The following is a 71,964-nucleotide window of genomic DNA, read 5'->3' as shown; positions in this document are numbered from 1 at the left end:
AGGAGTCATGGGAGAAAGTCATGTGGTCAGATGAGACCAAAATAGAACTTTTTGGTCATAATTCCACTAACCGTGTTTGGAGGAAGAAGAATGATGAGTACCATCCCAAGAACACCATCCCTACTGTGAAGCATGGGGGTGGTAGCATCATGCTTTGGGGGTGTTTTTCTGCACATGGGACAGGGCGACTGCACTGTATTAAGGAGAGGATGACCGGGGCCATGTATTGCGAGATTTTGGGCAACAACCTCCTTCCCTCAGTTAGAGCTTTGAAGATGGGTCGAGGCTGGGTCTTCCAACATGACAATGACCCGAAGCACACAGCCAGGATAACCAAGGAGTGGCTCTGTAAGAAGCATATCAAGGTTCTGGCGTGGCCTAGCCGGTCTCCAGACCTAAACCCAATAGAGAATCTTTGGAGGGAGCTCAAACTCCGTGTTTCTCAGCGACAGCCCAGAAACCTGACTGATCTAGAGAAGATCTGTGTGGAGGAGTGGGCCAAAATCCCTCCTCCAGTGTGTGCAAACCTGGTGAAAAACTACAAGAAACGTTTGACCTCTGTAATTGCAAACAAAGGCTACTGTACCAAATATTAACATTGATTTTCTCAGGTGTTCAAATACTTATTTGCAGCTGTATCATACAAATAAATAGTTAAAAAAAATCATACATTGTGATTTCTGGATTTTTTTTTTTGATTATGTCTCTCACAGTGGACATGCACCTACGATAACAATTTCAGACCCCTCCATGATTTCCAAGTGGGAGAACTTGCAAAATAGCAGGGTGTTCAAATACTTATTTTCCTCACTGTATATATATATATATATACATACATATACATATACATATACATATATATACATACATACACATATACATGGACATACACATACATATATATACATATATATCCACATACACACATACATACACATACACAACAGAAACACATGCTTTGATAATTGTGAATAAATGTTTGATTAAATAAATGGCTATTCTATTTACCCGATCAAAGTACATGAAAAAAGTAAGTACTGTGTATTATTATCTCTGTATTATCTCTCACAAACTGTAGCAGTTTAGGACTAGAGGAACAAAGACCTCTGAATAGCTGGAGGTGATTCTTCCTCATGGGGGGGGGGGGTCACAATTACAGTTAATACCAAGTTGTCCAGTGTTAAATGACAGATCTGTAATGAATGCTCCTTCCCGGCGATCCACAATTTTTCCCGTCGTTACGTCGTCGCGAGTGTTAGATTTCCGTCGCAAAGATAGGGCACTTTTAACATTGTGTAAAAGTACTCCACCATGTTAAAGTATGCCCGTCTTTCCCGCGTCGCTTTTGAATTTTTGTAAAAAAAAAATCTTTTTCCCGGCGCAAGTCTTTTTTTCACGTCGCGATTCACAAAACGTCGGCGCGTCGCAATTTCGCGCAAAGCACGTCGGGAAATTTGCGACGGGAGCATGCGCAGTACGTCCGGCGCGGGAGCGCGCCTAATTTAAATGGTACTCGCCCCATTTGAATTGGGCCGCCTTGCGCCGGACCTGTTTACGATACACCGCCGCAGATTTCCAGGTAAGTGCTTTGTGGATCGGGCACTTAATCGGAAAATTTGCGGCGGTGTAACGTAAATGGGTTACGTTGCGCTGCGCCGACGGACTGGGAAACTGGCCCTTAGTTCCTATACTTTACACCAAATTTTCAGCTACGTTTTAGGCTGAACTCCTCTATGGAGAAAAACTTCCTTATAAAAACTGCCATTTTTGGAGAAACATATATATGATAAGTGACCAAGTCCTATACTGAGGAGTAGTGCAGAAGTGACTGTCTGTAATGTAGCTGAAATGTGTTATATCCACTAATCAATCCTTGTCTTTTCTTTCCACAGACAGTCCGCTCCTTGAGCTGTGGGTGCGGAAAAGGAGAAGAATAATCAGACCAGAGTGAGGCTCCAACTCCTGTTGGGGGAGGGTAAATATTGGTGAGGAATTTGTGCTAAGAGGATGGATTTGTGCTTTTGGGGGAAGCACAAATTCATCCTCCCAGCACAAATTCTCTGGCGGGAGATTTGTGCTTTGGGAGCAGCAATAGACAAGATTTGTCCTGGGGGGGGGTTACTTATAGGTAAAATTAGTTTGGGGGGGGGGGATTTGTGCTTTGTGGGAAGCACAAATTTAGGGGGAGCAGCAATAGGTAAAATTAGTTTGGGGGGGGGGGGGATTTGTGCTTTGGGTGAAGCAAATTTGTAAGATTAGTTCTGGGGGGGGTTTGTGCTTTGTGGGAAGCACCAATTTAGGGAGAGCAGCAATAGGTAAAATTAGTTTGGGGGGGGGGAATTTATGCTTTGGGTGAAGCATATTTAGAAGATTAGTTTTGGGGGGGGGGGTTGTGCTTTGTGGGAAGCACACATTCTGGGGAGCAGCAATAGGTAAAATTTGTTTTGGGGGGGGGGATTTGTGCTTTGTGGGAAGCACAACTTTAGGGGGAGCAACAATAGCTAAAATTTGTTTGGGGGGGGGGATTTGTGCTTTGGGTGAAGCAAATTTGTAAGATTAGTTCTGGGGGGGGGTTGTGCTTTGTGGGAAGCACAAATTCAGGGGGAGCAGCAATAGGTAAAATTAGTTCCGGGGGGGGGGGGGTTTTGTGCTTTGGGTGAAGCAAATTTGTAAGATTAGTTCTGGGGGGGGGGGGTTTGTGCTTTGTGGAAATCACAAATTTAGGGGAGCAGCAATAGGTAAAATTAGTTTGGGGGGGGGATTCATGCTTTGGGTGAAGCAAATTTAGAAGATTAGTTTTGGGGGGGGGGGTTGTGCTTTGTGGGAAGCACAAATTCTGGGGAGCAGCAATAGGTAAAATTTGTTTTGGGGGGGGGGGGGATTTGTGCTTTGGGTGAAGCAAATTTATAAGATTAGTTCTGGGGGGGGGGGGGGGATTTGTGCTTTGTGGAAATCACAAATTTAGGGGAGCAGCAATAGGTAAAATTAGTTTGGGGGGGATTTATGCTTTGGGTGAAGCAAATTTAGAAGATTAGTTTTGGGGGGGGGGTTTGTGCTTTGTGGGAAGCACAAATTCTGGGGAGCAGCAATAGGTAAAATTTGTTTTGGGGGGGGGGGGATTTGTGCTTTGGGTGAAGCAAATTTATAAGATTAGTTCTGGGGGGGGGGGGATTTGTGCTTTGTGGAAATCACAAATTTAGGGGAGCAGCAATAGGTAAAATTAGTTTGGGGGGGGGTTTATGCTTTGGGTGAAGCAAATTTAGAAGATTAGTTTTGGGGGGGGGGGGTTTGTGCTTTGTGGGAAGCACAAATTCTGGGGAGCAGCAATAGGTAAAATTTGTTTTGGGGGGGGGGATTTGTGCTTTGGGTGAAGCAAATTTATAAGATTAGTTCTGGGGGGGGGGGGATTTGTGCTTTGTGGGAAGCACACATTTAGTGGGAGCAGCAATAGGTAAAATTAGTTTGGGGGGGGGTTTGTGCTTTGGGTGAAGCAAATTTGTAAGATTAGTTCTGGGGGGGGGGGATTTGTGCTTTGTGGGAAGCACAAATTTAGGGGGAGCAGCAATAGGTAAAATTAGTTCCGGGGGGGGGGGGATTTGTGCTTTGTGGGAAGCACAAATTAAGGGGGAGCATCAATAGGTAAAATTAGTTTGGGGGGGGGATTTGTGCTTTGGGTGAAGCAAATTTATAAGATTAGTTCTGGGAGGGGGGGGTTGTGCTTTGTGGGAAGCACAACTTTAGGGGGAGCAGCAATAGGTAAAATTAGTTCTGGGGGGGGGATTTGTGCTTTGGGTGAAGCAAATTTATAAGATTAGTTCTGGGGGGGGGGTTGTGCTTTGTGGGAAGCACAAATTCAGGGGGAACAGCAATAGGGAAAATTAGTTTGGGGGGGGGGGGATTTGTGCTTTGGGTGAAGCAAATTTATAAGATTAGTTCTGGGGGGGGGGGTTGTGCTTTGCACAAATTTAGGGGGAGCAGCAATAGGTATAATTAGTTTGGGGGGGGATTTATACTTTGGGTGAAGCAAATTTAGAAGATTAGTTTTTGGGGGGGGGTTTGTGCTTTGTGGGAAGCACAAATTCTGGGGAGCAGCAATAGGTAAAATTTGTTTTGGGGGGGCGGGATTTGTGCTTTGTGGGAAGCACAACTTTAGGGGGAGCAACAATAGGTAAAATTAGTTTGGGGGGGGGGATTTGTGCTTTGGGTGAAGCAAATTTGTAAGATTAGTTCTGGGGGGGGGGGGGTTGTGCTTTGTGGGAAGCACAACTTTAGGGGGAGCAGCAATAGGGAAAATTAGTTTGGGGGGGGGATTTGTGCTTTGTGGGAAGCACAAATTTAGGGGGAGCAGCAATAGGGAAAATTAGTTTGGGGGGGGGGGGATTTGGATTTGTGCTTTGTGCACCCGTTTCTCACATGAACCTGTCGGTCTTACTGGCAACGTTCGCATACGATCTCACTGATGCCAAGTAGCGATGTCATCAATGTGGCTGGCCTTCTGGTTCCAAGGCTGGCCACATCCACTGTGGTGCATCCAACTCTGTTGCTAATGGGTCAGATAGCTAGCCCTCTATTGCGGCATAAGTATTCATCTAGCGTGCGTCACCACGGCCATGTGGAGCACAAGGGGGAGGGAGGGGGCGGGGCCCCACATCAACATGTTTCGTCATCGGGTGGAAACATGTTGATGTGAGGCCCCTCCCTCCTCCTTGTGCTTCACATGGCTGTGGTTGGATACTTATGCAGCAATGGAGGACTAGCTGTCTGACTGTCAGGTCACCTGTGGCCAGGTGACAAGTGCACCCATCGCCGAAGCATGGGACGATTTACCCCTAACATTAGGGGCGGATTGCCCCCATGCTTCGGCATATATTTTTTTACTTTTGTTTTTTTTTGGCACCCAATGTTAAAAGAAAAACGGTGCATGTATGGCCATCATTAGAAGTGGGTGGATGAAGGGCGGTATTCTAATGGTGGGCATACCCACCGATCAATCTCTTTTTTCGTTCAGCCCACAGGCTGCATGAAAAAAAAAGAACATTACAATAAGGACCATATATGCCATTCAGTTGCAGCACTGATTTATTTATTTTGATGTGATTTCACCACCACAGTTAAAAAAGAAAAAAAGCGTATATACCGAAGCATGGGGGCAGGGGTGGAGGGGCGGATTGCCCCCATGCTTTGGCATATATTTTTTATTTATTTATTTATTTATTTTTGGCACAGATTGTTGTTTTATTGAGTTGATTTCACCACCACATTTAAAAAAAAAACTTGCATGTATGCCCATCATTAGAAGTGGGTGGATGAAGGGCGGTATTCTAATGGTGGGCATACCCACCGATCAATCTCTTTTTTTCGTTCAGTACACAGGCTGCATGAAAAAAAAGAACATTACAACAAGGACCAGGTACGCCATTCAGCTGCCGCACTGATTTATTTATCTTAACAGCAACAGCGTTTGCTCTCACGATACGTAAATCAGTGACTCCAGCACTGTAGGAGGTGATTTCACCACCACATTTAAAAAAAAAACGTGCATGTATGCCCATCATTAGAAGTGGGTGGATGAAGGGCGGTATTCTAATGGTGGGCATACCCACCGATCAATCAATTTTTTTCGTTCAGTACACAGGCTGCATGAAAAAAAAGAACATTACAACAAGGACCAGGTACACCATTCAGCTGCCGCACTGATTTATTTATCTTAACAGCAACAGAGTTTGCTCTCACGATACGTAAATCAGTGACTCCAGCACTGTAGGAGGTGATTTCACCACCACATTTAAAAAAAAACGTGCATGTATGCCCATCATTAGAAGTGGGTGGATGAAGGGCGGTATTCTAATGGTGGTCATACCCACCGATCAATCTCTTTTTTTCGTTCAGTCCACAGGCTGCATGAAAAAAAAGAACATTACAACAAGGACCAGGTACGCCATTGAACTGCCGCACTGATTTATTTATCTTGACGGCAACAGCGTTTGCTCTCACGATACGTAAATCAGTGACTCCAGCACTGTAGGAGGTGATTTCACCACCACATTTAAAAAAAAACGTGCATGTATGGCCATCATTAGAAGTGGGTGGATGAAGGGCGGTATTCTAATGGTGGTCATACCCACCGATCAATCTCTTTTTTGCGTTCAGTCCACAGGCTGCATGAAAAAAAAGAACATTACAACAAGGACCAGGTACGCCATTCAACTGCCGCACTGATTTATTTCTCCTGACGGCAGCAGTGTTTGCTCTCACGATACGTAAATCAGTGACTCCAGCACTGTAGGAGGTGATTTCACCACCACATTTAAAAAAAAAAACGTGCATGTATGCCCATCATTAGAAGTGGGTGGATGAAGGGCGGTATTCTAATGGTGGTCATACCCACCGATCAATCTCTTTTTTCGTTCAGCCCACATGCTGCATGAAAAAAAGGACATCACAACAAGGACCAGCGATGTACTGGTATTGAGTAGTTATGAGTGGTTGTACCGTAATGATATTTTTCTCTCACATGCTGCGGATATATGTGGAATTATACCCCAAAATACATTTTGTTGCTTCTCCTGAGTACGGGGCTACCACATGTGTGGGCCTTTTTTTGGAGCCTAGCCGTGTACAGGACCCCAAAAACCAAGCACCACCATCAGGATCTAAGGGGGTAAAATGGTGATTTCACTTCTCACTACCTATCACAGTTTTGGAAGCCATGTAATGCCCAGATAGCACAAAACCACCCATATGACCCCATTTTGGAAAGTAGACACCCCAAGGTATTTCATAAAAGGCATGGTGAGTATTTTGCAGATCTCATTTGTTTCGGAAAATGAAGAAAGGGATTTTTTTTCCTTTTTTCAATTTTCAAAACTTTGTGACAAAAAGAGAGAACTGCAAAATACTCACCATACCTACCTCTGGGGTGTCTACTTTCCAAAATGAGGTCATTTGGGAGGGGGGGTTTGTGCTATCTGGACATTTCATGAGTTTGGCTACGTGCCCAGATAAAAACAGGACTAACATTTATTTACTGACACACACTGGACAACATACACTGACCGGCATGCACTGACCGACATCAACAGAGGACGTCCAGATGTACATAAACTGACCGCTCCATGCTTTAGAGAGATGCACACAGACAGACAACCAAATTAGTAGAGAGTAGATCGCACGCACAGATTATAGGATGAGGCCGTACTACAAACATACACCCAACATTAGAAAAAAGATGACTAGCATCCAGTAGGGTAGATTAGTGTAGGTCCTGCCCTAGAAGAGTCTACCTTGCCGTGGTGGGCAGGCTTGGAATCTCTTGGTCAAAAGTGTGTCAGCGAATGGGAGAGAGGATCACTAGATCGTCACTTCTGGCCAATTGATTTTACCAAAGGACTCTTGGTTATCAGAGTATATATATATATATATAGTTGGAAAATAAAAAATTGTGTATAGGTCCATAATTCTACATATAAACACACAATAAAAATTTGGTATATTTACATTTGAATTGCTTCCTCTTTTATTTAATCCTTTCATGACCCGGGGGTCATTACCACTTGGATGCCCAGGCCACATTTGCCAGGCTGGAAGGGGCTCTATGGCTACTTCTTCCACTTCTGGTGTGTGTAGGGATGTGTAATAGGTGTTTATGTATTAACACGTGTCCTAACCATGTATATACAGTATGTATGTACTGACACGCCCCTTATGTGACAGTAGAGACAACAAGGTCCTCTCAATGGAGACATCAGGGGTCTTCTAGCTTCACCCCAAAGAACAGGAGATACGATTAAATCCTGTAATGAAACATTCCCCTAAACTAGGAAAAAATATCAAGTTCTCAGGGAATTTTATATTCATTTCTTATTCCTACACATTCCCCTCACAAAACATATAGGGAATTGTTCCCCCTCGGCCTCTGTTCTATAATGGCGGCAGAGACACCACTACTAGGATACCTGGTCCATGTAAGGAGGGCTCCAATGGCTGGATACCTGATGTAAGGGGGGCTCCAATGGGGGGATACGTGATGTAAGTGGGGCTCCAATGGGGGGGATATACCCGATGTAAGGAGGGGCTCCATTCGGGACACCCGATGTAAGGAGGGGCTCCGCTGGGCACGCCTGATGTATGGAGGGGCTTTGCAGGGCACGCTTGATGTAAGGTGGGGCTCCGCTGGGGACACCCGATGTAAGGAGGGGCTCCGCTGGGAGCATCTGATGTAAGAAGGGGCTCCGCTGGGGACACCTGATGTAAGGGGGGCTTTGCTGGACACGCCTGATGTATGGAGGGGCTTTGCAGGGTACGCCTGATGTAAGGAGGGGCTCCATTCGGGACGCCCGATGTAAGGAGGGGCTCTGCTGGGCACGCCTAATGTAAGGAGGGGCTCTGCTGGGCACGCCTGATGTAAGGAGGGGCTTTGCTGGGGATGCCTGATGTAAGGAGGGGCACGCCTGATGTAAGGAGGGGCTCTGCTGGGCACGCCTGATGTAAGGAGGGGCTTTGCTGGGGACACCTGATGTAAGGAGGGACTCCGCTGGGGATGCCTGATGTAAGGAGGGGGCACCACTGGGCACGCCTGATGTGAGGAGGGGCACCACTGGGCACGCCTGATGTGAGGAGGGGCACCGCTGGGCACGCCTGATGTAAGGAGGGGCTCTGCTGGGCATGCCTGATGTAAGGAGGGGCTCTGCTAGGCACGCCTGATGTGAGGAGGGGCACCGCTGGGCACGCCTGATGCAAGGAGGGGCTGTGCTGGGCACGCCTGTTGTAAGGAGGGGCTCTGCTGGGCACGCCTGATGTAAGGAGGGACTCTGCTGGGCACGCCTGATGTAAGGAGGGGCTCTGCTAGGCACGCCTGATGTAAGAAAGGGCACCGCTGGGCACGCCTGATGTAAGGAGGGGCTCTGCTAGGCACGCCTGATGTGAGGAGGGGCACCGCTGGGCACGCCTGATGCAAGGAGGGGCTCTGCTGGGCACGCCTGTTGTAAGGAGGGGCTCTGCTGGGCACGCCTGATGTAAGGAGGGACTCTGCTGGGCACGCCTGATGTAAGGAGGGGCTCTGCTGGGCACGCCTGATGTAAGAAAGGGCACCGCTGGGCACGCCTGATGTAAGGAGGGGCTCTGCTGGGCATATCTGATGTAAGGAGGGGCTCTGCTGGGCATGCCTGATGTAAGGAGGGGCTTTGCTGTGGACATCTGAGTGTAAGGCGGGTCTCCGCTGGGGACATCTGATGTAAGGAGGGGCTCCGCTGGGGGCACCTGATGGCATATATATATATATAATATTTTTTGTGTGTGTATGTATGTATATATATATATACACACACACGCATCGGCCACTTTATTAGGTACAGCTGTTCAGTTGCTTGGTAACACAAACTGCTAATCAGCCAATCACATGGCAGCAACTCCATACATTTAGGCATCTAGACGAGGTGAAGACGACTGGCTGAAGTTCAAACCAAGCATCAGAATGCGGAAGAAAGGAGATTTAGGTGACTGAACATGGCATGGTTGTTGGTGACAGACGGGCTGATCTGAGTATTCCTGGGATTTTCACACAAAACCATCTCTCAGCTTTACGGATAATAGTGGGAAAAAGAGAAAATATCCAGTGAGCGGAGGTTGTATGGATGAAAATGCCTTGTTGATGTCAGTTAAGAACAGGAAACTGAGGCTACAATTATGACAGGATCATCAAAATTGGACAATAGAAGATTGGAAAAACTTTCCCTGGTCTGATGAGTCTGGATTTCAGCTGCGACATTCAGATGGTCGGGTCAGAATTTGGTGTAAACAACATGAAAGCATGGATCCATCCTGCCTTGTATAACCGGTTCAGGCTGGTGGTGGTGTAATGGTGGTGGGGGGGGGGGGATATTTTCTTGGCACACTTTGGGCCCCTTAGTACCAATTGAGTATTGTTTATAGGGGTTGTATACTCCGTAAAAAAAAAAAAACACAAAAAAACCCTGTAAGACAGAGGCATATGAATCACATACTAGCTCATTATGAAATACTTACCTCAGATCGACGCCTCCGCAGCGGTCCCCGTACACGGCTGTGAAGGGCGACATATCTCCCAGAGTTCATTCCACGTTCGCGGGCTCCAGTGTTGTGATTGGCTGAAACCAACAATGATATTGCGCATGCACGCGGGAGACGCCGGTCACGACACGGCTACTGAAGAAACGGCACGAGCGGCCCGTTTCTTTCAGTGCACACGTGCCGAAGACGTTGTCACATACTGATACAGTGGATATCTCCTACACTGTGCAAGTTTAGAAGATAATCATGATATCTACAGGTGAGTCAACAGAACGAGCCCATGCTTGTAGCCTGTAGTCCAAAAACAACACAGTAATCTGAAAAAAAAAAAAAAAATCCAGGCCGCCAACAGAGCAGACCACATAGCTCCAACAGGGAGCGGAAACAAGTAAGGCACATTTGCTCTACGATTCCCGTAGAAAGATCGCATTTTCCTTGCAACTTTACAAGATAGCTCAAAGTTTACACTCAAGTATGATGTCTCCCAGCAGAACATAGCAAAAATAAAGGGGGAAAAAAGGAGGTGGATAAAAGAAGAAAAATTGCAACCGGGGGCACCAGGCTGTGGGGGGGGGGGGGGGGCACCAGGCTGTCTTTGTGTTGGTGCAGACCTTTCTTATGGACAACTCTTCAAGGAGAACCCCCTGAGACGAGCATATGGAACAGTAAGGTAACGGCAGGCCCAAATCTAAACCAGCAGTTCCTTTGGGGGTAGTGCTACATAAAGGTTCGCATTTTTTTGCATTAAGGTGAAAAAACATCTTGGACTCTTGGGCCCCCTCAGCCCCCTGTTTTACTTACCTGAGCCACGAAACTCTGTGGGCGCGACCCCACGATGGTTTCCCCCAGCTTGTGGCGGCTCATCATTGGAGATTGATAGCAGCGCAGCCATTGGCTCCCGCTGCTGTCAATCAAATCAATGATGCGCCACGCTGGGGGCAGAGCCGAGTGATACAGTCAGCGGCTAAGCCCGCCGACTGCATCACGGGAGCGCACCATAAGCTAACCCCCTTGGGAGAGAGCTTCCCAGAAAGGGGTTAGCTGTTGCGGGGAGGAGCCGAGACAGCCGCCGAGGGACCCCAGAACAGAAGGATCGGGACCACTCTGTGCAAAACGAACTGCACAGTGGAAGTAAGTATGGTATGTTTGTTATTTAAAAAAAAAAAAAAAAATACCTTTACAACCCCTTGAAGGTATCACCTGACCTCACCTTACTGTAAGTATAAATTTGATTTCTATCTCATGCAGGTGCTGCTCTGCAGATGACGGGACCTTCTACATATGAAGCCAGAGTTGGATCCATTGCCCACATTCCCTGCACCTTCAAAGCGGATAAACTTCCTCCAGATCCCAAATATTTTGCAGTTGTTTGGCATTTAGAGGAAAAATATATCTTAAGCTATGATGACACTGTGACAACTGATCCCAGATATTCATTGGATAAAGATCAAGCACTGAATGGAATCGCTCATCTGACCATCTCTAATACATTCGTATCAGACGGTGGAACCTACACATGTTCAGTGACCGATAGCCCTGTGCGACGGGAGAAAGAGATCAAAGTGAAAATTTCGGGTAAATAAATTCAGATTTTAATTTTTTATTGCAAGAATAGTTATCGCTCCTTGCTTACAGAACTAAAATATTTTCACCAGCTTTATTCTCTCTATGCTAGCAACAAGCTAAAATGATCGATCCTGTATTTATATTTCACTTCAGAATTACAGATCTGCCACTGAGGTCTCATGGACACTGGACATTTTTTTACGTGGCTGTTAAGGCTTCATGTACACTACTGTAGCTCTTAAAAACGCTCCTAGCAGCAGCTTTTGAGCATTTTTTCTCTGCTTCTAGAAACAAATAGGGCCAGATTCACGTACAGCGGTGTATATTTAGTCGGGCGTAGTGCATCTCACATGCGCTACGCCGACGTAACTTAGTGAGGCAAGTACTGTATTCACAAAGCACTCCCTAAGTTACGGCGGCGTAGCGTAAATGGGCCGGCGTAAGCCCGCCTAATTCAAAGTAGCCTGGTAGGGGGCGTGTTGTATTGAAATTAATCGTGACCCCATGTAAATAAAGCCCTGAACGAACGGCACATGTGCGCGCATGCTCAGAATCACGTAGAATCTACGCCCTAAGAAACGTCGGCTCAATGGCAACGACGTGAACGTAACCTACGCCCAGCCCCATTCAGGTACCACTTACGTAAACGACGTAAAATCCGACGGCTGTTCCGTCGTCCATACCTTATCATTGGCTGCGCCTCATATAGCAGGGGTAACTTTACGCCGGACGTAAGCCTTACGTAAACGGCGTAGCGGGCGCAAGTACGTTCGTGAATCGGCGTATCTAGCTCATTTACATATTCTATGCGTAAATCTACGGAAGCGCCCCTTGCGGCCAGCATAAATATGCACCCAAGATACGACGGCGTACGGCAACTTACGTCGGTCGGCTGAAGCCATATTTCAGGCGTATCTAGGTTCCTGAATACAGGGCATAGATACGACGGCGCATCTTTGAACTTACGCCGCGTATCAATAGATACGTCGGCGTAAGTTGTCTGTGAATCTGGCCCATAGTGTTCTCCTCTGTGGCCACGCAAACTATTTTAGTCTAGAAGTGATTTTAAAGCTTTAGCTTATAGGAGCAGAAAAAAAAAATCTTTATTTTTTATTTTTGTGTTTTTGAGAGCGACAGCTGTCAAAAATCTGACAGCTCCTACAAGCTCCTAAATGCTGATAGCCACTGCTAAGCACCAGTTTCCATCTTTTTTTTTTCTTGGTTGCCAGTCCCCAGCGTTCTTAACAACCAGTGAATAGCTGGTTGTTAAGGAGTGGGCCGGCAAGCTGGCCGCCGCGTTCTTAACAACAGGTGACTCATTAGCTGTCAGTGTGGTTCCCAGCTAAAGTTTGAATGTAAATAAAAGAATTCCTGGCAATTAAAACTTGAGAAAAAAAAAAGCATGGGGGTCCCCTCAATCCATACCAGGTCCTTAGGTCTGCTATGGATTTTGAGGGGAACCCCACGCCAAAATTATTTAAAAAATGGCATGGGGGTCCTCACAAAATACACACCAGACCCTTATCTGTGCAATCGGCCCGGTAGGCCAGGCAAGAGGGGGAGGACAAGCAAGTTCCCTCCCCCGAACCATATTAGGCAACATGCCCTCAACATGGGGGGTGCTTTGGGGAGGGGGGCTCCCCCCAAAAGCACCTTGTCCCCACATAGGGGTACATAGTAAGCTGAAGCAAGTACCAGAGCAGCGTTCTCACCAACCGGGGACGGTGAAGAATCTGGAAAATTCAGCAGGTGCCAAGCAAGGGACCAAGCCAGTGGGGTCACGCTTGAGGAGTATCTGGAGTGTGTGGTAGAATTTCTGGCTGTTTGCAGAGCAGACAGACAGATATCTTGTCTCTAATTCAACTTAGTGAAATAACCCATCTTTAAGCTAAATAAGCTCACTCACCATCCATTCTCTGCCCATCCATTCAAGTCAAGAGACCTCACCTCACCAATTGTTCTCATTCTAGCTCCCAGTCATGTCTGGTTTGCCAACGCCCTCAGAGGCTGTTTTATTACCACAATAGGCTTCACAGACCACATCTGATTGGAGGAGATCACAGCATGTGACCATAGGAAGTGATGACACAGCATGTGACCTCCTCCATGGGAAGTGATGTCACAGCATGTGGGCTCAATACAACAAATGCCCATATATCGATTTGGCAGCACAGATAAACCCGTCCAACAGGGATTCAATATAGTAATATTCAATAACAATATAATACAACAACACCACAATACAGCAATATAACAACAACAATAGGATACAGTTCCTGATGAGAGGAGCTTATCTGCAGGTGTAGGCACACATCGCAAAACAGTGTTGATCAGGCACTGAGAGATGTCAGGAGCGCACACCAGCTAAATTGACAATGCTCTTGCAGAGCGGACGCACCCGGAAGGCGAATATCTGTGCATCACACAGGGGCCCTTTCGCCGGCCGACACCCCCCACTCCACAAACACCCTTCCCTTCTCCAAATCAGGAAGTTTATCTCCACCAGTCTGTCTGCCCCAGTCAGCTTTCTAGAGCGGGCTGAGGGAGAACCAACAATGGGTGACACTATGACAATACATAATAAATACATCTTTAAATTTCCACAACAAGTGCCAAGCCAGAGACCCAGCAGGGAAGTGGTGGTGACGCTTGAGGAAGATACTAAAGTAAGAAGATTAGAAGAGCTTACTGGATTCAGTGGCAGTGAAACAGCAAGTCTAGAAAGAGAGAGACTGGGGGGGGGGGGGGGCTCTGTGGGCTAAGAATCTACAAGAAGTGATTGTATAAAAGTAAAGGAGTTTGTTACAATTTGTGCTAGGAACTTTTCTAAGACTGTTGCCATAGGAGACAGCGCTCCTACACATGCAGATGTGGTGCCTTGCTGGATGCCTTTCCCTGCATGGCTGTCTACCTGTAGAAGTGTCAGTGTCTGCCAATTGACATTGCAACTACCCAAGGGTGTCCTGGCCCTAAACCCTCTCTCCCACAGTTCTGTTCAAGAGAAAATAAATCTCTTTGTATTCCAGAAGTGTCTGGCGCCCATGAATCTACCTTACATTACGCCCACTATGCCTTGCAATCCACTCTATACAGAAGGATGTCAGCTGTTCCTGGCTCTGGAGGTTCTCATTAGATTCTCATTAGACTAAAGGAGGCCTGGGACTTTGCTACAATTGTCTACAATGCAAAAGTTATGTGTGTTTTTCTTGATTATTGTGTGTGCTTTGTGTATTTCTTCCAGATCTGTGCAGTAATCCAGTGTGAGACTTCCTGTAATGAAGACCGCTCACTGCTGCTCTCTCTCCTTGTGCAGGGTGACAAGTCCTGTCTCCGCCCCCTCCTGTAGGCAGCCTTTAGTGAGTGGATCCTTCTGGGCCCCTCCCACAGCTCTCCTCTCTGCACAGGCTATGTACAGCAAAGTGATGATGTCATCTGGATTTTCAAAGGCGTTTGGTGCACACAGAGTGGATTTATTGACTTTGTTGCTACTGAGGAATAGGCTTTAAAGCGGAACTCTTTTTTCTCCCTGTGCAGTGGGCCTGTCCTCACACTGCACAGATTAACTGCTCATTTTATTCTAGGGGAGAGGAAAGCAGACATATAGCTACCTGCTCCGCCGATACTCCCCCCCCCCCCCCCACTAGACCGGACCGGCAGCTCTGTGCTCCAGTGGTCTTGAATATGGACTGCTCCATAGACAGGAACAGTCCACCACTGGACCGTGGGGGAGCATGTTTTTTCCGGAGGATTGGCGGATGAGTGAGTAGGAACTTAGTGCTCACCCCTAGAAAAAAGGAGCAGTTGACCCATGCAGTGCGGGTACAGGCCGGGTACAGCAATTTGGCTTTTAAAATTAAAGAGGAACTGCAGTCTGCTCACATAATTTGTAATACATTTGTAATAAAAACATCTTCACTAGGGTTGTCCCGATACCGATACTAGTATCGGTATCGGGACCGATACCAAGCATTTCCCCGAGTACTTGTACTCGGGGAAAATGCTCCGATACTTTACCCGATACTTGACTTTCCCTGTATCCATCTCCAGTTCCCCCATCCGTTCTGCTCTCTTCCTCCATGCTCCTGTGTCCCCCCCCTCCGTGCTGCTGCCATTCTGCTTACTCCCTCCATGCTCCGTGTCCCCCCTCCGTGCTGCTGCCCGTCTGCTCTCTTCCTCCATGCTCCTGTGTCCCCCCCTCCGTGCCGTACCGCTGCCATTCTGCTTACCCCCTCCGTGCCGTGCCGCAGCTGTCCTCCGTTCTGTCCTCCCCCTCCGTGCCGTGCGGCAGCTGTCCTCCGTTCTGTTCTCCCCCTCCGTGCCATGCCGCAGCTGTCCTCCGTTCTGTTCTCCCCCTCCGTGCCGTGCCGCAGCTGTCCTCCGTTCTGTTCTCCCCCTCCGTGCCGTAGCTGTCCTCCGTTCTGTTCTCCCCCCTCCATGTTTCGTGTCCCCCCTCCATGCTGCTGCTTCCCCCTCCGTGCTCTGTGTCCCCCTTCATGTCCTCCTCCGCCCCCTCTGTCAGGATGGAGAGCGGCGGTAGGAGCCGCTAAACCCGGCTCCTACCTTTTCTAAATGAACAGAGTCAGTGATCACTGACTCTGTCCATTCATATAACTGAGCATGGTAAACCGTGTTTACAATGCTTCAGTTTATGAATGGAGAGGAGTCTCTGTCTCCTGTCCATTCATTTCCAGTGCAGCTGAGAAAGGGACTGGGGAATCTGTGTCCTTAGTCCATTTTCTCTGTCTTAAAGGGGAGATGTCAGAGGTCTGTTAAGACCCCTGACATCTCACCAAAGACCCCCAACAGGGCTGATGAAAAAAAATAAAAATAATTGCAATAAATATTTTTTTTTAAAAATAAATAAAAATAAAATGTAAATAATAATAATAATAAAAAAAAAAACACCCTGACAATCCACCCCCCCCCCCCCTAAAAAACACAAAAAAAAAATACTGTCACATGACATAAAAAAAGTATCGGTAATCGGTTTTGGCGAGTACTTGAAAAAAAGTATTGGTACTTGTACTCGGTCTCAAAAAAGTGGTATCGGGACAACCCTAATCTTCGCCATTCTGAAGCTTCTCTCCAACCACTTTGCATATAATTTTATATATACTGTGATTCTGTACTTGCCAAATATGCTGCAGAAATCTTCCTCCACTGAGTCTGGATTTTAACTGTGGGCAGCTGAAGCTGCTTCCTGTTCACTTCCAGGATACACACTTCCAGCTCTGCAGCTCTCATTGGCCCTCTTATGACTCAACCCCCCCCCCCCCCTCCCTTCCTGGAAAACTTTCACAACAGTGAAAGAACAAGCTTTGCATGATATTATCATAGGCTAATGACCAGACAAGAAACAGGAAGTGGGCTGTATAAGGTATCTACTGGCAGGAAAAAAATGTTTTACTATCCAAAGTTAAAACAACAACAAGGGCAGAAGATTTAATACATGGAAAGATGAAAAAATTACTGAAGGTCTGCTTTAAGTTGCACAAGTTCACTTTACCTTACTGATATACTGTACATGTAAGCTTTAATGATTTTAATCTCATGCAGTTGCTGGTCTGCAGATGACGGGACCTTCTACATATGAAGCCAGAGTTGGATCCATTGCCCACATTCCCTGCACCTTCACAGCAGATAAACTTCCTGCAGATCCCAAATATTTTACAGTTTTTTGGTATTTAAAAGGAAAACATATCATAACCTATGATAAGACTGTGACATCAACTGATCCCCGATATTCATTGGATAAAGATCGAGCATTGAATGGAAATGCTTCTCTGACCATCTCTAATCCATCTGTATCAGACGGCGGACTCTACACATGTTCTGTCAACTACAGTTCTTTCCCAATGGAGAGAGAGATCAGCATGAGCGTTTCAGGTACAGAAATTCAGATTTGATATGTTATTATGGGAAATGTTATACTCTTCTTCTTAGATATTGCTTAAAACTATGAGTAATTTCCATTAACTTGAAGTCCTCTACCCCAGCTGCAAGATGAAATAACGATTAAGCACCATGATCAATCAATCATATATAATCATCAAACTGCAAATATATAGAAAAAACATATATAATGTGAGAGTTGGAAAGGAAAATGTCCAAAGTGCAGTAAAATGTATTAAATAAAGTCCATAATGTGATATCCAACATAACCGGTGAAGAAGATTTAATTCCAAAGTAAATCCAGTGAAGAGAAAAAGTATAACGCATCCATCGCCGCCACCAATAGATGAAATGGCCGCTCGCCTCAAGGGCTGACCATGAAGGTCAAACAAAGCTTTGATTATCCAAGAGGATGACTGTTGGGCACCACACTACACAACTCCACGATATCTGGTTTGACACTCCTAATCCATGATTTTCAGTCCAAGAGCATAAAAAACGCCATAGCTAATAAAAAGTAGTACATTTAAAGCGGAGATCCACCCAAATTTTTTTTTTAAAAGCCAGCAGCTACAAAAACTGCAGCTGCAGACTTTTAAAATATGGACACTTACCTGTCCAGAGCGCCCGCGATGTCGGCAGACAAGGCCGAGCAATCGCTCGGTCCTCGGATGCTGCCACGGCATGCTCAGTAGGGAATCAGGAATTGCGACTTCACTGCCCGTTTCCCTACTGCACATGCGCGAGTAGTGCGCCGTTACTGGTCCCCGCTCTCTCCTGGGAACAGTGTGTTTCACAGGAGACAGCAGGGGGGGGGGGGGGGAGTCTATGCCCGGGTGTGTGATTTGAGGCTAGGACGGAGGATCACCTTCCATCCTATACCCCTGTGATATTTCCAATTAAGAACGGCTGCTCATTAGTGATGCATTAGTGATGCCAATCAGTGCCAAACAGTGCTCATCAGTGCTGCCTATTAGTGCCAAACAGTGACCATCAGTGATGCCAATCAGTGCTATAAATCAGTGCCAATCAATGCTGCCAATCAGTGCCCATCATTTTTGTCAATCAGTGTGCATCATTTCTGCCAATCAGTGCCCTTCAGTGCTGCCTATTAGTGCCCAGCAGCACCGCCTTTCAGTGCCCATCGGTGCAGCCTATCAGTGTTCATCAGTATGGCCTATTAATGCTCATTAGTGCAGCCTCATCAGCGTACATCAGTGAAGGAGAAAAATTACCTGTTTGTTAAATTTTATAAAAGAAACTAAGAAAACTTTTTTTTTTTTGTGTTTTTTTTTTTTATTGTTTAGCAAAAAAAACAGAGCTGAGTAAATACCACCAAAAGAAAGCTCTATCTGTGTAAACAATTATAACAATTTTATATTGGTGCAGTGTTGTATGACCGCGCAATTGTCATTCAAAGTGTGACAGCGCTAAAAGCTGAAAATTGGTCTGGGCAGGAAGGGGGTAAAAGTGCCCAGTAGGCAAGTGGTTAAAGACATTTGTATTATGGTCAAAGGGTAGAGCCCCTTTCACATGGGCACTGTCATGTGGCAAAACTGGGCTGCTGAAATGAGTTTAACCCTTTCATGCCTAAGCCTATTCCTGACATTTGTTGCTTACAAGTTAAAATCCATATTTGTTTCTAGAAAATTACTTAGAACCCCCCAAACATTATATACCTGTATATATTTTTTTAAGCAAAGACCCTAGAGAATAAAATGGCGATCACTGCAATATTTTATGTCACACGCTATTTGCTCAGCGGTCTTTCAAACACAATTTTATTTGGGGAAAAAATACACTTTCATGAATAAAAAAAAACAAAAAAAAACAGCAAAGTTAGCCCAATTGTTTTGTATAATGTGAAAGATGATGCGACGCCTGGATCGGCTCTGTGACATTAGCTGACAGCAGACTTCAGCCCTCTGTCTGCTGAAAATGGGTCACAGGAGTGCAAAATGAACTGCATTCCTGTGATCTACAGGAGAAGGACAACCAAACAAGCTTCTCCTTCAATGTCCCTTATTATTCCTATTGTTCACAGATGTATTCTTCTAACTATTTGTGGATCAAAACATTCTTATGTAGCGCCCCCTTACTTTCAGTATGGGCACTACGCTAAAGTTAGTGGGGAATGGCAGAGATATTTTGCTCCCATTCACAATTTGCTAAATTTTGGGCTGCTGTCATTCCTGACCTGTCCTGTAGGTCAGTCTGCGCTCCAGGGGTGTCGTCACCACCCCTGGGTGACAGGTGGCGCTAGAGGGGTTCTGGCAGAACCGCTTTCCCCAGCAGCCAATTAGAGGAGTTTTCCCTCGCGGAGCATGCTGGGGGAGAGTATATCTGTGGCAGACGCCATTTTTCTAGGTCCTTCGCGGGTTCCCGGTTCCAGGTGCGGCACCCACCTTCAGGGTGTGCGCATCCAACGGACCCCGGTGATGGCCTACCAGGCCGGGGTCGCATTTTACGCGGAGTTCCATGTTCCTGAGAGGGGCCCCAGTGACTTACTGGGTTCCCGATTTTGTTGAGGAGATCCCAGGCAGGATGCCGTTCGATGGGGGGTCGGCTTGAGGAGAACCCGAGGGCAGGTTGTCTGACAGGGCTTGAACGAACCATCGGGGATCTGGTGACCGGAATGTTGACAGGTACACTATTTCTGTCATCCGGTGACCTATGCTTAATCTACTGGGAGGATTCGCTCAATCTCAATTTGTTCATTTAGCTCATTCAAGTAATTGGCCTGTGGCAAAGGCCCGTTCCTCCCAGAAACCTAAAGTGACACTTCGGCTGCCAGACTTGTGGCAGGAGTCTGTCCGGGGGCACTTCACCCACTCTGGCTAGAGTGGCGACAGATTTCAATTGATACTACTGAGAGCAGGATTGCTCGGTTCATATCCAGGCCTGATACTGCAAAGTTCTCTCTTGCTTCATCAACCTTTTCTCCTCATTTGATGTTGGCCATGTTGGGCCTGGAAATAAAGCATTTAAAAACCTTTATTCATTGACTGGACATTCGCTCACTACTCTACTCATCAAATACACCCCTAGACAACACTGAGGTAACTTAATATGCTCATCCCAACAACAACCAGCGGCTCCTTTCGGGGGTAGCGCTACACGTGGGGGCTCGTCCGGGATTTTGGCTGTTGCCATTGACAACGGAAAATTGTGAGTAGCAATTTACTGAAGAGCGAAGTGTCATGTACTAAGAACTGTCCGGCTACGAGGGAGTTAACCTCGCACAGCCAAGCTTGGGCGTACGTGCCGCATAGCACGCGCCTGCAACGTGTCTGGACAGGTCCTTCAAGTGAGAGGAGCCACCCTCCCCTGCGTGAGATGTATAAAAGGATTTTGCGCCAAGCCAGCAGAGCACCGCCCACGAGCAAGGAAGAAGGAGAACCGCATGGTGATGTCTGCCTTCCTGCAACCGGGTGTTGCCCCTCCGCGACTGAGGCCCCCAACAACCTCACCAAGGGTCCTCAGCATGTTTACACCGTCGGGAGTGTCTATCACTGACACAGGTGTTCGCTTGACCTCAGAAGGACAGTTCGTGCTATTGTCCAGCGGAGGAACGGAGATGCTCTGACTGACCTGTCCTCAGTGCGAGGAACTGTCCGTCAAGATTCAGCCTTTTGCCCGATGCCAGAGATGCCGGGCCTATTTGTTCGTCGCCACATCACCCGTTAAGACTCCAAGGGAGTACAGGGTGAATTTTTATTACAGCTGCCGTCACCGCGGAGGAGGAACCCATAAGGCCGGAGCCATCCCCATCAGTGGAGCTCGTAGAGCCGGAGACTCCCGACATAGAGGTCATCTCAGTCTCATAAACCCTGACCTTGCAATCGGCTACCCCGCCACCTTGTTCCCCGGAGGTAAGCCCTATGACCGAAGATGACCCAACCAGTGTGACCAGCTTATCGGACGTGACCAGTTTTTCGGAAATGACAAAATTGCAGGCCGATACCACTTCAGAGGCCACTCCATCCACAGCGATCTCCGTTTGACGTACCTCAGTCGAAGTGGGACCTGTTCCAGCCTCCCGCGGCTGCGGTCAAGGCCTACCCTCCAGCCACTCCTTGCCGGATAGGGTCAAAGATCCCACAGCCAAACCTTGCGGATATATACCTGCAGAGGAGCTGCACTCTTCCGAGCTTGATTCTGTGTCTGAAGATGAGAACAGACTGGAAAGTTTATTTGAACCAAGGTTCCCGGAATCACAAGGCTTTGGAGGATCTCGTGTCATTCCCGGTAATCATAGCGCATCCCATGGGTCTCAACAGCCGTCAGTGAATGTTCCGCAGCTAACCTGGGGAGTCGGTGAGTCCATTTCTGTTCCCCTGGGCCCCTCCGGATCCACATCAGAACTATTGTGAAGAACTTTGGAGGGGTTGGGTTCAGTCAGTTAGAGGGGGTCCTTGCCTACTTTTTCACCGCAGTACTGGAAGATTCAATGAGAAAGGAATTGTTCTGCCTTTTTTTACTTCCCCTTTGATGCTCTTTCTTTGCACGTGAACTGAACTGTTGCAGTACCAGAGCACTGACCGCTAGGGGAAGTGTTCTGCAACGTTTATATTGCAGGACAGAAATGTTATTTATTTTATATTTTATATTCTTGCAACAGAGATTATTGCTCAAGCACTTATCTTTAGGACTCCCTGGGAGGAAAGGAGATTTTGCGCTCGGACGTGAGCGTGCAGTCTCAATTCTGACCTTGGAGGTTGTACATAGATAGGAATTTTATCTTGTATACTGTGAATGATTTATATTTCCTATGCAGGTTCTGGACCCACCCACTAATAACACTGCAGAGAATGGGCAGCTAGATAGATAGGGTTGTGTATGTTTGTATGTCATGTGTTATTTAAATGATGCCAATATTGTAATTGATGTTACAATTGTGTTCTCTTTTTTTCCCCCTTTTCTATCTGGTTAGCAAGTATCAGGCTGGCATTCAGGCTTGAATGCCTAAGGACACTGGGGACAGTGTCATTTCAAGTGGGAGTATGTAGCGCCCCCTTACTTTCAGTATGGGCACTACGCTAAAGTTAGTGGGGAATGGGAGAGTTATTTTGCTCCCATTCGCAAATTGCTAAATTATGGGCTGCTGTCATTCCTGAACTGTCCTGTAGGTCAGTCTGCGCTCCAGGGGTGTCGTCACCACCCATGGGCGACAGGTGGCGCTAGAGGGGTTCTGGCAGAGCCGCTTTTCCCCAGCAGCCAATTAGAGGAGTTTTCCCTCACGGAGCATGCTGGGGGAGAGTATACCTGTGGCAGACGCCATTTTTCTAGGTCCTTTGCGGGTTCCAGGTGCGGCACCCACCTTCAGGGTGTGCGCATCCAACGGACCCCGGTGATGGCCTACCAGGCCGGGTCGCATTTTACGCGGAGTTCCTTGTTCCTGAGAGGCGCCCCAGTGACTTACTGGGTTCCCAATTTTGTTGAGGAGATCCCAGGCAGGATGCCGTTCGATGGGGGGTCGGCTTGAGGAGAACCCGAGGGCAGGTTGTCCGACAGGGCTTGAACGAACCATCGGGGATCTGGTGACCGGAATGTTGACAGGTACACTATTGCTGTCATCCGGTGACCTATGCTTAATCTAATGGAAGGATTCGCTCAATCTCAATTTGTTCATTTAGCTCATTCAAGTAATTGGCCTGTGTCAGAGGCCCGTTCCTCCCAGAAACCTAAAGTGACACTTCGGCTGCCAGACTTGTGGCATGAGTCTGTCCGGGGGCACTTCACCCACTCTAGCTGGAGTGGCGACAGATTTCAATTGATACTACTGAGAGCAGGATTGCTCGGTTCATATCCAGGCCTGATACTGCAAAGTTCTCTCTTGCTTCATCAACCTTTTCTCCTCATTTGATGTTGATGTTGGCCATGTTGGGCCTGGAAATAAAGCATTTAAAAACCTGTATTCATTGACTGGACATTCGCTCACTACTCTATTCATCAAATACACCCCTAGACAACACTGAGGTAACTTAATATGCCAATCCCAACAACAACCAGCAGCTCTTTCAGGGGTAGCGCTACACTTATATATCTAATGTACAGCTTCATTAACCGTCCCTATGTCCTCTACAGCCCGACCTCTACTCTCCATACTCAGCAAGAGTGTCCAGAGAAATAGAGAGAACACCCTGACCTGTATGGCCAATGGATTCTTCCCTAATGATATCGATGTTACGTGGTGTAAAGATGGAGAAGTCCTGAAGAATCAGTTCATGGGAAAATCGCTCAAATATAACAATGGAACGTACCAAGTAAATAGCACTGTGACAATCACACCGAGCGATGATGACCAGAACAGAACGTTCTCCTGCAGAATCCAACATGTTTCCCTACAAGAACCTCTACAGAAGGACTTCCAGCTCTCCTATGAAGGTGCGAATAATCAGGACTTCCAATCAGATATTCTTTATGTGATAATGTATATCCCCCATGTATGTGCCAGTAACAAGCTCTACCTTCTTAAAGAATTAATTCAATTAATAATTATAATTGTCTTTTATTTCTCCAGAGTCCTCATCTCATGTGGTGATTATTATCGGTATTGTCATAGCAGTTGTGTTGATAATTGGGATAATTGCAGCTGTCATTTTGTGTAGACGAAAACAAAAGAGAAAAGGTAACATACCACATTGAGCTCTTAAATAAAATAATCATCAGACTGAAATAATATTCCTTTGTAAATTCCAGTTTAAAATGTATTTTTTTTTCAAATTTTTTATGGGCTTATTCAAACTCCTCTTTAACTAACCCCTTAGTGCTGCCTCCCTGCAGCCCTTTAAAGTGGAGGTTCACCCGAAAAGTTAATTTTTAACCTTAGATTGAGGCTCATTTTGTCAAGGGGAAGTTTTTTTAAAATCGAAGCAGTACTTACCGTTTTAGAGAGTGATCTTCTCCACCGCTTCCGGGTATGGGCTGCGGGACTGGGCGTTCCTATTTGATTGACAGGCTTCCGACGGTCGCATACATCACGTCACGATTTTCCAAAAGTAAAATTCGTGACGCGATGTATGCGACCGTTGGAAGCCTGTCGGAAGCCTGTCAATCAAATAGGAACGCCCAGTCCCGAAGACCATACCCGGAAGCGGCGGAGAAGATCGCTCTCTAAAACGGTAAGTACTGCTTCGATTTTAAAAAAACTACCCGATTCCCCTTGACAAAATGAGCATGAATCTAATGTTAAATTTTTTTTTAACTTTAAGTAGGCTTTATTGTCCGGGAGGCGGTGCTGCTTCAATATCATGTGAGTTAAACAGGTAGGGGAAGTATATCAGAGGAAAGTAACATTTAAACAAAACATGGCAAAAATGGGTTAAACAATTTGAGCCAAGAGTGGCCTTGTCGGCACCACCTCATTCAACAACTTTCAATTACAAAGTTGCAGGAGCCAGGTGGAAAACAGTGACTGTAACCATTCAGATGTAGTCACTGTTTGGGTATTCAGACTTGTTGGAGTGGATAGGGAAATCGATTTATGGAAATCTAGTCATGTATGTTCAGAAAAGTGTCTCCTTTGCTTCTAGAGTTCTTAAAGAGACACTGGGGGTTATTTACGAAAGTGCAAACTACAAGTGCAAAGTGCACTTGAAATTGCACTTAAAATGCACTTGGAAATGCAGTCGCTGTAAATCTGAGGGGTAGATCTGAAATGAGGGGGAAGCTCTGCTGATTTTATTATCCAATCATGTGCAAGCTAAAGTGCTGTTTTTTATTTTCCTTTTATATCCCCCTCAGATCTACAGCGAATGCACTTCCAAGTGCGCTTTCAGTGCGATTTCAAGTGCACTTTGCACTTGTAGTGTAAAGTGGATTTGGTATGTGGTAGGGGGTGGTAATTAATATATCAATATGTGTGTACAATTGTGATACCAATTAACAATTAATTTATATTATATCCTGTGAGAATAAATTAATAAAAATACTAAATTAATGTCCAGTGAGGCAACCAATGCCAAACCATATGATAGATAAAGGCCCAACTTGTGTTAGATGAAACAAAAGTAGATGCTTCAAATCCAATGGAAAAACAACCACCAACAACAAATCTTGCTGTGCTCGATGATATCTCCAAACCAGGTAGTGCAACTTTAACCCTTCACCATGTTACTCGCAGGTACGACACCCAAAGTGCACCGGTAATTGTAGTGTGCTTACCAGATTGTATGGACCTCTTTAATGAAAAGATGGTCTAGACCGCTTATGCAGGATAATGCCTGCACACATATCAAAAGACAGAAGTGAAATGCGAAGACCTCTTTCCTCCGATATTAAAGATGAGACATGTAACAGAAAAACACTTCCATAGTGCAACCTATTTTATTGTATAAAATTTGATAAAAAAATCACGGATTCCTCCACCTCCGTGTCGGCGTGTGTTCCAGTAACAGCTGCTCGCTCAGACCAGGGAAACCGTATCGGACGTAGAGCATAGAGCCCTACGTAAATTTTGTAAATAACCCCCATTGTCACCTTGCAATGCAGGCCATATAATCAACTTACCAGCAACGCCTTGCCACAGACCTGATCACTCTCCTAGGGGGTGCAGCAGTGAGGACGTTTGGGTGAGTATAATGGGGGGCATTTCCAGAGATGTTGTCACTGTGGCCTGTACTGACAGGATATATATTTGCAAATTGCATGTTGTGCACTTGTTCTTACTGAATTCATTTGCAGCTTCTGATAGATCACCACCCGACGGCAAAGATACGAGAAGAAGTGTCACTTTCTTGGAGCAGATAAGTGGACAACAAGTCAATGACAACAAGCAGTCAATTAAAGATAGGGAGGAAAACCAGGGACTATTAAACATAAAGAAAGGTATGTTGTATGGAGTGAATTTTTTTTTCGAACATGCTGCATTTTTTAACGACGTTTTAAACGATGTTGTTTTTCGGGTTGTAAAAAATAATCGTGTGTGGGCTAAAACGACGTTAAAAACCCGCGCATGCTCAGAAGCAAGTTATGAGACGGGAGCGCTCGTTCTGGTAAAACTAGCGTTCGTAATGGAGTAAGCACATTCATCACGCTGTAACAGACAGAAAAGCGCGAATCGTCTTTTACTAACACGGAATCAGCTAAAGCATGGAACTTCCCCTTTATAGTGCCGTCGTACATGTTGTACGTCACCGCGCTTTGCTAGAGGATTTTCTAAAAACGATGGTGTGTGGGCAACGTCGTTTTAATGATGAAGTTGGGCAAACGTTGTTTTTTCTACATGCCGAAAAACGCTGTTTTTTTTAATGCCAAAATTATCGTATGTACGCGCCATTAGTGTTATCTGGGTCTACTTTATAATTTACATGTGTTAATGACCTATTTTAAAGTTGAACTCAACTGAGATCCTCTAGTACAGTGTTTACCAACTCCAGTCCTCAAGGCACACCAACAGGTCATGTTTTCAGGATTTCCCTCAGATGAAACGGCTGTGGTAATTACTAAGGCAGTGAAACTGATCAAATCACCTGTGCAAAATAATGGAAAGCCTGAAAACATGACCTGTTGGTGTGCCTTGAGGACTGGAGTTGGGAAATACTGCTCTAATGCCCTGTACACACGGGCGGAATTTCTGTTGGAAAAAAGTTTGATGGTTTTTCGAACCTTCGAGCGTTAAGAACGCGGTGACACACAACACAAGTTCAATGCTTTCGAGCATGCGTCTAATTGTTTCTCAGCATGCATGTTTTTTTCCTGTCGGAATTCCATACAGACGAACGGATTTTCCGGAAAAATTGAGAACCTGCTCTCTATCTAAGTCCGTCGAAAATTCCGACCCTGTGTACGTGGTATAAGACCTTTGTATAGCCACTAATAATGTAAGATACACACTGGAGTTACTTTGTCCTAAAACACAACCCATCCTGACTATCAGTTCTAGACAAGCATTTGACTACCCAAAGCACAATGCAGACACCAGCTAACCAATGTCAAGATAAAAACTCTAAATAGATGGGGCAGAGAGGACAGGATATTTTCTGGTGGGCAAAATCTGGCTGGTGCTCCAAATTTTTGGGGAGGCGCAAACAAACTGAAAAATTCTGATCAACCCTCATCAAACGCAGCCTCGCTGTGCCCATCAAACGCAGCCTTGCTGTGCCCATCAAACGCAGCATCGCTGTGCCCATCAAACACACCCACTTTGTCCATCAACCGTTGCCACTGTGCCCATCAACTGTTGCCACTGTGCCCAGCAAATGTTGGGGATTGGTCAATGCTTCTCACATGTACTCCATGCCACTTCAACTCTCAGCGATGCCCCACTTCCATGACATTCTCACTCAAAGCAGGGGAGCTGCCCAAAAGCTGAAGTACATGTCAGTCACCTACTGCTACACTAACCACTCCCCTGCCCCCAGCTCAAAAACAAACAGGCCTAGTTTGCAACAAAGGCCAGCTTAAATTTACCTGCACTGGCAGCTAACACCCAAAACACCCTGCACTCAGCACCTACCTATGGTAGAGAGTGCTACACTGAGTAAAAACAATCCTATTCTAGCTCAGAATTGGTATTATCAGCAAAAATTCCACTGGCAAGATTTGGTAGCATGAGTTTAATTACTGATAGGTATTGCCCTCCCTTGAAATCATTTGGGTTGTGTTTGATTCAGTTCTTCTGTTGGTTTAATTGTATGTGTATAATATGGCATATGGTTTAACATACTGACCCTACTATTTTATATTTTAGAGGATGAGAAAAATTCATCTAACATAGCAACATATCCAAAACTTACTCCAAACAAACCACACCGGTCTGTGCAGAAAACTGGAAGCAAAAGTCCTGGATCTTCTGAAGAACCCCTTTCAGAAATACATTTACAATCACCTGGCCAACATTCAACTAGTTTTGGTGTCTATTCACCACCATCAACTGTTAAACAGAAACCAGAACTGAAAGAAGGGGAAAAAAAATGTGTAACTTTGCCTCCAGTAAGCAGTCCTCAAAAAGATAATCCTGAAACAGCAGAGAATAGTAAGTAACTTGGTTAACAGTTTGGAACGGCATAAAGCTTGATTATGGCTAATTTGAGCACTGATACTACTTGTATCTCAGAAAGTTAGAAAGCCAAGTGTTTTTACTTATTTGGTTATGGATGGTGTGTGGAAGAATAATGCCACATACACACGATCAGGCTTTTGCCCGACCAAAAGCTCATCAAAATTCCGACTAATTCCATCGGAGTAAAATAAAACATGTTCTATATTTAAACTCTGAAGGAATTCATTGGAATTTCCGATAGAATTTCTCCGATGGGACATACACACGGTCGGAAATTCTGATCGTGTGTATGCGGCATTAGGGCATCGGTCAGCTTTTATTTTTCTTGCAATATCCCATGGCACATAATACTGGAGCACTCTCTGCACTCCCTGGTGTGTGCTGTGACAACCGATATATGCCAATGTCAGTAGAAATCAATGAGGGGAGGTCATATATGCACACAAATATGAGGTTATCATTGCATTACAAATCACAAAATAAAGTTTCCGCAACGTTTTGGGGCAATGCAGGAATCGTATATCTAATGCCGCGTACACACGATAGGTTAGTCTGATGGACCGTTTTCATTAGACCAAACCGATCGTGTGTGGGCCCCATCGGTTATTTATCCATAGGTTAAAAAAATTGGAACTTGTTTTAAAATTATCTGATGGATAAAAAAACCTATAGAAAAAAACGATCGTCTGTGGGCACGTCAATCGGTTAAAAATCCACGCATGCTCAGAATCAAGTCGACGCATGCTTGGAAGCATTGAACTTAATTTTTTTCAGCACATTGTTGTGTTTTGCGTCACTGCGTGCTGACACGATCGTTTTTTTAACTGATGGTGTGTAGGCACGACTGATCATCAGTCAGCTTCATCGGATAACTGATGGAAAAATCAATCAGACCGTTTTCATCAGACTAACCTATCGTGTGTACAGGGCATAAGGTAAAAACTACAGTCAGTTTTTATTTTGCCATCTGTTTCCTATTAAGAAGATTTCCCCTGACTTTGTGTTCTATGAACTCAACAGAAAATGAGAGGATATCAAGTATTTCCAATGTAAGGAAAATCTTAGTCAGATATCAGAGGAAAAAGTGTCCACATTATTCCTGTTCTGGTGGAAACTCAAAATGTTGGATTTACCCTCACTATAATTTCCCATGACAATGGTGATTAGGACAATTAAATAAAGGGGCATCTTCATAGTGGGGGAACAGACATCAATATAAACCTGACAGTGCATATTTCAATTGAGATATGACCAGCTATAGCTGCCAGTATACTTTCTCCCAATAAAAAATCATATGATGTTAAGCCTTCATGTCAAAAAAGCCTTTTCAAAAATGTATGAGGTTATCTTCACTATGTCTTGGCTGTGAGACTTTTGGAGTTTCTTTCAATTTCTTGATACTTCACCTTCAACCTACTTTATCATAAACAATCAACTCTCTCAGATGTACAGGAGTTCTAGACAGAGCTGCCCCCTCCACTTCACTTCCTTACCACTTCTCTTCAGTTAAAACTTGGATTTTTTGCTCAGAATTTTGGAAGCCATCCCACAATTCCACAGAATCCAATTTGGCTTTCATATACCTGTACTTAAAATCCCAGCTTTTGCTGATGACACGTTTCTGTTTATTTCTAACCCTAGACAATCCTTTCCTCACTTTACAAGCCCCATCATTCCATTAAAGCGGAAGTAAACCCATCGATGTAACACTTAAAAAAACTGTTAACATTCCCGGCAATGCCGGGAATGCTAACTGCACATTGGTTGTGCTCTCAACCAAACTGTCAAACCATCCAATGTCTGGTGTCATAACTGATCACATGTGCAGCTTCATGGCAGTTGAAGATTGAACAAAGGCCAAGATGGCAGCTTCCTTGGCTGAAAAAGATAGGAGGGTTTACAATCGCTTTAAGGAAAATCTGCATAGGAAGGATCTCAGCTCGGTTACAGTCCTTGACCTGGGCCAGGTGGTAACAGCCTCCAACTTCTGTGGGTCCATAGCAACCCCTCCTGCAGAAACAACATGTAACAGGCACTTGCGCTGGAACATATACGGCGACTGCACGATGATGTCATCGCCCGGTGCCGTGTGCGTTCCACCGTGGAAGTGCGCCGCAAATTAGTGCCTTACGCACTACAGCTGTCCTGCACCTATAAACAGAGCGGTGTGCAGACTGCACACCATTCTATTATTGTCGGCCGTAGCCGGCTTGGCTACCAATCTATAGCTACCATCAATCCATCCCCTCAAGTAAACGAGCAGGAGGGAGAAAACCGCCGCTCCAGGTGAGTGCACTGTGCAATCAATGTCCTCTCAGAACCAGATGGGTGCCAGAAATGCACAAAGAAAAACTTGAAGAGGCGATATGGACAGCCGCACACCAAAAAACCTTGAAAAGGTAGCCTTTAATGGTAAAAGGAAAAAAGCACTACAAAACACAGCAAGCAGTGGGGTGTATAGCTGACGCGTTTTGCACTAGGCTTCTGTGCTTAGTCATAGCTAAAAACAAAATGAAATACATTCCAAATATAAACATCCATCTAAAGTAAACGAGCAGCAACTGAGTAACAGCGCCACTTGGATCCATGCTACCACTTGGTTATATACTGCCTCCTTCCACGCTGCCCATCTTAATGCTGTGGCTGGGGACACCCTAAAGATATCCTGCACCAGGAGACCCTCCAAGTTGGAATCCCATTGCTGCTGCAATGCTCTGTGTACTCTCATCCTCTGCAAATGGATAAGTACCATTACTACTATGCTGCTTGTCATTACTTGTTGTGCTTTCAAGTAATAGTTGTGGAATATCTTAAGGCCACATGCACCGTCAGATCATTTAAGCTAAAGTTACTTTTCTCAAGTTATTGCTACTTGAATACAGTATTATCATATTGCTACGTGCCTGACATACGTTCTTAAATGTATATGCGCTTCGTCCCTAAAATGCTGAACATGTTCGCTCTAACTTTTTCATGCTAAGGCTCAAAGGTTTCTCATACCTGCTCTCTTAGTAGCCCAATGCATTTCCTTTATGTTAAAGTGATATGATGTAGAGAACCCCCAAACTCCTGTTCTCTGATTGGAGTGAGGCCTGGGGTCCCGTTCTGATAATCACTATACATAGAGTACCTGCATTGGAATCTTTAATGCAGTTGTACTCGTTGATTTTTATTGTAATCTTTCTATGCTAGAGGTTGGAGGCTTGTTGTAATACCTCTGCCCTTAGCAGCTCAACGCATTCCTATATGTGAGAGAGATGATGTAGTGACCCCCCCAAACTCCTGTTCTCTCATTGGAGTGCCGCCTGGGGCCCAGTACTGAAATCTCACATAACATAGGGAGGTGCATTTAATTCTTTCCTTAACCGCAGTTGTGGTTTAGCTCCCGTTCACCGTAGTTTGTGACACAACATGACCCAGGTATATGACCGAAGTTCTATAGAACTGACACTTCTCCAACGACACCATTCTCTCCATCAACAGCTGAAAGGTCGCAGGGGCCCCCCGACAAGCCTTGAGGCATTCAACTGATTTTGTAGAACCCCAAAGGAAAAATGAATGACGTTTTCTCTTGGTCTTCCGGACGCATGGGGATCTGATAATACCCACTCTTCAAATCGAGTACACTGAACCACTTGGCCCCAGTAAGACACTGGATCGCATCTTCAATGCGGGGTGTTGTGTACTGATCCAGGATGGTGCGCCGGTTCAGAGTCTGATAGTCAACCCATTCTTCTTCGGCACCACCACAATGGGGGATGCATAAGGGCTCCTAGACTCCTGAATGACTCCTGACCTCTTTAACTCCACCAACTGCTCTCGTAAGTCTTCCAAATCACTGAGGGGTATCCTTCTAGTTCGCTCTCGAAAAGGGTTTATCTTTCTGCAACCAGATTCTATGTTGAGCACTTCTAGCACACATCACATCGAAATCATCCTTTTGAAAAGATATTCTCCCATCTCATCAATTGGGACTTCATTCTTTTCTGCCAAGCATGGGATAAGACTTCGGCACAACGCTGAAACTCCTTCTGCAGCTACAGTACCTAACCGCGACATTGTACAATGTCGCAGCTCGGCAGCGGCAATATTAGCCACCCGTGACCCCCATTGCGGGAGACAGTGCCGAGCTCTGTCACTCCACCCGCTCGCCGCCCCCCAATGGATTCCTATGGATGCGCTCGTGGGTGCGGGGAGCGCGAGAAGCACAGCCTCGCCGCAGCGATTTCCAGCACAAAGATTGGTAAAAACCCACAAGTGATTTTTTTATCACTACTATTTCTTTATATTGGCTTTTGGAATTTACAAGTGCGACAATTTTGAAATTGGATGGAAGGTTTAGCACTGGGAAATCCCTTTTTAACCACTTGCTTACTGGGCACTTAAACCCCCCTCCTGCCAAGGCCATTTTCAGCTTTCAGCGCTCTCACTCTTTGAATGATAATTGCGCGGTCATACAACACTGTACTTTCCCACAAATTACTATTTTGTAAAAAAAACAAAAAGAATAAAAAAAAAAATACAAAACCGTTTTATATTTTGTTATAAAATTTTGCAAACTGGGAATTTTTCTCCTTCATTGATGTACGCTGATGAGGCTGCACTGATGGGCACCAATGGGCTGCACTGATGGGCACCGATAAGGCGGCACTGATGAGCCCTGATAGGCGGCACTGGTGGGCACTAAAAGGTGGCATTGGTGGGCACTGAGAGGTGACACTAAAAGGTGGCACTGATGGGTGGCACTGAAGGGCATTGGTAGGTGGCACTGGTGGGCACTGAGAATTGGCACTAATAGGTGGCACTGATAGCTGCCAGTGATGGGCACTGATCGGAACTGGTAGGCGAGACTGATATGCAGCACTGCTAGGTGGCACCGATGAGGCACTGACTGGAACCACTGGTGGGCATTGATAGGTGGCAGTGATGGGCACTGATAGGTGGTACTGAGTGGCACTGACAGGTGGCACTGGTGGTCACTGGCAGGGGGTTACTGGTGTGCACTAATGAGGCTGATGTGCCTCTTCCACTGGGGGCCGATGTCCCCTATGCAGGAGCCTGTGATCGACTTTTTTTTTCTCCTCACGCTGTCAGCGCGAGGAGAAAAAAGAAGATTACCGTGCATTGTTTACATCACGTGATCAGCTGTCATTGGCTGACAGCTGATCACGTAATAAGGGGCCTGAGGCCGGCCCCTTACTCGGATCTGTGATCACCCGAGTCTCAGTGACTCGGTGATCACAGCACGTGCCGCAAGCATTCTGCAGGGGGCGTGCGGGGCGTGTGCAAATGGGAGGACGTCTATTGACGTCCTCCCGGCAATTGGGGTCCGCGCTGTAGCCATCATTTGGCTATAGCGCGGGCCCCTAGTGGTTAAAGATAAAAAGTGCATTTTATATACATCTATATGGATCAGACCAAAATGAGGAATGAGGAACAGAGGGACATTGTTCCAAATCAGGGACAGTCCCTCGAAATCAGAGACAGTTGGGAGCTATGCTGAAATGGAGCTAAAGACGCATATCGTTTCTGTGCAGCGCGCTCCACAGCTGCCCTGAAGATATGTGAACCGGCTCCATAGAGAGTCGGTCACATTCTCCTGCTATGCGAATTGGGTGCGGGGAAACCCAGCTTAAAGAGTATTGTCTACAGTAAATGTTCACGCCAGAATCATGGCTGCAGCTGCAGTCATGATCCTGGTATAACCACTTAAACTTGACGATGTACAACCTATTGCAAGACGTGGATATAAAGAAAAAAGAGGTTTCATCTATAAATTTCCAATGCCGTATAATAGTCTGTGAAAATCCCTTGCATACTGTACAGCATTTTTTATTGTAAAATGCAATGTCTAATGCATTTACTATTCACTCTGTTCCATTCATTGACACCCTGTCTGAATTTCTACAGGGCAGATGCCTGATCCAGAGGTTGGAGAGATAACAGTACCAGAACTGATAGCCGGACAAAATGCAAAACTGTCATGTAGACTTTGTAATTATATTCATGGTAAGCACAACGTTTCATGGCATGTAAAAGTGAAATCTACTGGTAATGTCCTTGCTGCAAGTTATGATGGAAAGAAGCACCCAAGTATAGAAAACGTTGAGGCATCTAAAGACCCGAACACACGCATAGCTTACCTGGCTTTACTGCCTGTGGAGAAGTATGATGATGGATCAGAATTCATCTTGAAAGTGGACCTTCCAGACTCAGATCGTGTGATAGAGAGAATTACACGACCCGTACGTGTGAAAGGTGAGCGGTTCCTCTATATTATACCATATAATAATCATGTAGTGTGGTTGTACAAAAACATCATGCAGGTATGGTGAAGTGCTGGATCCCAGAGTAGACAAAAAAACGGATCAGTCAGATCTAACTTTTAGAGGCAGCTCTCTTTCAGTCAAGGTATTGTAGCGCTACCCCCACAGGAGTTGCTGGTTCTATTGGGTTCTCTGTTCTTACCTTGAACTCTACAAAGACCTCTGTACCTCCGACACCTCGGGTAGAGGTAGACCCCTCAATAAACACAGATTGATAACTTTTGGTAAGTGCCTCAGGGTCACCCTGAAATGAGGCTCGAGACCTCAAAGTATGATAAGTTATATTAAAGTGATTGTACACTTGTACAGCCAAGGAGGATCACATCCCATTGGCTAAGAGATATATCAATCAAATATTTAAAACAATGCTATCCACGGCGTCCTTGGATCAACACAAGCACATGACTCAGCTCTATTAAAGGGGTTGTAGAGGTTCGTTTTTTTCACCTTAATGCATCCTAAGATGCGTTTTACCAATGCCAGAGTCATTACACACTACAATGTGAATAGATAAGAGAATACTGTCCCTGTTCCCCTCTTCCTCCATTACCTGCACTAAAAGTATAAGCACATGGCTGTCCCTGCTTCTGCAGAACCTCCTTCTCCCGCTCTCTGAAGTAAAGAGAAATAACTCACATGGGAGTTAGCACGCTGAGGACTGATTTTGGCCTCTTCTTCCTGGAACATTGAAGTCAAAATGCGGAGGGTGGGAGGGGAAGAGGGAGGGGCTGCAGCATGGACAAAGCATTATTGGCTATCACTGAAAAGAGATGCAAATATCTCCCCTCCCTTTGATGGTCGGGAATGGGACACTGAAATAACATCATCCAGCCCTGCATCTTAGTGCTGTATGCCGTCCTCCGCACATTACAGGTTGGAGATGTATTTTGCACACACAGGGGCGGGTTTAGGGGCGGAGGCACTGCTGCTCCTGGAGCTTGCTTCTGCCTGCTTGTCATTATGATATGCAGGAGACCCAGACTGCAGAGAGAGGGACACACTGAGCAAATCGGTCCCACTGAGCCATCGGCCCACCAGGAAACTCCCGGTAGTCCCGATGGCCAGTACATGCCTGGCTTCATGTCCTCTATCACTTGCAGTGTTGCCAACCTACCAGATTGAAATTTACTGACATGACACCCAAAATTTACTTACACAGCCAGGTTTTTACTGACATTTCCAAAATGTACAAAATTACAGTTTTAAGTGCAAATTTCTGTATTTAAACTACAAAGGTACAATATGCAATTAGCAATGTGATTTGAGGTGGATATTAGGGTAAAAACCATATTTCATGTTTTCGTTTACAAATAGTAAGTAGCTCAGGGACAGGACAAGAATGAGAATGGGTGGGCACATACGCATTAAATTGACTCTCACAGTGACACTGACAGCAGCACAAATGATGACACCTTACCGACACGACGTATCCCCTCCTGAGTCACAGTGACAGTCTCTCTTCATGCCAGGTTGTCCCTTCGGTCCACTGCAGTCCAAACAGCACTGACAGTTACGCTCCCGGCTTACCTTGCTCCCATACACAAGGCTCCGGCCGCTCCCCTCTCCCTCTTTGCATCACACAACGTGCTCAGGCACTGCCTCCACTAGACCGCTCCCCCACCGGTGCCACCAAAACACACTGTAGCATGCACTCAGATGGTAATGCGCTGGCTCCAAACCAGAACTGTGCATGCGCAGTGCTGAGCCGTGCTTCACAACCATATTTTTAACTGGCAAACCTTTTCTTTTACTGGCATTTACTGGCAGGACAAAAATGCCAGTTTTTTACTGCCTGCTAGTAAAAATACTGGTGGTTGGCAACACTGATCACTTGCCCACTTGCTGGAGCCCCTGGGACTATACACGCCTCTATACCACATCAGCGTTTTGGATATAATCTTTATTGGAATGCACTGGCAGTGCTGTCCCAGGAATTAGGCTTTCAGTAGAACTTGCCTATGATTATTTAGCTGGTCCTTTCATTGCCCCTATAACCACCTGGCACATTTTGGTGTTGTGAGCACGATTGGCCATCCATGGGGTATAGTTAATTGGATCCACTATAGGAGAGAAGGCTTGTACCTTTTAACAGACAGTTCCCTTTGAAGAAGCCCGATATATGGGCGAAACATTCCATCTTACCGTCCTGTAAAAATGTGATATTTATTCTTGCGCTATCCTTCAATTTTACTGTCTTTTATTTTGGTATTCAAAATAAAAATATTTTTAATAAATTATTTCATATACTTTTTTTCTTGCACCCTAAAAAATACCAACACCATTCTTGCCTGCTTTAATTGCCCATAAACCAGTGATACCCACATATTTTATTGATATGCCCATAGTCCATAGTGAGTGATAGCTGCTCCCAACCACCTACAGTATGCAGACCCCAGAGCAGTTGAAATGGCTCCTTTGATATGTAACTTTGGGGGAAGCTGCCATTCATCACAAGGAGTGGTGGCCCCTTCCCCACAGAGCCCTGAAATACTAACTGCCCTGAACGGTCGTCAGGTGATCACAATTATTATCAAAAACATATGTATTACTTTTTTTATTTTTCTTTACTGATGTGAATGCAATAAAAAAACACTTAAATGCTTTGTAAATTTTATCTTGTGTTCATTTACACTTTAATTTTATTTTAAATGTTTGCAGAAAGGAACCAGATTCAAGGTAAAATGAAGGACCAATGTACAGAATCTCCTACAACAGATATTTTAGCAGAAATCAACGAGCCTCAATCATCTGACCAACAACAAACATACAAACCAGAAAATGAAACCTTAAAAGAAAGTTATGAAGAGCAACCAAAATCTCCTGTGAAAGTGGAGAAGAAAGACAACACTGATGCTGTCTTAGCATTGGTTAGTTCTTCCTCCAAACTGGAGCTAGACGATCAGGTAAAATTCACTAATCTTGATAACATGGAGGAAAAAAAACCTAAACAAAATCCTCCCCATCCCCCATACACTGAAGAGAATATAGGAGACTCATCTTTAATGGGAAAAGACCATAAAGTAGATGAAAGTCTAGGAAGTCAAACACCCAACCAAGAAGAAATGATTGACTCCAGCTTACCAATAGACATTTCTTCCCCTAAATTGGAGGGAGGTGATACAGAGGAACTCACTTTTCTTGATAACACGGATGTTAAGGACCTGACACAAAATTCCGCCCTTCCTCCTATGTAGAAGAAGATCTAGTAGAATTGTCAATGAAGAAGATGGACGATAATGAAGATCAAAGCATAGGAAGTAAAACATCTGACCAAGAAGAACTCCTTGACACCATCTTACCAATAGACATTTCCTCCACTAAAATGGGGGGGATGTGAAAAAGGAATTCACCATTCTCGATAACATGGATGTAAAAGAGATAAAGGGTGAAAACTCTGCGCCAAGTGAATGGAATGGACTTTGATTTATTACCATAATATTTTTTTGTGCTTAAGATTGGGACTGAATATTATTTGCACTAATTGATATTTCACAATATTTTTTAATCATATGTTATTTGATAATGTTTTGTGCACATTTGTTTATTTGATAAGGATTAGTGACTTCAGGAGTGCAGTCCTATGATTTTCGTTGTTATTTTTATTAATTATTAGCGCCCCCTATCTTTTACCCATGGATGTAAAAGACCTTACACAAATTCCTTCCAATATGCAGAAGAAGATCCAGGAGAATTGTTGATGAAGATGGCGAAAGAATACACAGATGACCACATTTACTTAGGTCAATCTCCTGCACAAGTAATAGGTACTAACACTGCCTTTCAGAGGTATGGCTCTTTGTCTACGGCATCTTCAGATGAAGATGTTCGGGGGCACTCTGTGCAAAACGAACTGCACAGTGGAGGTAAGTATGATATGTTTGTTATTTTAAAAAAAAGTGAAGGTTTACAATCACTAAACTATACCCTTATGGACAACTGGGGACTACTTTATGTGTCATATATGGTGGAAAGGCCCTATAGTGACTCACTGGCCTGCTCGATCCCTGGCTTGACACGCAAGGCTGCTTTGCAAGCGTCACCTCCACTGACTGGGTCCCTGACTTTATACCCACTGAAGTTTCCAGATTCTTCACCATCCTCGGTTGGCGAGAATTCTGCTGTGCTGCTCCAATGGGGCATAGAATTGATATACAATGTTTCCCTGAACCATTTTTCTATGACCGTTTATATTTAGTTCACATGCTGCCATCTAGTGACCTTTTGTGGTAATGCACTTGTTTTTCCATGTTCCCTTTCTCTGATGTTATGACACACTTCCTTTTGTATGTAATGCTCCACCCTTCTTCCTGAGATGGTACTTCCTGTGTCATGGATGCAGCCAACAGGCCACATGTACCAGGACACATGTATTCTGCATAGTAAGCAGGGTTGCCAACCGCTAGTAAATTTACTGACAGTTTGTAAAAATCGGTAAATATCAGGTGGTTGATAATTTCATGCTGCGTTGACTTTTTAAGTGTAAATCAAGAAAATAACTTTGTTATAGGTATTGTCAGTGTTCAGATATCATGTTTATATTGTTCAAATATTCACTGTGTTAGTTTTCAATAGGAGTTCTGTCATTTCTCAGGTTGACAGTAAAAAAATGTGCTCCGCCAGTAAATTTTCCATGTTTTGTCAGTAAAAAATGCTGCGGGAGGTTGGCAACCCTGATAGTAAGCTACAGACAATATCATCTTTTGACCACATAAATACCACAATCTATTCATCTGTTGTATCCTGTCATCTGCTGTAACTTGATGTTCAGAATAAAGCACCTCTGTGGATGAAAACGGTATTGGTGGATTCAAGCTATCTGATGAGGATTGTCAGTGATTATATCTTATACAGGCCAGGCATAGAGGTCTCACAAGGGATAATCGATTCACAAGAATCGGAGTCAGAATATCTGCTCTGGTATTTGCTTCAGTTACTCACTGTGGTCCCTGGTAATAAGGTGATTGGTCCTTTAGTTACGACAGTTTCCCCTCTACCTTCGACCATGACAGGTTCTCCGGCCAGCAAAACCGTCACTTCTATTTGGACTGCAAGCCGCAGTCCTAATCCTGCACTGCTCTCTTGCTTCTGTATAGGCCCTCAGACAGCCTAGTAGCTAAATGTGCCTGGGATAGGCCCAATCTCCGACCTAGCATCCCTGGCAGTACAACACACGTCCACCCAGACAGCCATCCATCTGGCACAGAACACCGATCACCTGACTCCACCCAAATATATAGGTTCTCCCAGCAGGCCAAGGGATTCAAGAAAACCCCTGCCCATTGACTAAGATACCCCATATACCCATAACCTGACCTTGTGTTGCCCTCTTCGTATCTAACACGACCAGGTACTCAACCACCTAGTAGTAGAAGAAAAAAGTGCAACAAGGCCAAACTTAGGGACACATCAACGGATCTCTAACAATTAGCCAAGATGACTATTCCTGGCAAGTACATTTTGGGGAGCAATCCTGCCTAAACTCCAGGGTGCTACATCATTAACCCCTGGGCAGTATGTCATCAAAAATATGATTCCTATTGCACAGGATGCATAAAATGTGACTTGTATCTTAATGTAGACTTTTGGGAAAGTCAGTGAGCCATTCGCACAAGCATGAAATTAAATTTTCAGGGGGGGCACCAACTCCAGCCTTCAAGTTGCCATGTTGCATTGAATTTTACAGAAAATTGCAGTGCTGCAGATTGAAATGTAAAGGTAATGTTTAATAACATTTTATTACAATATATGTTGTATAACAATTATATATATATGTATTATTTTCTTCTTGCTTTTTTTTTCACGAAAATGCAATTACCCTTTAATACAATACCAAAAATCTGGAAGAACAAGCCTCTTAAAATGTAACGGTCACATCCAATATATACTAAAGTAAATACTACAATGAAAGCTCAAAAATATATTCTCATGGAAAACACATTGTACTTTCTTTTTATCTGAAAACATGTCTAGAAGAGATCTGCTGCTGCCATACTTCTGAGCTCTACATCTGATCGGAGGATTGCCAGTAGCTGGTGGCAAGTCTCAGAGTTCAACAACCCTTACATACATTGGGGGGCATTTATCAATTCTCAGCAAGGCAATGTTATACCGGAGTAGTGGGGCAGATTATGACTCGGGTTTTGTAATAAATCTAAAAATTAAACTACCTGCTGGAAGAAACCGCACACATGTAAGCTCATAAGCATACCTGGGAACTTGTCGGAAATGACCCGACAATGCTGGAATTTTGATGCGGTTTTCGGGTGATTACTGGAATTTGTATAGTCTCCGATATGGCTCAGAATCTTGGTAGTAATGCAGCAGCCACAGTGAGGACATTCTCACTTTCTGTGGTCACTGCATTTACAAACATTCTGGGCACCCGAACTACACTTATGCCAGCACTACCTGAGGGGCCAGTGTCCCCGCAACTGGAGGTAGAAGATTCACTGAGGTTATTGAAGTAGGAGTTGATGCAGGGGTTAATGGTGTAAAATGAGGGTGATTCTGCGGGTGATGGTGTAAGAGGAGGGTGGAAGGTAACACAAAGAATCTTTGGCAGTTTAGACAAGAACAAAGTAATTCTTGGTGCTATTGGGGTAAGAGAGAATAGGTCTAGCCTATTGTCTTTAAACAGTATATATGCTGCTGAGTTTATTTTTATATATATTGATTTGTATTTTACTGGTGACTCAAGTCCTATTATTTACGCCCTTCACACTTTTAAAGCACACCCTGACCACACCCACAAATCAGTTTGGTGCATGTAGTTAACTCTACTTGCCACCCTGCACCCTACTATACTGCCATGCTCAGGAATTTAAATTTTTAAAAGTTCACAGTTATGACAGTGTTATCTTTAGTGCTATGCAGGGAACACTCTAAGGTGCCACACTATGCTCTGCATTTTGTAAAGCAATGTAAGCATTTTCGACAGTATCCAGGAGAGAATGGTATCCCTTATAAAAAGGACACCAGGACTCCAAACACAAATACAGCACCCACAAAGCTTGTTCCCCCTTCAATAATACTCTAAAAGAGTACTCTGTCTACAGTTGTCTAAAGCCTCGTACACACGATCAGTCCATCTGATGAAAACGGTCTGAAGGTTAACCGATGAAGCTGACTGATGGTCCGTCGCGCCTACACACCATAGGTTAAATAACCGATCGTGTCAGAACGCGGTGATGTAAAACACAACGACGTGCTGAAAAAAATTAAGTTCAATGCTTCCAAGCATGCGTCGACTTGTTTCTGAGCATACACGGGTTTTTAACCAATGGTTTTGCATACTAACGATCGGTTTTGACCTATCGGTTAGCAATCCATCGGTTAAATTTTAAAGCAAGTTTGCTTTTTTTTAACCGAAGGTTAAATAACCTATGGCGCCCACACGATCGGTTTGGACCGATGAAAACGGTCCATCAGACCGTTTTCAGCGGTTTAACCTATCGTGTGTACGAGCCTTTACACTCATCCAAAGTCAGCACGAAACGCAACTTGACTTCAGTATAGGGCTGGTCTGTTCTAAAAAAAAAAAAATGCACAAAAAATATAAAAGAATTTCAAGGGCATGAATAGAGTGTACATGATCACACTCATCATTCTATAATAGCATACAGTGATCCTTTTTTGTATTGGATATAGTTTTCTGTGGTGGTTTCCCTGCACTTCATGTCCCCAATGACACAACAGTAAGTTGAGATCTCACCCCAAATAAGGGGAAACCCCACCTCTGACTATTGTTTCTGGAACAGGTGTCCTCATTGGAAGATTTACGCTCACATCCTATTCTGGTGACTGCTGTGACATATTTGATTTTCCATTATCCAATATTCCATTATTATTTCTTACCCAAAGACCACATTCTACAGTTAATTTATTACCTAGAGACAATGGTCTACAGTTAAATTATTTCCTCGCCCATTCTACTGTATCCAAATTAAATTTATATACCGTATTTATCGCAGTATAATGCGCTCCCACGTATACCGCGCACCCCTAAAGTGCCATGTTATATGATTGCATTACTTACAGTTTTGGTGTCTTCCCAGCGTCCATTGTCCGGTCCGGCGTCCGTCTGCGGCCTCGATGGTGTCCTCCCGGCTTCTCCAGCGCGCGCCTCACGTCGAGTCCCTGCTTCCTGCGCTCAGTTCGAACGCCTCCGCCGACATATACCGAGTGCAGTACACTCGGGTACATTCGGCAAGGCTCGGCATCGCTCGCGCTCACGCTCTGTGACGTTTATGCGTGAGCACGAGCGAAGCCGAGCCTGGCCGAATGTACCCGAGTGTACTGCACTCGGTATATGTCGGCGTAGGATTTCAAACTGAGGGCGGAAAGCGGCTATCGGCGTATATCGCGCACCCACGATTTCCCCATTATTTTAATGCCGATAAACGCCGATAAATACGGTAATGATTTTTACACAAAGAGGGCTTTCTTTTAGTGGTATTTGATTACCACTGAGTTTTTTATTATTTGAGTGATAAACGAAAAAATACCAAAAAAAAAACAATATTCTTCACTTTACATATGTTTTTTAGAACAGGTATCAATTACCGTATTTATCGCGGTATAACACGCTCTGGCGTATACCGCGCACCCCCAAAGTGGCCCCCAATCCTGTGGGAAAAAAAGATTTTTTGTTTTTTTGTACTTACAGTTTTGATGTCTTGCGCGGCGTCCATCTGCGGCCTCGTCGGGTCCGGCGTCCTTCTGCGGCTTCGGGTGTCCTCTTCGGCGGGTCCGGCGTCCGTCTTCAGCGGGTCGGGCGTCCATCTTCGGCGGGTCGGGCGTCCATCTTCTGGGGGGCCGGGTGTCCATCTTCGGCGGGTCCGGTGTCCATCTTCGGCGGGTCCGGTGTCCATCTTCGGCGGGTCCGGTGTCCATCTTCAGAGGGTCCGGCGTCCTTCGGCGGCGTCCTCCCGCTCGTTTCCCGCCACGACTTTGAATACTGCGCCCGCATATAGCGAGCGCAGTACACTCGTGAATCTTCGGGCAGGCTCGGGCGCCTCTCGTACTGACGTCCTGTACGCTCAGGACGTCAGGACGTCAGTACGAGAGGCGCCGAGACTGCCCGAAGATTCACGAGTGTACTGCGCTCGCTATATGCGGGCACAGTATTCAAACTCATGGCGGGAAAGCGGGTATCGGCGTATATCGCGCACCCACGATTTTGCCCTGATTTTCAGGGCAAAATAGTGCGCGGTATACGCCGATAAATACGGTAAGATAAAATGTGCACTTACTTTATAAGGTGCTAATAAGTCAGCACCAACATCTACAGCCAGTAGAACAAGGACAAGTGTCGTTCCTCCAAGTCACAGCATACGTTCCAATACACCGGAAATGAGAACCAAGTGTACCGTAAGTGACGTCAGTGCGGGCGAGCGCGCAGGCTCAATGCATTTTGTGGTCAACACGTCATCAGGAAGCTTCCTGATAACTAAGATTACCTGTCACTACACACACTCTCTCTTTTTTGGTGTTTGGATTTTTCTTTGTGGACTTTTTCAAATTGTTTTGTTTAACCATTATTGTTTTTTTTTTAAAGTTATTTATCGTGCACTAAATGATTGTTTATAGTGTTATTCTTCAATTTGTTCTTAATTAGCGACAAACTTTTTATATACTGTATCTTAAAACTGTTTACTTGAAAAATGGGCAGCTCTACTCACATTGTGTATAAAAATGAATCCGCGCAAGTATATCAAAAAACACCAGTGACAGCAGAAGTATTGGATAATTAAAAAAGGTTTGATTCAAGGCGATCAGTGGACAGTTGCCTCTACTAATTGCTTCCACCTAAGTCAGGCATGTCCAAAGTCCAGCCCGGGGGCCAATTGTGGCCCCCTTGGTGATTTAATATGGCCCCCCTGGGGATTTGGATATATATATAGCCATTGCAGCCTCACATGTGCCCTGTGCCCTGGGGGCCACAAAAGATATATACCGTATTTATCGGAGCTGCCTCGGAGGGGACAGGACGTGCGCCGTCAGATTACATAAAGAGAATCTCCTCGGCGGCGTCTGTAATAGGAAGTCCCGTTTCCTGGGATGCCATTGCATGACTGTTCTGTTTATCATAGGAGGTGGGGCTTTGTATTAAAGAGGCCACAGAGTAAACGAGAAATTCTCCTGTTTGTTATCTGACAGCACTTGTCCATTCCCCTTCCTGTCCCCTCCGAGGCTGCAGATGGGCATCGATCAGGCTGCATTGATGGCAATGGTGAGGCTGCATTCATGGCAATGGTAAGCCCGTGCGTGTTATACGCTGATAAATACGGTATATATATCCTTAGTCCTGAGCAGCGCTCGGGATTCGTTGGGGCCACAAAAGAGATATATACAGTATATCCAAATAAAACCCCCAAGCTCATCTCTTCATCACACACAGACACAAAAGGCAAGAGAATTCTTGTTGGGCAGTGTATTAGTCCTCGGACGAACACACTTGGATCAAATTTTAATGGTTCAAAGAATGTCAGGCAAAATAGTCAGCCCTCGAGCATGTTAACTTCATCAAATGTGGCCCTCTTTGAAAAAAGTTTGGACACCCCTGACCTAAGTGGAGCAAGAAAGTATGGAGAAGAAAAGAAAGCAGAGTTGGCGCTGGTCCCTTGGCTCACTTCCTGTATGTCCAACACTGCCGTCTCACAGGACGCAACGCGATGATGTTCTATATCTAAACTTCCGATGGGGCTACACACGATCGGAAAATCCGATGGAAAAAGTCCATCGGAAATTACAATCGCGTGTACGGGGAATAATAGTGCGGTGGGAAATCTGACATTAACAAATGTTGTGGAGGGGGGGGGGGGGGGGGGGGGGGGGGACTGATGCTGACATCACCAGTGACACTTATACAGTGATTGGTGCTAATAATATACACTGTACTAAAGACACTGGCTGGAAAGGGGTTAACATTTAGGGGCAATCAAGGGGTTAATGTGTGGTTGAACAATGTTTACTGTGTGTAATGTGTGCTGTTTTACTAAGCAATGTGCCAGTTTTTACTTAAAGCGGAGGTTCACCCTAAAACAATTATATAGCATTACATCCAGCATACTTCCGACATGTACAGTATGCTGGTATTTTATCTATTTTTTTGCCGTACATACCGTTTGATTGTTATTTTCCCCCTGGCTTCCGGGTTCTGATTCCCGCGGGACTGGGCGTTCCTATTCAGAGGTAGATGATTGACGTCCGGTGAAAAACTTCCCAAGGCGCATAAGGTGCGTCACCAGTTTTCCGTAAATAGCCGACCTGCGAGTCGGCTCTATACGGCGCCTGCGCCCGCCATGTAGAGCTAACTAGGCAGGCGCCATATAGAGCTGACTCGCAGGTCGGCTATTCACAAAACAACACTAACTCGCAAGTAGCAAACTGAGCCCTGCTATATGTATCTCCAACAACACACTGCAAAAGGTTCCGGTGCGAAGGAACCCTTTATAGTGTGGGGTGGGACCATGAGCACTGAGCCATGATTTGGCAAAGTCATTATGACCTTGTCCAATCATGACTCTGGACAGTGTGCTCTGTACCCCGATTGGGCAAAGCCCTGAACCTGACCAGCTGCCAGGTGCATTGCCTCAGCCAATCGGGGGCCTTGGAATGCACTCGGCATGCGAAAATCCCCTTGGGCGCCCTGCAAATTCAGGTGTTCACTGAACGGGCAAACAGGCGATGTTCAGGCTTAACTTTTGCTCGGCTTGAACTGTTCACCTTAAACCTCGTACGCACAATCGGATTTTCCGACGGGAATTGTGTGATGACAGGTTGTTGTCGGAAAATCCAACCGTTTGTACGCTCCATCGGACAATTGTTGTTGAATTTTCCGACAACAAATCTGGGATAGCATGCTTTCAAATGTGTCTTGTCGGATTTGTCCGTCGGAAAAAAATCCAAAGCACAAACACGCATGCTCAAAAGAAATGCTAACCATAACACAACATTAGCAGAAGTTGCCCAAAGGGTGGCACTAAAGAGCTGAAAAAACACATAGTTTCGTGTTTGTTGGACGAAAATTCTTTGCCGTTTGTATGCAATACAAGTTCACGGTCAACGCCCCTCGCACAAAAGTCCAACGATTTGCCCGATGGAAATCCGATCGTGTCTACCAGGCTTTACTCTACTGGTCATACTCTAGTAGAATATTTTTTAAAGTTTTCCTTTTAAGAATGTTCATTTGATTTTCTTCTTATTATTATTTATTCATTAGTTTTTGACTGCAATGACTAAAAAATTATTTTAGAGTCCATTCATTCTAAAATCGAATCGAAAAGTAACAAATCGAAAAGTAACTTTGAGCAACATTCATCTGAAATGTTGCGTTTCCTAGACCTTTGCGGTAATATTAAGTGACATAAAAAATGAAGACATGTGATTCTTGGTCATTGATTGTAATGAATATTACATATTGATAAGTATGTGTTTAGTATGGAATAGATGGGATGCAACTATTTCTAGACAGTAGTATGTCTCTCTTTTCCACCCGGGAATGTCATTGGATCTAAGCTCAGTGCAGAAGAGCTGGGGGGGGGGGGGGGGGGGAGGATTTAGAAAACGAAAGTGAAAGAAGCTAGTTTCGTCCTTTTATCGGGAAAGAGAACACAGATTTTTTTACAAGCTGTTTTTACTGGAGTTTTAATATAGATTTAGATTTCTAAATTTGGAAAAAGAGCACAAACTGCTGAGTCAGCTAAGAGAGGAAAGGCGTGATAATGAGAAGAAAATCTTCACCCTCCTAGGAAAGAAATGTCTTCTCTGGGAATATTATGGCTGCTTTTATTGCAACAACCAGGTAAGTTTTATTTATTTACATTTCTTGTAACGTATAAGACAATCAACAACAACACAGCAGTGACAGACTGAGGTAGGTGCCCCACTCTCACACAAAGGGAGGGGGGAGTTATTAGGAGATTTGTGGTAAGTGTCGGCAAAAAATGCATAAATTCCCTTCATTAGTCCTTGGTTATAAGACTTTATTGTATGGCTGATGTGTTTCCTTAAAGAGGAGCCCCCCAGCAAAAATGTAAAGTCTGTAGCTGGCACAGTGGCGGCCGGTGCTCCATATTTGGGGGGGGGGGCAGCAAACTCACTGTATGTTTCCCCCCCACAGTTCATATTTTAAAGGGGGAAAATTACATTGTTTTGACCACTTAAAGCGGAGGTCCGCCTAAAAAAAAATATATTAAAAGTCAGCAGCTACAAATATTGCAGCTGCTGACTTTTAATAAATGGACACTTACCTGTCCAGGGTGCCCGCGATGTCAGCAGCCAAAGCCAATCAATCGCTGGTCTCTCGGCTGCCCCCGCCGCCATCCTCGGCATTGCAGCTTCACTTCCCGGTTCCCTACTGCGCATGCGCGAGTTGCACTGCGCGTCCTCAGTGGTCCCCGCTGTCTTCTGGGACCTGTGTGTTTCCCAAAAGACAGCGGGGAGGAAGGGAAAGTGGCGGTCTATGCCCGGAGGTGGGTGCAAATACCTGTATTATACAGGAATCTGCACCCCCCTCCCCCCTGAAAGGTGCCAAATGTGACACCGGAGAGGGGGAGGGTTCCGAAAAGCGGAAGTTCCGTTTTTGGGTGGAACTCCGCTTTAAGGACCGAGCTCTTTCTGAGATTTGGTGTTTACAAGTTAGAGAATAAAATAGCGGTCGTTGCAATACTTTTTGTCACACCGTATTTGCGCAGCGGCCTTTTTTGGGCAAAAATTCACAAAAAAATAAGACAACAGTAAAGTTAGCCCAATTTTTTTTTTATATTATGAAAGATAATGTTAAGCCGAGTGAATTGATACCCAACATGTCAGAATTCAAAATTGCGCCCGCTCGTGGAATGCCGACAAACTTTTACCCTTAAAAATCTCCATAGGCGACGTTTAAAAATGTCTTGAGTTACAGAGGAGGTCTAGGGCTAGAATTATTTCTCTCGCTCTAACAATCGCGGCGATACCTCACATGTGTGGTTTAAACACCGTTTTCATATGCGGGCGCTACTCACCTATGCATTCGCTTCTGCACGCGAGCTCGGTGGGATGGGGCACATTTAAAAAAAATGTTTTCTTATTTATTTGACCTTTTATTAAAAAAGAAAATCGGGTCACTTTTATTCCTATTACAAGAAATGTAAACATCCCTTGTAATAGAACAAAGCATGACAGGTCCTCTTACAACGGTATTCCTCTTCAAAGTAGTGACTTATAACGACGATGGGCGCTCTGTAAGTGGTTAATGATTATACACTGCAGTAAATGGTTTATAACATGTGTGCACACCGTGTATTAATTTGACTAAAGTCTACTACATGTTGTAAATTGTTTGACTTTGATCCTCCAGTACAAGGGTCTCCAAACTTTTCAAACCAAGGGCCATTTTATTGTCCTTCAGCCTTAAGGAGGGCCAGATTGTGGCCAGTGGGGGCAGACATTGTCCTGAGCCCAGCATCAATGAGAATAATTATGGGCTCAACGTTGGTGGTCAGTAGGAGGAATAGTAGTGCCCCTATTAGTAAGAGGAATAGTATACCATCATTAGTAAGGTATCAGTGGAAGAAATAGTGCCCCCTTGTTGGTGTCAGTGGGAGGAATATGCTCCAAGGGCTGGATAGAGGCTAGCAAAGGGCCACATCTGGCCCTCGGGCTGCAGTTTGGAGACCCCTGCTCCAGTATATTGCACATGATTAGTATCATAGGTGTGCTGTGCACCCAAAGCTCAAACACATACTGTATGGCCCGGATTCACAAAGCACTTACGCTGACGTATATCAAGTTACGCCGACGTAAGTGCAAATGTGCGCCATCGTATCTGTGCGCCGGACCCACAAACTAAGATACGCCTAAAAACAGGTTTCATCCTGCCGACGTAACTTGCATACGCCGGCGTAGGGTGGGCGCACATTTACGCTGGACGCATGGTGGCGCTGCCATTGATTAGCCATTGAAATATGCAAATGAGGAAAATACGGCGATTCACAAACCCTCGCACGCCCGACGCAGGCTACGGAAGGTGCGCATAAGTTGAATGTCCGGCGTAAGGTTAAGCCCCATAAAGGAGGTGTAACCCAGCAGCAGACATGCAAAGGTCTGCATCAGGGAACACAAGTCGGCCAAGCCGGCGGATTTTACATTGGACGTGTGTCTGGATGGGCGTAGGTTACGTTGATGGCGTACGCAGTGATCCGGCGTATCTTAGGCAGTTGTTCCGACGTGGTTGTGAGCATGCGCACAGGGATGCGTCCACGTCACGACGCATGCGCAGTTCATAAACGTACTTGTCTGGCTCTCAAACCATCATTTGCATGGGGTCACGCCTCATTTGCATGGGTTTGCATGGGGCAAGCCCCCTTCCACCTACGCCTGCCTGCGCCTTCGAAACCTACGCCACGCCGACGCAGCTTTGGGAGCACTGGTTTCCTGAATTCCATGCTCGCCTCTCTGTGCTGCATCGGCGTAGCGTACATTGATTTGCGCTACGGCGGCGTAATGTGCACCCGCTCTCTGTGAATCTGGGCCAAGGTGTGTATATATACTGAGGGTGTCAGTAGAACAGTGGATGATGTCATAAGGGCAGAGATTGGTGTCAGTAGGGTATTTTTTACAATTTATTTTACTTTACGTTTCTTTACAATATTTTAGCAGAAATTATTATTATTTTTTTTTTTTTTTTGGTGAAATATCAGGGGCCCCAACTGGGCAAATATGCACCACATGTGGTGATTAGAGTGTGCATGAGGACTTAAACATTAAACATTAGGACCCCTTTCACACTGGGTCACTTTGCAGGCGCTATAACACAAAAAATAGCGCCTGCAAAGCAACCTGAAACAGCCGCTGCTGATTGAAATGTATTAGGGGTTTTACTACATTAATTAAGAGAGCATGGTTGACAGAGCCGTGTAGAATTGATCAGCAGCAGGACAATTTTAAAAAGAAGAGCTGGACCCAGAATTACTGGGGACAAGGGGCCAAATTCTCAAAACCATGTGTAAATTTAGGATTATCTAACTTATGTCATTTAAGTTACGGCGCCCTAAGTTGGTGTCGTAACTACCGTATTCTCAGTGCATTTGCGCACAAAACTGCGCCATCCTTAACTTAAGTTTCAATGCCTAAGGCGTGGTTATGGCAAGTGGGAATGAAGTGGGCGTGCTTCATTGTAATGAGCCGTGACCCCATGCAAATGAAGTGCCGGCCGTACTGCGCATGCGCGCACGAATCTGGACCTCAATGCGCATGTGCAGAACTTTGGTCAGCGCAATCAGTGAGATAGGTAAAAGGCCAAGCGTACTTAGTTTGAAGATCGCCCTGTGTATAAATAGCCCCAGTCAAACACACTTCAATTGCAAAAGTATTTCCCTGTGTTCCCTTCCTAAAGCAAGTTGCTTCTGCTTTGAACGTTTGTCAGTGTTTGTTGGTAAGATTGTTTTGTGAGAAAAGTGTTTGTGGAGTTGGAGGGTATAGTTGGTGTTTGTTTTTGCTAATTTGTTTTTTGTTTTGATTGTTTGCCTGTTTGTTTTTCTTAATATTTTCTTTTGGGTTTTGTTTATATTTTTTGTTTTCCTTTTTTGCCTGTTTGTTTTCGAATTAACCAGTTCCCGACCACCGCATGTACATATACGTCCACAATATGGCACGTACAGGCACATGGGCGTATAGGTACGTCCTCGCCTATTAGCGGGTGGGGGGTCCGATCGGGACCCCCCCCGCTACATGCGGCGGTCGGGTCCGCTCGGGGAGCGATCCGGGACCACGGCGCGGCTATTTGTTTATAGCCGCTCCGTCGCGATCGCTCCCCGGAGCTGAAGAACGAGGAGAGCCGTGTGTAAACACGGCTTCCCCGTCCTTCACTATGGCGGCGCATCGATCGCGTCATCCCCTTTATAGGGAAGACACGATCGATGACGTCATTCCTACAGCCACACCCCCAAACAGTTGTAAACACATACTAGGTGCACCCTAACTCCTACAGCGCCCCCTGTGGTTAACTCCCAAACTGCAACTGTCATTTTCACAATAAAGAATGCAATTTAAATGCATTTTTTGCTGTGAAAATGACAATGGTCCCAAAAATGTGTCAAAATTGTCCGAAGTGTCCGCCATAATGTCGCAGTCACGAAAAAAATTGCTGATCGCCGCCATTAGTAGTAAAAAAAAAATAAAAAATAAAAATGCAATAAAACTATCCCCTATTTTGTAAACACTATAAATTTTGCGCAAACCAATCGATAAACGCTTATTGCGATTTTTTTTACTAAAAATAGGTAGAAGAATACGTATCGGCCTAAACTGAGGAAAAAAAATGTTTTTATATATGTTTTTGGGGGATATTTATTACAGCAAAAAGTAAAAAATATTGCTTTTTTTTCAAAATTGTCGCTCTATTTTTGTTTATAGCGCAAAAACTAAAAACCGCAGATGTGATCAAATACCACCAAAAGAAAGCTCTATTTGTGGGAAAAAAAGGACGCCAATTTTGTTTGGGAGCCACGTCGCACGACCGCGCAATTGTCTGTTAAAGCGACGCAGTCCCGAACTGTAAAAACACCTTGGGTCTTTAGGCTGCATATTGGTCCGGGGCTTAAGTGGTTAATAGTAGCTGTCTGTCTATTTTTTATTTTGGCTTGTTTGTATTTTCTTTGGTGTGTGTGTGTATTGTTGTTTGTTTTTTGGGTGAGTTCCCTGTTGCTGGGTGTTGTCTGTCATGGCTCCCAAGCGCAGGAAGCTAAATTTTACACCGGCAGAGAAGCATATACTTGCTCAGGGCGTCATTAAATTTGGGCGATTTCTCCATGGCCCTGAGAGCCACACCACCACCCCGGCCAGGAGGAAGGAGATCCTTCAAAAGATCACCGATCGGATCAATGCGGCGGGGGGGGGGGGAGACCAGGACCATCGCTGGAGTTCAAAAAAAAAAAAATGACTTGAGGAGCGTGTCCCGGAACAAGCTGGCAACGCTGCATGCCCATACCAGGGGCACTGGAGGAGGGGGACCCTGCCCAGTCAGGATGAGTGAGGAGGAATGGGCAGTGGCCCAGTGTTTCCACCCACAGCAGGTGGTGGGCCTGCCTGGCTTTGACAATGATCCTCTTATGAGGACAGGTAATTTTTGGGAATTTCTATCTGGTGATTAGCATGTGTGGGTGGGGGAAGGGAAGATGTGCCAAGTGTATGGATCCAACAACCTGTGATTGTTTTGTGTCCTCCCCAGATGGCCAGGAGGTTGCAGCCCCATCAGCCCAGGAGGTGGCAGCCCCATCAGCCCAGGAGGTGGCAGCCCCATCAGCCCAGGAGGTGGCAGCCCCATCAGCCCAGGAGGTGGCAGCCCCATCAGCCCAGGAGGTGGCAGCCCCATCAGCCCAGGAGGTGGCAGCCCCATCAGGTCAGGAGGTTGCTGGCCCATCAGGTCAGGAGGTTGCAGGCCCATCAGGGCAGGCTGCTGCACCACCCCCAAGACAGGCTCATGCAGAGTCCCAAGAAGGGCAGGATTCGCCATGGGAGGGGAGTGCCCACAACTCCCCTAATTTGGATGTTGAGTGGGAGGAGGATGAGGGGGAGGAAGATGACAATATTCTGATTGGGCAGGAAATAATGATGGGTCAAGATATGACCTTTGAATCATCCCCTGAGGGAACCCCACAGGCGCCCAGAAGTCAGGCCACCATCATGGGTCGCCCCTTCCAACCCTCCTCCAACATGCAGCAGCACCCATGGCTCACTCCAACTCCTCCTCCAAGGCCACAAGCCTCAGGGGCAAGTAGGATGCCGACCCCTGAAAACAGGGGGGGGTTGGTGCGTCTGCCGGTCAGTCTGTTGAGGGACAATGTCCGGCAGACCCGCAGTCTGTCTGCAATACAAAAAACTATGAGCAAGGTGGAGCGCAGCCTGGGTGCAATGAGGGAGTCACTGGGTGACGTGGCCACCAACTCCGTGGGGGTCATCACCTGTTTGTGGGACCTGAGGAACGCCACAACAGGTGTGGCCCAGGAGGTGACTGCCCTCACCCAGGCTGTGCAGGCCAATACCCGGGCTGTGCAGGCCAATACGGCTGACATAACTTCCTGTCTGACAAGGATAGCCGTTGCCTTGGAGGGAAGGCCAGCAGGAGGACAGACACCAGGGGAGGCTGCTTCCTCCCCTGCACACTCCCCCCCCCCTGAAAATACTCCCTCCCCTGCACAGTCCCCCCCCCTGAAAATACTCCCTCCCCTGCACAGACCCCCCCCCCGTGAAGATCCCCCAGTCGGCCGTGGCCGTCCCCGTGGCCGTCCCCGTGCCCGTCCCCGTGCCCGTGGGCAGCCCAGAAGGAGCACTCGGCAACATCCCTAATTTGCAGGGGTACTTTTTTTTTTTTTTTTTACACTGTACTTATGATTTGGTTTATGTGTGTGAATGATGTGTGAATGTGGGGGGATGGCATTCCTGAAAACATAAGGGTGTCACCCTCAGTTTTGGTGGAGTAGGGATCCCCAGGACCAGGGAGAAGTCATCCTAGGTTCCTGAATGGTGTATGAATGCACAGTGACATAATTGGAGCCGTGGCGGGGCGTTACTGCTCCCAAGTACCAAAGGGGGGGGGGGCCTTATACTTGGATCTAATCCAATTCGATGTGCATGTGATGTGTCTGTGCTAGGGACCACAGTGACGTGCATTCATGCATTCTCATTGTGAGATAATTAATGTGCGTTTTGTAAATAAAAATAAACATTCTCTTTGGCATATAAGTAATGTGCATTTATTTAGCAAAATAAAGATTTAAAGGTCACATAATCTCTGTGATTTGGTCTTGGCAAATCAAAAACAAAAATATAATTAGGATGCATTTACTGGGCAAAGATGCCTTCACACAGTTGTCTCCTGATTGCCTGGCCCTCAGCAGACCGGGTAGAGGGGTTTGGGGGGGGGGGGGATTGCCTGGGTGGGGGGGTTAGGTCAGGAGATATCTCCACATGCATGCCCCTTCTTAATGCAAAATTGTGCAGTATGCAACATGCCCCAATAATTTTGCATACAAAGTCTGGGGAATACAATAGTGTACCCCCAGTCTTGTCCAGGCATCTGAATCTTGACTTTAGCATGCCAAAAGTCCGCTCTACTATAGCCCGGGTCTGGATGTGCACCTCATTGAATTTTCGTTCTCCGGGTGTTTGGGGGTTCCTAAAGGGGGTCATCAGGTGGGGTCCCAATGCATATCCTGAGTCACCTGTAAGGGAAAAGACAGGAGGATATTAGTCATGCATGTGCCCCTTGTGATGTCTGCATCATGGGGGGGGCATACCTGACACCAATGTCACTCACCAATCAGCCAGCTGTCTCCATACACGTTCATCTCAAAGTCTCTGTAGATCTTGGTCTGCCTTAGGATGAAACTATCATGGCACGAGCCGGGAAACTTGGCACAAACGTGCCAGATGAGGCCATGTGCATCTACGATCATCTGGACATTGATCGAATGCCAGCCTTTCCTGTTTCTGAACAGGTGTTCAGTATCATGGGGGGGCTGGAGTGCCACATGGGTGCAGTCAATCGCCCCGATGGTCTTAGGAAAGCCAGCAATATTGTAAAAGTCTGTCATTGCTTGCACACGCTGGTCCTCCTGGGTGGGCATGACAAACTGGTGGCTCATGCGCCGCAGTATGGCAGGGACCACCTGATGTAGACATTTACTCATGGTTGACTGCACCATCCCAGCCACACCTCCAGATGCTCGCTGGAATGAGCCACTCGATAAAAAATGGAGGGTTGCCATCACTTTTTCAAGAGGTGTCAGGGCATGGGAACGTAGGGTTGGGGCGATTAGATCCTCATGAAGGAGTTGGGTGATCTCCAGGATGGCCTCCCTATCAAATCGGTAGTTGCCCATGACCTCATAAGCTGGCATTTGCCAAATATCACGGCGTGGCCGATAAACACGCGCCTGTGCCCTCATCCTCCTCCTCTGTGCCCTCCTCCTCCTTTGTGCCTGTAAGGCAGCAAGTGCCGTCAAAATCATTGCTGGTCCTGTCATTTTTAAACAACAACCTTCACAACTAGAGCTGTAACCTCTAGTCACTTCCTTCTGCAAACCCTTCCACAGCATGTGTAAAATTAGGGCTGGTTTTATAATGTGGAAATTTAGTCAGAAAAACTAACAGGTGCGCACAGGGCGGAAAATACGGCACACACACTTAATTCTGAGAATCGCCCTAACTCCCTCATTTGCATCTTTGCCTATCAAAAACAGCGGCGAGCCTAGCGTAATTTGCGCCCGGGAATGCGCAGGTGTAACTAATTTAAGTACGGCTGAAAATACGGAAATGTTTGCTTAAGTCGTTTTGACGATCACGCGCAAATATACGCGCCGTGTAAAATTAGAAAAATGGAGTTAAGTCTGCGTATCTCTTTTGAGAATTTGGCCCAAAGAGTGCAGACTGGGGCTTTGCTACAAGAATTCAAATACTGCAGGAGATACAGCAGTGTGAAGTTAGCCAGCAGCCTGGCAGGTTTATTCAGGGATCATAGGCCAAATCCATGTATGCCAATGTAGTGCTTATCCCTGCAGAATCTACAGGTGATGATGGGTTCTCTGTTCAGCCACAATTTTTAAAGCTGCTCAGTTCCCACTGACACAGAGATAGGCCAAGCAACTGGTGGTAGATTTTATGAATGTATTTAAAGCGGAGGTCCACACACAAATGGAACCTCCGCTGTCCGGATTCCTCCCCCCCTCCGTTGTCACATTTGGCACCTTTCGGGGGAGGGGGGAGCAGATACCTGTCTAAGACAGGTATTTGCACCCACTTCCGGGCATAGATCCCGGCATTATCTGCGGGGGTCTACGCCACGTCTGGAGCCCCCCCCCCCGCTGTCTTCTGGAAGACACACGGGTCCCAGAAGACAGCAGGAACCAGTGGCATTGCTCAGCGCGAGTCGCGTATGCGCAGTAGGGAACCAGCAAGTGAAGCTGCATGGCTTCACTTCCAAATTCCCTTACCGAAGATGGCGGCAGTAGCATCCGAGAGCCAAAGGAGAGATCAGCTTCGGGTGCCGACATTGCGGGCACGCTGGACAGGTAAGTGTCCTTATTTTAAAAGTCAGCAGCTGCAGTATTTGTAGCTGCTGACTTTTAAAAGAAAAAAATATGGCGGACCTCTGCTTTAAGAAATGGAGTTAACAATGCACACATCATTTAACAGGCAAATAAACAGATTCTAGGATACCGTACTAGGTAAATGAATGCTGACCTATAAGCAGACAGTAAATTTAACTATAGTAAGGTTCAACTAAGTTATAAGCATTGCAACAGGGTTAAAGTATTAGCGTCAACTGTTTAAAAAAAAAATTGTCCTTGTGTGCACACTATTCATACCCCCATTAGCAGTTTGGCATATACATTACTGCTAAAGGAGTACCCCTGAAGGTGCCTGAGAGTACCTGGTGCCTAACTGTAAACGTTGGCCGGCTTACATTGGGGCCTTTCTGTGCTTGGTGCACATGTAGTGTACCGTTTAAGGGTGTACAGCAGATAGCTAGTGGGCTGCTAAACAAGGGGGAGTCTCTCCTGCATTAACTGTGTCAGTGTTGACATGAGCATGGATGTTCAGTTCACCCCTTCTGGTACAGACACCCGATCCAGATCACTAGGCAGTCTGCAGTCCTCTGAAGTCAGGTCCTACAAGGCTCTGTGTAATTCCCTGCTCATTGTACCCCAACCTCCTTTCTCCTGGCAGAGGCAGTCAGCCAATTGACAACAGGCAGCAGATACCCACTACTGCGGCCTCATGGATTCATAGGAAAGGTAGTCTTAAAGGGGCACTGTACAATACAACTGGATAGCTTAAAGGGGCACTGCACAATACAACTGGATAGCTTAAAGGGGCACTGTACAATACAACTGGATGGCTAAAAGGGGCACTGTACAATACAACTGGATGGCTGCAGAACTAGAGCACCCACAATCCCTGCACATGGAGTAGAGAGCAGGATACTTATCGCAGGCATTCATGGAGAGAGAGGGGTCATTTTGCAGTTGGGACCTTGAGTGAGCAGAGCTGCTGTGGCGTCTGTCAAAGCCTGTGAAAGAATGAGCCCTTGAGAGCACCCATAGAGCCTGAGCCAGAGGGGTCACTTGCTGTGCCTGAGGACCAGAGTTGAGAGACCCGCTGCTGTAAGTGCCTACACCAGAGTTGGGACTGGTGAGCCTTGTGAAACCTGACAAAATCACATAGTAAATAAGTGAGGAGTAAGGGGTAGCATGACACAACTATACATTTTTTGCTGTAAACATAAATAATTTATAGCAAATAAATCCTTGCTTTAATTACATCCATTGAATATATGATTTGCAGGTGCTGCTCTGGGGTACGTACTTTTCACCCATTCAGCTAGAATGGGATCAAATACAACTATTCCTTGCAAGTTTAATGTCAATGCTGTCCCAGCAGCACAAAGAACTTTCTCAGTCCTATGGCAATTTCAAGAAAAGGAAATCTTCAGGTATCCAAATAACCCAGGGGCCCTTAATTCCAGACTATCGATAGATCAAGATACAATAAAAGACGGAATTGCCGATTTGTACATGTCTGGTGTATCTATATCGGATGGTGGACTTTACAAGTGTTCTATGGCTCAAATCCCAGGGGAGAAGGGAAAAGAGATCAGACTGGATGTCTATGGTAAGTCTCCCCCCTATCACATCAGAGTTTCTCTTAACTGGTGTATAGCTGATGTCCTGTCTGCCCACCTGAAAACCATAACCCAACCTTTTTACCTCGACTTACCTAAACAAATAAGTACACCACACCATCTGGATACTTTCCTAAATGTACAGAATATAACTGAGTACTAATTTTTATAAGTAAAGCTGATCCCGGGAAAATCTGATTGCCTCTTGGGGGATCAGGAAGGAATTTTTTTCCCTGCTGTAGCAAATTGGAGTATGCTCTGTTGTTTTTTTTTTCCGCCTTCCTCTGGATCAACTGCGGGTATAGAATTGGGTATATGGGATTGTATGATATTTTTAATTTTTTTATGGTTGAACCAGATGGTCTTTTTTCAACCTGACTAGCTATGTAACTGTGTCACTATGTTGTCATTGTTGGCAATAACCACTAACAAAACAATTCCAGATGGTAATTGACTTTACTTTCATAAATTAGGTTCTTTACTCACCACAAAATGGTTTTCTTGCAGTACATTTAGAGACACAGGATTCTAAGACGATTGGGTTATGCGGGCGCCTACAGGATCTGGACACTGGCAAACAAAAAAATAGTAACCAACTCCCAGCATGCTTCTGTCTTGAGAGCAAGACTATAAACACAGGGGGGTAGGATCTGTGTTCTTCAATAAACTCCAAGAAAATTATTTTACAGTGAATGCTAAAATCCAATTTTCTTTCTCAAACGTTGAGGGACACAAGATTCAGAGACAATTGGGACATCTAAAAGCACTCTAATTGAGGGTCTGGCAGCACATCAAAGTGCTAGCATAGAGAATGCAGGAACAGAAGACTAGTTGGCAGGCCTGAAAACTTGGGAAACAGTTGCCTGATGCCAAAAAAAACACAAGAGGCACTCACAGATCTAGTAGAATATTCCTTGGCAGGAAAGGGTGGCACCCAATCCTTATGACCGGAGCAGATTAAAAGGAATGATCTTTTTTATACAGGAAAGGTAGAAAGAGAGGAAGAGAACATTTTTAGGAAGAGATATAGTTAGGCTTTCTTCCACTTTAGGGTGTAGAAAGGTGCAGTCCGAAGCAGCAATGCAAAAGGGGAAGGAAGTTGTGAGGAACTTGGTTCCTCACTGATGTCCTGTGATAACAAGGAGACAGCTGTTTCACTCGACGCTGGCACCACATGTGGCTTTAGGGGCCATTTTGGGTCAGACAGAGTCTATTTAGGTCTCCAGCTCCTGAGTTTGGCGTGCTTTTTGGGAGTGGTTAGTGTATGGACAGATTCCCTGCCTGTCATGGACAGTGCATAGAGATAGGGAAATACTCCAGAGGAGTAGGGACAGTGCAGGGACTACCTTGCTTTAGGTGTGGACTGGCCAGGACATATTTTGCTCCTTGTTGCAGATGCTGTTGGCATCTTCAGTTCAACAGAACGCTGTTATGTAAGTGGCTCCAGGTAATATGCCTACCTGGGTTGTGTTGAACCTTTCTACAATATATCGCTATTGCCTAAATTGGACTCTGTGTGTTCGCTGTCCACCACACCACGCTGCACCTAACTCACAAAGCTAGTCCATGAGCTCCAGAAATCAGAAAGTCTCAACTTTCAAAACTATTCTTTAAAAGCTTAAAAACTCGACTTTGTAGCAAACTCTTATACTGTATGCTTGTCTTGATCTAACATGGATTTTGTTACAGCCCCTCCAAGGATTAACATACCAGATAAAAACATTATTCAATCTAAAGAGAATATCCTGAGCTGTGCCGTTTCTGGATTCTACCCGGTGGACATCGACATTAAATGGCTTCGGGATGGAATAATACTGAACAATATTACATTGGAGAGACCTCAGAGAGACCCGGGTGGGATGTACAGTGTGAAGAGCTCAGTAACAATAACACCCACTGAGGAGGACAGGAAGCGGATCTTCTCCTGTAGAATCCAACACGAGTCTCTTACTGCACCTCTCCAGGAAGACTTCCAACTGGTGTATGGGGGTAATATTATTATTTTTCTTAAATCTGACATAGACAGAACTGTGTAGTCTGTATGTGGTTTAACCTACAAGGACACAAACAGACCGTTTGCATGCAGCATGAGCTCGTCTGAAGAGACACTGGGGAAGTCAGGCAAATGCACACATGGGCAGAATGCCAGGGGGGGTGCTGTGAAAACTTTGTTGATGGGTGAAGGTGTGCTAATGAGGTCAGCTGGTAAATTCCTTCCTGTGTATTAGTGCCTGGTCTGTCTGTGTCTGTAAACCAGAAGGTTTCTGAAGTGGTCTGAAAAATATAGCCATTGATGAGGAGAGGCCTTGTTTTCAAAATCAACCAAGGTACATTAATTTTATATTGGTACATAAGGGAGCTGGATTTTAGAAAAAGGGAAAAAAAAGGTGAACTTAGCCTTTAAAAATCAAGAAGTATGGCAATTTAAAGTGGAGTTCCCATCAAAAAAAAAAATTTTCATTATTGTGCTCATTAGACCTAAAAAAAAAATTAAAACATTTTTTTTTTACTCACCTGGAAATGCCTGTTGCTATGTGGTCCCAAGAAACCTGCCTTCGGAATCACCTAGGCTTCTGACGTCATCTCCCTCGGCTCCTCAGCACGCTAATGCTCCTGGGAAATGTGTGTCATCATTTCCCAGAATGCAGTGCGCTACCCCTAGCGCTGGAATCGCGGGACTTCGAAAAAGGAAGTGCCGCGATTTCGGCTTTTTACACTGTTACATTACATTGTTGTTGTTGGTTGCCATCACAACGGCGGGCACGTCAGACGATGAGGCCCGTTGTGATGGCAACCCGAGTGCTTGACAGCGCTGCTGCAATGCGCATGCGCGAGAATGGGGCAGGACAGGCGGCGACCATTATTCACGATCGGATTCCCGGAAGTAAGTGCTTGTGGGCTTCACAATGCCCACAAGCAAAATGACAACGATCTGGACAATATTTTATAAAGTCTTTTATCTGAATAACTATGCGGAGCAGCGGCGGATTTTAACCTAGTAAGTGACCGTATTTATAGCACCACAAAGATTGATGAAAGGACATACATTTAAAAAATGCTAATTGTGGTTGGAACCCCCGCTTTAAATTCCTAACAAATGCTGTTTAAAGGCAATCATTTTAACACATAACTTGTGGTCTCTTATGTTAATATTTGTACTTTATCTTTTATATTCTACAGATACAAAGAGCTCTACACTCTACATCATCGTTATATCTGTGATTGCTGGTGTTGTGATACTTATATTAATAGCAGGTGTTGCAATATTTTGTGTCAAGAGAAAAAAAGGTAGGAAAGTATTTATCTCTCACAAAAGCAAAATCACAATCCATTTTACTTAAAGGGTTAGTTTACCTTTTCAGAGCATCCCTTATGTTAGAGTTCTCCCTAACATCAGAGTCACGCCTTATGCCGCGTACACACGGTCGTTTTTTGTCTTGTAAAAAAACGTTGTTTTTTATCATGAAAAAAAACGACGTTTTTCAAACTTCATTTTTAAAAACGACGTTGCCTACACACCATCGTTTTCTGAAAATGCTCTTGCAAAGCGCGGTTACGTACAACACGTACGACGGTACTCTGTTCCATTCAAGCTCGCGTCATAACTTGCTTCTGAGCATGCGGGGGTTTAAAAACGTAATTTTAAACGTCGTTTTAGCCTACACACGATCATTTTTTGACACAAAAAACGACATTTTGAAAAACGACATAAAAAATTGAAGCATGTTCGAATTTTTTTTTGGTCGTTTTTTAGAAGACAAAAAACTAGGTGAAGCCCACACACGATCATTTTAAATGACGTTTTTAAAAACGTCGTTTTATTTCATCACAAAAAACGACCGTGTGTAGGCGGCATTACAGTGTAAGGGAAATCTGTGGATTCAGATGTAAAGGGGGAACTCTGCGGATTTAGATGTAAAGGGGGAACTCTGTGGACTCTAATGTAAAGGTGGACTCTTGTGATTAACTTCATATGATTAGAAATGTTATTTAATTGCAAAATATATGTATAGTTTATACTCTAAAAAAAAATTGCCGTGCACTGCTAAAGTGTTCGGGTTTAACTTGAAGAAAAGGGGACAACCCTAGACAGGAAGCAGTATCGGCTCCATTTACATATCTTATCTCACGCCATCTACCTGATCCACTGCCATGGCACCTCCCTTTAAAAATGGTGACTTAGTTAAATTTTACACAGCCTTTGCACATTTCCCCCACTCCCATGTGGCAGAGCTCAGGCCTAGCAAGTGTACCACTAATAAAGCAGAACTGGACTAGGGAAGTCATCCCTAGGGTTGTGCACTTTATGGCCGGCTCACCTCTGTATTTGCCCTTCTTCGGTGCTGATCACAGCCATCACTGCTCTGTCTGCTGTGGCCATCATCTCAGCGCCTTCCTCCTGGTTAGGCATCCCACTGAATGACCACTGATTATTATTATTTATTATTATACAGGATTTATATGGCGCCAGCAGTTTGCGCAGTGCTACAACATGAGGGCAGACAGTACAGTTACAATACAGTTCAATACAGGAGGAATCAGAGAGCCCTGCTCATTAGAGCTTGCAATCTAGAAGGGGGGGTCAAGTGGAACAAAATGTAACAGCTGTCGGGGGTGATCAGGTGGAGAAAATGAAAATACAGTTGTTAGGTGGGGGTAGTATAGGCTTCTCTGAAGCAAAGGGTTTTCAGGGATCGTCTAAAAGCTAATAGAGTAGGAGATAGATGGACAGATTGGGGTAAGGAGTTCCATATGATTGAAGAGGCTCTGGAAAAGTCCTGGAGGCGAGCATGGGAGGAGGTGATGAGGGGCCTAGAGAGCAGGAGGTCTTGAGAAGAACGAAGAGAACGAGCAGGTTGGTATTTTGAGACTAGGTCAGTGATGTAGTGGGGGGCAGAGTTGTGGATGGCTTTAATGAAGTAACTACTGGGCTCTGTTGGAACATCCCTATAGGAACACTCACAAATTGGGTTTCATATGGGGGTGGAGCTCATAGCCACACATAAAAAAGTGTTTTTCTGCCATATGGTTCTACATATTGTTTCTAATGCCTTGTACACACGATCGGGATTTCCGATGGAAAAAGTCAGACTGACTTTTTTCATCGGAAATTCCTACAGTGTGTGTGCCCCATCGGAGAAATTCCGATGAATTCCATTGGCGTTTAAATATAGAACATGTTCTATATTACTCCGATGGAATTCCGTCGGAATTCCGATGTGCTTTCGGTCAGGCTTTTACCCGATTGTGTGTACAAGGCATACGTTTTTTACTTGAATAACTGCGCCATCAGCTTTTATTCTTACAGAAACTCCATCTTTTATCATTGTATAAATAAATAATATTACACAGAAACTAAATTTGCTTTTGGCCTAGATTGTTTATTATTAAAAGCCAAAAATTTTTAGTTTGTTCAGTTTAACAACCTATTTATTTATTTTTATTCATTTTATTAAAAAAGGTCAAAATACCGGTAAGCACCATGAAGATAATCTGGAAAAGCAAAAAGAAAGTTTACTGGCAAATAACCCATCGGGTAACGTAACATACATTTGTACTTTCACTTTGCACGTTTGCCATTTAAGATTTTATCCGTGAAATTTATCAATTAAATTAGTAGAAAATGTTCACTTGGGTTAGCGAATATGTTGTGTTCACTCTGAATGCCCAATCATGTGCAAGAGAATTTAAAAGAACAAGATTTTGCCTCCGACGCTATTGGATGATTTAACAAAGCTTCACTTGCATTTTTCCAAGTAAAAAAAACAAAAAAATAATTATTATTTAATTAATGAAAAAAAATATTATTTAGTTAATGAACACCAATATCCGTGTTATTTAATAAACAGTTGGTCCACTCAAAGCTGATATTTGAGGGTTTGCCATTTACTGGAGGGTTACAGTGGTTCTAAAGCATCAAGGTTTTTTACCTTAATGCATTCTATGCATTAAAGGGGTTGTAAAGGTTCGTGTTTTTTTCACCTTTATGCATTAAGGAGAAAAAACATCTGGCAATCACTGGCCCCCCAGCCCCCCCCCCCCCCCGTTTTAAATTATCTCGGCCTGTTCATCTGCTCGACATGTCCCCGGAGTCCTCCTCTCCATGGAGTACCGGCTTTGATTGGATAGATTGATAGTAGCGCAGCCGTTGGCTCCCGCTGCTGTCAATCAAATCCAATGACGCGGGCGCCGGGGGGCAGGGCCAAGTCATACACTCTCCGTCTATTGACGCCGAGTGTATGACTCAGGAGCGTGCCCGCAAGGTAACCCCCTCGGGAGAGCTCTTCTCCAGGGGGGTTATCTAATGCGGGGAGGAGCCACGAGAGCCGCCGAGGGACCCCAGAAGAGGATGTTCAGGGCCCCTCTGTGCAAAACGAGCTGCACAGTGAAGGTAAGTATGACATGTTTGTTATTTAAAAAACAACAAAAAAATAACCTTTAGTGTCACTTCAAGCTACCTGTCTCTTCTATCTCTCAGGGACTCTTCTGGTGAACACTCTGCTGTGAAATCCTGAGTCTGAACACCTGTTGGGGTCATTATGAGGGGCTTCCGCTGTCTATCCTGAAAACACAGGTGGACAGGAAAAGTTGTGAATTATTACAAGGACATGCTGTTTTACACAATACTGTAGCATGGCCTAGGGCAGGGATATGCAATTAGCGGACCTCCAGCTGTTACAGAACTACAAGTCCCATGAGGCGCAGCAAGACAGCCACAAGCAAGTCACCCCAGAGGCAGAAGCATGATGCAATATTGTGCTCCCCATACATGCACATTATGGCAGGGTCACCTTGTATTTGCCATTCTCCATTGCCAATAGATCAATGCTTTCCATCACTGCTCTGTCCACAGACCCCATCTTCTCAGCCCCTTTCATTCAGATTTGGCAGCTCTTCTCTGGTGATATAATTCCTGTGCATGCCTAACAAAGTTACACCATCCCAGAACCTGGCTTTATTCATGGCATCTAACATATGCCAGATATGAGGCAGGGTACACTAGAAAAAAATTGCTGTGTCTCTTCTGCAATAAAATAACCTTACCCTTCTGTTTGCAGTCTTGAGCTGTAAATGTGCCCTAGTGTACATTCTCAGCACACCTCAGTGCCAAAATAAATGAACTCCCATGTATTTTTGCAGGATTGACGCCATTGCCTTCCCAGTCGGTCAAGGCAGCAGGAGACCCGACACCCGAAAGAAGCCAAAAAAAAGTTGTCAGCGCCAGAGAAGGAACAAGGTTCGGTGAGTATGTATGGGGGCTTGTGATTGGGTCTGTATTGAAGGCAAGAGTGCAAGTACTGTTTTATCTACCTAAGGCTTTGTAATTCTAGTAACCCTTTTCTCCAGTGATCTCCACTAGGCTGCGAGTCCTGTGCCAAGTGGCTGCCCTCCTACATTGTGAATACAGGAGGTTGGCCGCTGGGCATGGGTCCTAACTGTACCAATGTAACTATAAATGTAAAAATATCCATAGCTAGAATTCATCTATATACATTTCCAACCTGGATAAACTAATACAATTCATGACTCTCTGGACTTCTATGTTATGATCTCTGCAAATCCGACAAATCCACATCAAATATTTAAGAGAATCTCCTCCTTCGTTATCCCCAATAGTAATGTAAATTGTGTTGAATTTTCTTGTCTGCTCTCAGAAGAAGACCATCTGCCCAAAAAAACTCAACATGGCAAAGAAAATCTTAAGAGTGTTACAGAAATAATTAACCATAAGTATACATCTCAGATAAACGATGAATCCTCAGAAGCAGCATTACCCAGCTCAGGTAAGATTATATTTATTCAAAGCACCAAACAATTTCACATAAAATTTGTTTATTACTTTTTAAATATAACAAAGATTGACAAATTGAGTGCATACAAGGATGGTGGTACAATATTCACATAGTAATAAAGCTAAACATATCGATTTATGAATAGGTTGAGTACATGACAATGTAAAACTGTAACGAGTAGAGCAACAAATAAACAAATAAAGTATTACATCAAAAGCATAAGACAATTCAATCAGAAGGAAAAAAGTAAGCTAGTGACTATTGGTTCATTTTGCAAGAGCAGTAATAAGGAGATCAATCTAATAGGTATAAATTAACCACTTCCTTACTGGGCCTTTTTACCCCCTTCCTGCCCAATAGAGATTTCTTTTGGTGGTATTTGATTTCCTCTGCGGTTTTTATTTTTTTGCGCTATAAACAAAAAAAGACTGACAATTTTGAAAAAAACACAATGGCCCAGATTCTCAAGGGGCTTACGACAGCGCAACGCCATGTACGCCGTCGTAAGTCCTAATCTGGGCCGTCGTATCTATGCGACTGATTCTTAGAATCAGTTGCGCATAGATATCCATTAGATCCAACAGGCATAAGGCTCTTACGCTGTCGGATCTTAAATGCAATTTTTTTTTTTGCTGCTAGGTGTCGCCTCCGTCGTTTTCCCCGTCGAGTATGCAAATTAGCTAAATACGCGAATTCCCGAATGTACGCGCGGTCGACGCAGTGAGGTTACTAAGTTTACGTTAGTTTTGCGCGGCGTAAAGTTGCCCCTGCTATATGAGGGGCAACCAATGTTAAGTATGGCCGTCGTTCCCGCGTCGAAATTTTTAAAATTGACGTCGTTTGCGTAAGTCGTCCTTGAATGGGGCTGGACGCCATTTGGAGCAATGCACCCTGGGATATTTTCCGGACGGCGCATGCGCAGTACGTTCGGCGCGGGAACGTGCCTAATTTAAATACTACACGCCCCCTACCCGGCTAATTTGAATTAGGCGGGCTTGCGCCGGGTGATTTACGCTACGCAGCCGCAACTTTACAGGCAAGTTCTGTGTGAATAAAGCACTTGCCTGTAAAACTTGCGGCGTAACATATCAGATTCACGTTACGCTCGCACAGTTTTACGCCCATATACGAGAATCTGGGCCAATATTTTGTACTTTCTGCTATAATAAATAAAAAAAAAACAATTTTTTTCCTCAGTTTAGGCTGATATGTATTCTTCTACATATTTTTGGTAAAAAGTTGCAATAAGTGTATATTGATTGGTTTGCGCAAAAGTTATAGCGTCTACAAAATAGGGTATGGATTTATGTAATTTTTATTATTTATTTTTTTATTTATTACTAATGGCAGCGATCTGCGATTTTTTATCGTGACTGTGACATTGTGGCAAACACATTGGACACTTTTGACACATTTTTGGGACCATTCACAATTAGACAGCGAACAGTGCTAAAAATTGCATTGATTACTGTATAAATGTGACTGGCAGAGAAGGGGTTAACACTAGGGGGCGATCAAGGGGTTAATTGTTTCCTAGGGAGTGCTTCTAACTGTAGGGGGAGAGGACTGATGAGAGGAGGAAACCGATCATTGTTCCTATATACAAGGAACATACGATCTGTCTCGTCTCCCATGACAGGACGTGGAGCTGCTAAAATGATGCTAAAGCGCCGCTAAAACTAGCAGCGCTTTACTGCTAACGCGGCCGCGCTGTGAGTGCGAAAGGGGTCTATATGATAGCTCCTTTTTAACACATAGTTTTCAAATGTAGCCACCACTGGAATGCCAATATGTATCTCACATCATTTTCCTGCCTGACAATCAAGACAACTGGAGACCCGGCACCAGAAAGAAGCTGATGAGAAGATGGTACCACTGGTGAGGGAACACGGGGAGGTAGGTATTTGCAGATCTTATTTTTGCTGAAGGAAAAACTCTAGTCACACAACCAAGTGCACAATTGGAATATATAAAAGTTTACTGTTTACCAGCAGAGTTTTATTAATGCATACCAATATGTACTTTAAACACTCTTTCTGAAGGAAGAGTGTTTAAGCTCAGAAAAGCGCTGAATAAAGTGTTTAGAGAAAGCCTGAGGACACCTGTTTAGAATCTATATATTCATCACAGTTCTGTTTTTTTATAGTCCACGGACCGACTGGGAAAAGCGATCTCTTCTCAGAAAGACAGCAAAGCTGCTCAGAGGAATCTGTGACTGAGCAGGCTCCTGTATATAGCACAGTTCTTCTAGCGCCATTCCACCAGACATCAGTTACTGGTCCGGAGCCAGTGCCAGCAGCCACCCAAAGTAACTCACACATTACCAGCCCACGGGGTACAAAGGACCTCAGACCGAGCATAGACATGCACACCAGAGACTCAGGCAGAGGACAAGCAGAACAGCATCATACGATTGGTAAATATCAACAATCTAATACAGAAAGCATATTGACTGCCTGTTATGATTGTTCCTCTCTGTTACTTATAAATGTTGCTACTCTTAGAAGTGCTCCCCCTGTGGTCCCATTAAAGGGTTACACCCAGGACTTTTTTTTTAGCTGCAACTTGGTGAAACTCCATCACCTTTGGCTCAGGTCCTCTGCTTCTTGCTCACCACTATCTCTTGTAAACACAAAAGCCTGGCTTCTGTGTTTACAAGTGACAGCTTTTCCTCCCATGGCTTCCACAGATCTGATCTCCTAAGCAGCTCCCACTGAGTGCAGGATGGGGACAAGGGAGGTGAAGGTACCCAGGGTGCAATGCATATCATTACACCCCCACTGGATGATCTCCCTGTAAGTGAAAGGGGCAGAGCCTCCTACAGTGTGTGGGGGAGATAATAGAGCCATTTGTGGGGTCATGGTTGAGTTCCTGCATCTATTTTCTGAGGAAAAAAAGGTCACCACTCTAATGGATCACATAGTAGAGAGAGGGTTACTACTGCATCAATCCCATGCCTAGACTGCACATGAGGTTGGTCCTTCCCTGTATATATCGCCTCTCAAAAAGAAGTGAGTCGCACACAGAAGAAGACATGACGGCACAGAACCCTAAATTATTGCAGCACCAGCATAACGATCGCCTGTGGGGAAATCCATCGGTCAAAAATCCATGCATGCTCAGAATCAAGTCGACGCATGCTCGGAAGCATTGAACTTAATTTTTCTCAGCGCGTCGTAGTGTTTTACGTCACCGCGTTTGGACACGTCGGATTTTTGACCCATGGTGTGTAGGCAAGACTGATGAAAGTCAGCTTCATCGGATATCCGACGAAAAAATCCATCGGATTAGATTCCATCAGATATCCGATCGTGTGTACACGGCTTTAGAGGTGTCTCTCCTATCTTTTATACCCTGTAAAAAAATGCTTTGATATACAAGTGCTTTGGATTGCAAGCATGTTTCTGGGACGAATTATGCTCGCATTCCAAGGTTTTACTGTACTGAACATCCAGCTCTTGCTAAGCATGATCATGACTCTTTTTTATTAGGTTAAATCATAGCTAAAAACTCATTAAAAAAAAACTAAAAAAAAACTGAATGAGCTGTCTGACAGTAGCATTGATGCCTGGAAAACATTAGCGGTTCACTGAGTTGCTCATTAATATATTTATTTGCATGCTTTTTATTGTGTTATTGCAGTGTTTCTCAACTCCAGTCCTCAAGGCGCCTAAACAGGTCATATTTTCAGGATTTCCCTTAGATAAAACGGCTGTGGTAATTACAAGGCAGTGAAACTGATCAAATCTCCTGTGCAAAATAATGGAAAGCCTGAAAACATGACCTGTTGGGGTGCCTTGAGGACTGGAGTTGAGAAACACTGTGTCATTGGACCATTTTGATCTCTACTATCTTATGATTGTTTCCATTATCTGCAGGAAATCAAGGCGGTGAGAATTCAGCTAAAAGTGCAACAAAAAATTGGAGCAGAGATTCTCTAAAGAGTCCTGAATATCAAAATACCACATCATTTGAAGGCGGTTCCACTTCCCTGGCCTCGGCCGTCTCCCCGAGTAACAAAACAATTCACAGATAAAAAGACAGAACCTTCTAATCAAGAAAACTCTGAATCCAGATCGGTAGCTAACCTAAGAAAATTTTTGAAATGAAATCTTAAATATTCCTGCACGGAGACAACAAAGACACTGACTGTGCCCTCCAGGCTTCCACATCACCCAAACAGGGGTGAGAAAATCTGCCCGGGTTTGATCTGCTGGAAAATGTGAAATTCTGTGAACCCGATCCTAGCAGCAAATTTTATTGAAGTCTATGGTGGGGGGGGGGGACGACAAAACCTGTTTGAAAATTCTGACTGGGTTTTAGGCAAGCTATTGTCAAAAACAGACTCGGAAGCCGTGCACTACTATGTGGCACAGGTACCAATGCAAAACACTCTTTACTGCCACCGCTATACATATTACAGCAGTGGATGGATGTATCAGGAGGTAAACAGGCTCAATAACCAGCCTTATGATTACATGTTGTAGGGTCAGCTTCTGGCTCTACATTAGAAATAACATCATTCTAGAAAAATTTGGAGATACTATGGTTTTTGTGCAATAAAATTAGTTTGAGAGTATGTTTAACCGCTTCAGCCCTGGAAGATTTGACTGTTCAATGACAAGACCATTTTTTTGAGATACGTCACTGCGTCGCTTTAACTGACAGTTGCGCAGTCGTGCGACGTTGTACCCAAACAAAATTGAAGTCATTTTTTCCCACAAATAGAGCTTTCTTTTGGTGGTATTTAATCACCTCTGCAGTTTTTATTTTTTGCGCTATAAACAAAAAAAGACAGACAATTTTAACCAGTTAAGAATGGCAGGGCTGTGCAAAGTAACGTATATTTATGTCACCTTGAAATTCCCCCCCCGTGTCCGCCGGTGTCCCGCGATCGGGTCACAGAGCTGAAGAACGAGGAGATGTCAGTGTAAACACAACATCTCCCCGTTCTTCCTAGTGACATGTCACTGATCAGGGGCGGACTGACCATTTAGGCTCTCGGGCACTGCCCGAGGGCCCCATGCCACTAGAGGGCCCCATCAGGGTTGCCAGCCTCAGTAAAACCAGGGACAGTATGTAAAAATCTGTGTTTTAAAAAAAAAAATCCCAAGATTATAGCTGCCCCGCCTCTCCAGTACCTTTTTCAGTGTGTGTGTATACTGTGTGTGTATACTGTGTGTCTGTGTGTGTATACTGTGTGGCCCCATAATCTATTGCCTGGGGCCCCATAATCTTCCATTGCCCGGGGGCCCCATAATCTCCTATTGCCCGCGGGCCCCATGAGTTGTCAGTCCGCCCCTGTCACCCATCGTCTGCTACCTCTCATCGGGAGCAACGATCAGTGACGTGTCACTCATAGCCATAGAATCACTCCCTAGGACACACTTAACCCCTTCAGCGCCACCTACAGGTTAACCCCCTTCACCGCCAGTGTCATTTTCACAGTAATCGCTGTAAAAATTACAATAGTCCCAAAAATGTGTCAAAAGTGTCCGCCATAATGTCGTAGTCACGATAAAAATCGCAGATCGCCGCCATTACTAGTAAAAAAATAATAATAATAAAAATGCCATAAAACTACCCCCTATTTTGTAGGCGCTATAACTTTTGCACAAACCAATCAATAAAGGCTTATTGTGATTTTTTTTTACCAAAAATATGGAGAAG

The 71,964-nt window shown here is 45.0% G+C and overlaps 2 protein-coding genes across 3 annotated transcripts; both read left to right on the top strand.

The window, feature by feature from the left end:
* The first annotated feature begins 11,264 nt into the window (after positions 1–11,264).
* Positions 11,265–38,344, top strand: LOC120922643. The gene is made up of 8 exons (XM_040334733.1): positions 11,265–11,622; positions 17,170–17,499; positions 23,593–23,892; positions 24,029–24,136; positions 26,191–26,334; positions 28,199–28,483; positions 34,421–34,768; positions 37,495–38,344. Exons 1-8 carry the CDS (start codon positions 11,310–11,312, stop codon positions 38,028–38,030), a joined length of 2,364 nt encoding a protein of 787 aa, XP_040190667.1. The 5' UTR covers positions 11,265–11,309; the 3' UTR covers positions 38,031–38,344.
* A 9,073-nt stretch (positions 38,345–47,417) lies between these two features.
* On the top strand, positions 47,418–70,998 carry LOC120922644. 2 transcript variants are annotated; one of them, XM_040334734.1, is made up of 9 exons: positions 47,418–47,641; positions 58,165–58,491; positions 60,191–60,490; positions 61,682–61,789; positions 63,963–64,037; positions 65,642–65,743; positions 66,157–66,285; positions 68,441–68,710; positions 70,173–70,998. In XM_040334734.1, the coding sequence occupies exons 1-9, from the start codon at positions 47,596–47,598 to the stop codon at positions 70,328–70,330; spliced, it is 1,515 nt and encodes a 504-aa protein (XP_040190668.1). In that variant the 5' UTR covers positions 47,418–47,595; the 3' UTR covers positions 70,331–70,998. The 2 variants fall into 2 exon arrangements, with proteins under 2 accessions (XP_040190668.1, XP_040190669.1); XM_040334735.1 differs by lacking the exon at positions 61,682–61,789.
* Positions 70,999–71,964: the final 966 nt, after the last annotated feature.

Source organism: Rana temporaria, unplaced genomic scaffold (genome assembly GCF_905171775.1).
Source record: "Rana temporaria unplaced genomic scaffold, aRanTem1.1, whole genome shotgun sequence".
Lineage (NCBI taxonomy): Eukaryota > Metazoa > Chordata > Amphibia > Anura > Ranidae > Rana > Rana temporaria.
This window is presented reverse-complemented; position numbering and strand designations above follow the sequence as displayed.

What these genes read in the sequence shown, in the direction of transcription:
- LOC120922643 (XM_040334733.1), top strand. Translation starts at nt 11,310, where the DNA reads ATGACGGGACCTTCTACATATGAAGCCAGAGTTGGATCCATTGCCCAC. An exon ending in GATCAGCATGAGCGTTTCAG is followed by an intron (nt 17,500 to 23,592) that starts GTACAGAAATTC and finishes TGTCCTCTACAG; the next exon opens with CCCGACCTCTACTCTCCATA. An exon ending in CTTCCAGCTCTCCTATGAAG is followed by an intron (nt 23,893 to 24,028) that starts GTGCGAATAATC and finishes TTATTTCTCCAG; the next exon opens with AGTCCTCATCTCATGTGGTG.
- LOC120922644 (XM_040334734.1), top strand. Translation starts at nt 47,596, where the DNA reads ATGTCTTCTCTGGGAATATTATGGCTGCTTTTATTGCAACAACCAG. An exon ending in CTTCCAACTGGTGTATGGGG is followed by an intron (nt 60,491 to 61,681) that starts GTAATATTATTA and finishes TATATTCTACAG; the next exon opens with ATACAAAGAGCTCTACACTC. An exon ending in CAGAGAAGGAACAAGGTTCG is followed by an intron (nt 65,744 to 66,156) that starts GTGAGTATGTAT and finishes GTCTGCTCTCAG; the next exon opens with AAGAAGACCATCTGCCCAAA.